Source organism: Glossina fuscipes, unplaced genomic scaffold (assembly GCF_014805625.2).
Source record: "Glossina fuscipes isolate IAEA_lab_2018 unplaced genomic scaffold, Yale_Gfus_2 144, whole genome shotgun sequence".
Lineage (NCBI taxonomy): Eukaryota > Metazoa > Arthropoda > Insecta > Diptera > Glossinidae > Glossina > Glossina fuscipes.
This window is the reverse complement of record NW_023998487.1, coordinates 506,652-578,740: the sequence shown is the minus strand read 5'-3', so window position 1 is coordinate 578,740 and position 72,089 is coordinate 506,652. Positions and strand designations below refer to the sequence as shown.

The window sequence follows — 72,089 nt, the reverse complement described above, 5'->3', positions numbered from 1 at the left end:
GATTAATCTGCCTTTCAGTGGATCCCTTATAGGGAGTGGCGTGCAAAAAATAAAACTACGCGGCTGAAGTTTGCTGCAGGTCATTTATATGTCAAATTGAAGAATCTTTGTACAATATATATTAATAAAATAATTAATCAATACTTTATGGCCATGAATATTTTACTATGACATCAATGTAGATGGGTCTGCTGAATTAATGCATGAGTTTTAGCGCTTGAGACTGTTATAACCCGTCAAAGAAAACTCTTCCCTGTTTGCGTGGAAAGCTAATGAAAGTCATGAATATCTTTCCATGAGTAGCGCCTCTATACATTAAATAAATTAATACTAAATGCAAATCCCCTATTTTATGTAGAAAAAGGTCAAAATCAGCCAATTTAACCATTATGTACACTGATGCTCCGCATTACCTTATCATTGTCACTAATACGTAGTTTGTCCAATATATGTATCACCTATTATAACAACTCAGTGCGTACTTTAAATAAATCAATGCGCGCGATGCTGATATGATATCTCCCAGGGACTTTTTGACCATTTTTATAGTTAAAAAAATATTTTCTGTTCATAAAAACTAAAACCATCATCTTCTTTAGTAGAAGCACTGTAGAACGTATGTAGAGTTAAACGCTAGAAAATTCAGTACATGTCGACTTGTGTTGATGACATGGGGCAATTCTATAACAAGTATTGCAAAACACATGTATCGCAGCCGTAATGGTTGAAAAATTCTTAACTGTGTCCACAATTTCTCTCTTAGTTGATCAAAAACCATACCATACACCATTTAAACTGATTTTTTTGTCGTGTGTCATCAAATAACTCTGTCATGAACTTTACTTTTTTCTCTTTATGTTTTAGTTATTTATTAAGAGAGTTTACAGATAAGCAAATTTATGATTTATATAGAAGTTATTAAACTCGCTTTTTATGTACGCACCGATCAAGTTGAACTCTTTGCATTCAGCTTCTTTGCTAATTTGATTTATTTAATTGATATGGCTCTTATAAAATAAGTTCCCACAGTACAGCTCGCTAGAATAAACTTTTGCCTGTATCACGTATCGTCTACGGTCCCACACAGTAGCCAATAAAAATAAATGAGGTAACTATTGTAATTACAAACGCTTCGCTTTTAAGAAGTAGTTTTAAATAAAATTTGGTTCCGAAAGTAAATAGAGTCAATAATCTGATTGAGATTTGCCATTACTTTGGAATGCAATGCACATGTAATTGTAAGGCGTGCAGTAATTATTAAAACTTATAATGTAACATTTCATACATGTGGGATGATGCTCATGTTACGTTAACTTACTTCTTAAATAAGGATTTATGCTCGTCTGAGGAAGAAACCACATCTGATTTTCCTTAATATCATAGTAGTTACCGTCAATGGGGAGGTTGGAGAATAATGATAATTATGGCAAAAATTAGATAATTACGACTTGGATGAGGCGCAGCTTGAACGAAGTAGTGCAACTGTATGCTATACCTTTAATGACACAATAAATTTATTGAAAGAAAAGTTCGTGTAATCTACAAAAATGTCTACGTCAGCAAACAAGATCAATAGGTTTATATATTAATATATATATATAGATGAACAAAGATCGATAGATGTAGTTCAATTGGACTTTTTACTTTGAGGTTGTCTTGAAGCATTTGCCTTACTCCAATAAATCGCGAACGACTTTTTGCACCAAGATTAATCGTGTTACCGATGAAATAAGAGTAGATTTATGTGCAACAGTATCAAAATTGCTTTCCAAGAATTTACTTTTTACAGGAGCGCAGAGGCGGTCATTCATATGAAATCATTTTTAAGTGCGTGTCTATAATAAAAATTAATTCACATTCATACCTTCATGACTCGATATGTTCTCTGATTCTTTATTCGGTAAAACGAACGAAATCTGGGTAGTAACATATAGATATAAATCGCACCCTTCTTTCACGCTGAGCAAGAATATGTATGCGAGGTTTTTGATGCGTACTTCAGTATGTTATAAAGATTAAGGAAAGAATATTTTGCTTCAGAATCTTAGCGTCGCGAGGTGGACACCTTTTGCTGAACATATCCCAGCAAGTCGGTATAGGAATTTTTTCCAACGACGTAGCGTCGGTAAGAAAAACTGAAGAGTCAAGTAATCTAAGAATTTTTTGACGTTTGGGCAAGAATAAGTCGCCTAGAAGGAACTAGAGGCATAGAAATTGCTTCGCATCATAAACATAGTTATAAAAAGATTTATTAATATTCGGCTTTGGTTCTAGAAAAGAGTTGCAGTTTTTCAACTGTTATCAATTTATTTAAAAACAAATCCCACCTATGATAATATTTGCTGGAAATAATGAAATTAGCGAAAGAAGCTATCAATCTTTTAAACAGACAAGTGAATAACCAATTTAATGAGCAGGCATGTCCGTGTTCATTCTCGAAATTTTATCAGACTGGCGGAAATCAATAAATGATCGGGTAAACAAAGACAAGAATGCGAAATTTTGAACGAATTTCAGAAAGACTTGAGTGAACAACAGGCGGAGAAATGAGAAAGAGACAACAAGATCGATAGAACATCAGGATAGAGTTTCAGACTGTTACTGCGTTTGCCATATTTGCACGACAACTTAGTTATGATCGAAAATAATCAATTTTTCCGATTTTTCAAAAAAATCGCAATTCTTAAGCATAAAATTCAACTTACGACCCAACCATAAAAGCAACTGCTGCGCCCGAAAGTGGTTTTCGCGGACTTCAATGTCGTAAAATTTATCTCCACCGCACCTGAGTTATTCGATCGATTTTCAGCCCGAATCCTTTAAGCCTCATTGGAAACATAAAACTAGTAGATAAGCTGAATAAAGAAAAATTTTCGGAATATTTTCGGATAACTTGATTCTGCGGATTAAGTCTTTAATAGCTTCGATCCCATTTTTCTTGTTAATATTTCAGATATTGTTGCTGCACGTTACAGAATCATTGAATTTGAATCTTTTAACAAACGTTTATCGAGGCTCTCATGTCTACAAGAAGAATATTGGTTTTCTCTTCTTGTTTTACGGTTACATGATATTTTTGATATTCTCACTTGCGTAATCTGAAAAAAGCAGAACAGAGTTTCATAAAGCGAATTTTAATTATACTTCGTAAATTTTTTAAGCACTAATAATAAAAGTGAATGGTTCAATCGATGTTACGTTATCAAGTATATTTTCGCTTTAAGATATCTTTACAATCATAAATTTAATATATCCACAACCGTTTTAAAGTATTATTAATAAAAACCATTACTTTAGTTTTGTTAAGATTATTATTTTATAAATCATTTCATAAAATTTTACATCACTCAAACTTAATTAAATATACAGAAATTTAGGAAGAAGAAATAATAATTTTTAATTCTTTCAAATGCTTAAAAATTAACTACATTTTTATCAATAATTTAACCTAAGTAAAAATTGCAAGAGAAAAATCTAATAAATTAAAAGGAAATCCCTTCAATTCATAAATAATTTAAAATAAAATGGTTTTCTTCTGCAGAACGAAACACAACCAAACTTTGTAACAAATACGCAATCAATGATAAATTTTGCAAAACTTTCGTTTTCACCACTTTATAAAAATGTATGCATAAAATCAAATGTTTAATGTTATCCACAGCGTAACAAACGCCTGAAATATATTATCCTAAATGCCTTTCCCAAGTTTTGAAAGACATTTTTATTTATGTTCAGCGAAATCATAATCGATCGATTAGATCCATATATATTTAAAAATCACTTACTTAACAATTTATTTTAATAATTACAGTAACGTTAATCATTTCCGGATTTATGATGATGCGAAATGGGATCACGAAGCATTTACACTTCGATATAGCTTGGGTTCTTCAAGTCAATTTTTCTTGCCTAGCGCACTTTCTTTACTTACTTACCATCTGCATTCAATCGAAATGTCTCACAGTTTCGTCTTGACTTTGTGATCATTGTTGTCCAACATTGCCCATTTGAGGATAAAGAAAATCCTGGTATTGTTCAGCCATTCATAAATACTTATCCATTTATGGGGTGTTTTTAACACTGGTAACTATTCTGTAAAAATGTGAAAAATATGAATGAGAACCGTGTAACATTTTTCTTAATCACTCAGTCTTTTTTCTCACCATTGATTCCCACACAACTTCTTCCTAATTTTTTGCTGAATCGTTATCACATCATAGGCTTAAATGAAAACAGAATCAAAAATAAGCGCTTCATGAAAGTACGTTAGGTAATACTCGGTTTTGTTAAAATTAATTTAATTCATTGCGGGCTATGGATTTGTTTGGGGAAAACTAATTGTAAATCAGGTTTATTCAGTTTTAACATCCAACAAAAGTATGCGGTATCCTATAAAGAATGCATACGGTACATTGTGATGCCAAACAACGTTGTGCCATTTTCGGCCCTTCCAGTCAACCTTCTTCTCTTAGTGGATCTCCCTTTGTGTCCGTGTATATATCTAAATATCTCCCTGGGAGTCTGATGTCAGCTACAAAAATTGAGATTGCAAGCTAAAACATGGTATGTAGATTACTAATTATTGTCGCCTACACCATTTGCGGTCCGTGAGGCTCAAAATAGACGCACGGTTTATTATATATTGTCTGTCTGTTCGTCTAAATGAATTTTTATCTTCAACGTCGAGGTTGAGATATTTTGACAAAATTTGCTACGTTGACGTGTTTTGCCCCAAAGACAAACGCTATTGAAAATGCGGTCCAGTTTTGTGACCACTCCCCGTGTAACGCCATATTTTGATAAGTTGTTATATTCAAGAGGGAGCAATTTTCAAAATTTTTGGACAAAGCTTACTAATAGTATATGAACATTCTAAATTGATACGAACAAATTGGTTCAGCTGGGGCAATTTTTGAGACCCTCCACACACTACGAAAGCTGAATCTTTATATGGTAGAAAGCTATACTTGTTAATATTTCATGGTGAAAATCGGCTTATAACAAAAAATTGTCATAGTAACTATCTTTACCGAATTTAGACCACGTAAGTAAAGTTTATGGATACCACGCGCATATAAGGATTCTCAGGAAACCGCTAGGGTTTTTTCTTCGAAACCACTCCATGTAAGATGTCTCATGAATAGTAACTCCTTCAGAAACAGATTTGATTTTTGATATTTTATGGTGAAAATTGGTCTAGTTTCGCACAAAAAATAACACTAAAGAATTCGGATCATATAAACTATTTTTGGATTCTAACATATATAGTGGTTATCATAGAAAGTCCTTATATGAAGAAAAATTCTATTTTCTATTTTTTTAGGAAAGAAACTGAAAAATAATTAAAATTTTTCTGAAGTAAATTAAGTTTGCTAAACTTTGAACACTGTTTATGATGTATTGGGCATCTCTTAATATGCGGCTTCCATGCAAAGTATGACTTTTTTGTAAGAATAATGTGTAATTTTTCATGCATTATTACCAAAACGAGTCAATAATTGTACTGAGCGAAATATGTAAGGTATATAAGGGGCGGCCTAGTCCGACTATAATTTCCTTACTTCTTTCTCATCTTTGTTTTGCAAAAGAATCTGTCAACTGATAATGAATTTATCCACTGGCGATTATAAAAACAAAACATTTTTACGTTGGAATTTTCTTATAAAAAATAAAATTAAAAAACCTTTAGAGTAATGTAAGCTGATTGCTTAAGTTGGTGGATTTTTCATCAAAATTGGCTTTAGAGTCGCCCGCGAAAACTTGAAACTAATTTATAATAGACAATATGTAGGATTCTACGGATTAAACGTGTAGAAACTTTGCTGCATATGCGAACTAGTGTACCTTGGTAGCATTAATAAGAATAAATATATCAAAATTTGAATATATTAGGACGATCTCGTTCCTTTCTTTTCTCCCTATTTTTTTGTTTTGTTGCTTGATATAAAACATTTTATGCTGTATTTAGAAGGTTTTGGATATTAATTCATAAACTAACGCAATCGAAACTGTTTTGAGAACCTTTCAGTATAATTATTCCTTTACCCATTCACAAATATCAAAAAAAAAAAATTTTTATGATATTTTATATAAAAGACTTTTACTTAATTGGTTTGTAAACCTAAAGTAAGGGATATGTTAGGTTTGCCATGTGTTCAGACTGTTGATAGATTCCTCACGTAATTTTGCAAATGACAATTTTTGCATGAAAATCTTGTAAATTGGAAAAAATTTGCTTTTCTAACCGTTTTTCTTCAAAACAACTTGAGAGCGGCACATGTAGTAAACAAAACCAAAAACTAGAAAATTAAATTCGGTCGGCACCGAATCTTTTATATTCATCGCCGTTTTCCCCAAAAAAACACAAAAAAAGTTAAAGAACAAAATTCTCATACTCTGTAACATTGAGTGGACGCAGCTGATATCTTCTATTTTCAAGATAAAAGTTTTTGTTGTATAGGTATGTGGGCATTGTAGTCGTATCTTTTCAAAAGCTTAGATCAATTCCAAATTCTTTTGCAAATTTGTAGACAATGTGTTCATTTTGACTAACGGGAGAATGTTTACCACAAATACTAAACAGTTGCGCAAAGAAACATATGGACAGACCAACAGGCGGACATGTTTAAGTGTATTCGCAATTTGAAACTGTCCAGGAATTTGTGTACTTTATGGGGTTTTCGAAGCTTGTTTCTGCGCGTTATAAATGTATTGAATAAAAAATTAAATTTTGATAATATCGGGTAGGCATCGTCAATTTTTTCCATTTTCGTCCACAAATGCGACACTATAGCCTGTAGACTGCGCGTTCAATTTTTTGTACATTTATTTCCCGTAGGTTTTGAGTAGTGAGCAAAAGACCAGTTTTTCAATCCTTTTGAAAAACAGCGGTGTTCTCAGCATACGTGATGCTTCTGCTTGCCTTTTACCAATGAAACAATAGTTGCCACCAGGGGATAATAATTTGATTCGAAGGAGCAGAATGTAATTTAATGTAATTTAATCAGTCCTACGTTTAGCATTGTAGAGAAATATAAATTTGACAAAAAATATTATTTAAAACTTTTTGTTTTATTTAAACGAAATAACTAATTTTAATATCAATTTCATTACGGTCAGATAAATTTAATATTACTTGTATCGTCTTTGTTTGGTTCACACTCGGTGGAGCTTTAAGTCATAAGCTTTGAATGATGAGTGCGAAAAAAATAACTTGCAAGGGTTAGAATTCGAAAATTCTCTCGCTCTGTTTAAGAAAAAGAATGTTCGCGTTCTCACCTCAACACTAAGAAACATTGAAGGTAAATTATTGATGCAAAATTTTAATATAACAGTTAATATATTATTTCAAGTGCGTGTGCATCGTAAAACAGATTACCAAGGATGCACCGAGGAGCCATTGAACTTTAAAAATAAGTTTGAGAAATCGCCTCCATTGAAAAACGTACGGGACAAATTAGCTGCCTAGGATTAGAAGTGCGCACAAATAGACAAGAAGTGAATATATGGAATAATATTTATTTAAAATAATGTTAATTTTTCTTTTAGCCGTTAAATCGTTGAAAAAATCCAATGAAGTGCGTGGCTCGTTTGCATCGAAAATTTTCTTTTCTACTTAATTTTAAGTTTTTCAAAACGATGATTTTGAAATGTTATTGAAATGCTTTTATTTTTCTAAATAAATTTTTTGAAACATTTTCATCGACAAATAAATACATTACAACATGTTTATATTCTTGGCTCTAATTCTTTTTCCCTCTTTTTGGATGTTGGTTGGATTGATGCTGATGGCAGCTTCACTCAGAGAATCAGTTGACTCCTAGTTCTTTTCAGCATTAATTTTTCTTACCATAAGAGTACTGTAAAGAATGCAACTTGGATAAGTTTCGCACGCAGCGTTTTCGTGACTATAATGCAAAAGTCATTCCTTGAGTAGGCAGCTAATCCTTGATTCGAGGATGCCAAAGTGGAAGCGAGTAGTTCACATCCCTCAAAGGTTTCATCAATCTGATGAGTAAATAAATTTAAAAATGAGCTGTTTCTGTATTCCTACCTTTGCTTATTTTCCACAAAATTACGCAACAACATTGTAGTTATATTATCTTCCATTTTTCGTACATTTTTTTTATAATTTCTTTAATTATTTAAAAAGGTAGCACCTTTCAATAAAAATACAAAAAGTCCAATATTAAAGTACGAATCGATATTTTCATTCATATGTCGTTATAAACAGTAATATGTGCATAATCGGTCCTGTCCGCGGTTTTATCGCAGTTTCGAGCTTCTTCTTCTAACCCTCTTCTTTCAAAGGATTTCAAACTGTCATGTGGTTGATTTTTAGTGCCTCCGATATTTCCTGAGAGCTTGCGCGCCAGTGTCTGCAAGTTGCACCTTTGACATCGAAAATTCCGGAACGGAATCGAGCAAACTACTCCTGGATTCCTCGCTCACACACAGTTTTCTCATCGTACACATCAAATTTTTTTTTTGCGTCGTTTTTACCTTTTTCTACAGTAAAAGGACAATATATACACGGACATTTCACTCATTTTTAAATTAGTATAATTTTTTACACGAGCAAAGAGTTAGAAAACTATCTGCACAAAATTGTAAGCTGAAATGTCACCTTTGAAGCACGTGTTCGTTCGACAGTCCGGTGAGTGCTACCCGATATATACGCACGAACACCATATGGAAAAAACCGCGGAGAATTTTCCGCATGACCTAATATATATAGACTAAAACTAAACCACAAATTTTCAAAATAGTCCAGAACGCCAACTGTCTGGCCTTTCGATCACCTATTTCCGGTAGATATTAAAGTTATTGCAGACTGCAATATTGAAGGTTTTGTCATTACTCCGGAACACACTTTATAGCCAAGCTTAAATACTCTAGAGATTATTTTTCAATATAATTACAATTACAGTAATTCCTTTACACTTGAAGTGTTCCATTACTCAAGCTAGTTTTGAATAAACACTCTGCTGAATCGAACATTTCCCCTTTGATATAAATTACAGTCACCCTTGTATATTTTAAACGATCTAAAATTTTCTGTACATCCGTCGCAATTTTCACGTGACAGAGTCCATGTTTCTACAAAACAGAGTAAATCGCGTTTTTTTAATGATCTGTTTCGATTTTTCTGGAACGAAACTTTAGCACTTTCATCTTCCGCAGGAATAAAATTATGGTTCGATGTCGGTGCTTTTCCTGAGCGAAGCTATCTAATTCTAATTTTACTGGATCATCGTTTCATAATGAATTCGGAGCCTTAAAGCCGCCTACTATGTGTAATCCGAAGGGTACTACGTAAAGACCGAAAGCCCTGCGGCCTTCGGGGTGTATAATAAATAGCATAAGAGAACGTGACCATTCTGTACTAAATCTGCTAGCTGGTAATTTACTTGGAACTTCTAAAGCTCATTGATATTAATTGAGTAGTGATAACTTGCAATACCGGTTTCATCCTACGGTAGCATGGTAAATGCATGGCAATGGATTTATAGAATTCGTCTCCAGCCGAATATGGTTTCCTTCCTTGTTTTTCGCCCATAAAATAAATAAAATTGGAATTCTTCCGTCATATAAAGATTTCTTCTTTTGAATCCCCCTTAAGTTAGTGAGGGTTCGAAATTTTACAAGTGTGAAAAAGAAGTTCATGAGTGGGGTTCTCATGTGATCCCAATTTTTCGGATTTATTTCTAAAGCAATATACTATTATTCAGCTATTTTCGTGAAGATATATGAAATAAGAAAATTTTTCTCTTTCAAGTAGTGTCATTTTGACTTAAGGGAAATAAGCAGCGTAACATATTTTAACATAACATTTGGAAAATTTTTCGAATAGTAAGTTGAACATAAATTAAAATTCATGCACATTAGATGGCTTAAAGACACTCAAGCAACATCTCCGAACCCAGTGGTATAATAAACGGTGAGTTTATCTTAGGTTTCGGTAGTGCTAAGGTCCAGGCAAACCTTATGTATCCAGAGCGATGTACAATAACATTCATGCAGTGCGGTATCGCCGGGTCGTTTGTACAACAAATTTTTTTAAGGAGCGTATGATGTACTCTATTTAAGGCAATCTGGCCAGATATAAGTGGATATATTGGGAATCTTCTACAACAATAATTACCAGACGTAACAAATAAAGCGGTGAAGTTGACTGAAATTTATAGGCGTTGAGAAAAGTTTTTTCTTATACGAAGATTATATATGCAGCTTAACGAAGTTTTCGATTAGTTTATTATTAGGAAACTTTTCTTTTAAAGAAACTTTATGTTACACTCCTTTTTGCTGATAAGCTGTAAAAACTTAAGCTCCTTGTCGTAGGTTCTCTTCCTGTCATATCACTGTCCTTTTTCTTTCCTATCGCTCGTCTCGGCAATGACATAAGCAAGAAACCCTAAAGAAATTTACTACAAAAATTAAAACTCATTTATCTATGATACTAAGGGTAGAACATCGCAATTTGTTTTTTATAGACGGACAGAAATCCATTTAATCGCATTTATTCTTTGTAAAATGGTCAAAGCAAAACTTTGTGCTAAAGCCGCCTTACATCAAAAAAAAAAAAAGAAGGGAGAAACCATAAACATTGCAGCTATAAGAACAAAAGAGATCTTAATAAATTTTAATGGTCAATGCTTGTTATAAAATACGCGTGACGGGCATACATATTGAACAATTTTTAAAAGCATTTTTTTTTAATTATTAGATTAAACCTTACATTACCAAGTAAGTGCTTGCTCCTCATGCGGTAAATTATGTTTCTCACATAAAATCTTTCGAATTTCAGTAAAACATGGAAAACATATATAAATTACACACATGTTGTCAATAACAAACCTAAATTTCAATAAGAAATTACTTTGTTAGAACCAACTACCGGTATTACAAGCTACAAGCAAGAGGGAGGTATGGCGACAATAGGGGTAATTAGTTTATGCTTCGTAATTAGTTTATGACGCGATTTAATTGTAAGCAATCTTCTTCTCAGTGACGCGCACGCAATTGGCTTTTTTGCACTTACATTTCTTTTGTCATACTTATAACTTTTTCCGTATTTCTTATTATAGCATCCGTGAAGATTTTCAATTTATGTCATAATAAGTGAAACTCAAAGCATAGCCGAAAAAATGAACGTGAATGTTCTTGGAATTTTGACAGAAAAGGCCGCAGTGATAGGGTAATAGAAGTCGAACAATCAACAGCACTAAAAATTTAACAACTGCAAAAATCGTTCAAGTGAAAAATTTTCGAAAGAGGGGATGCACATGCCATATTTACTCGACTTTTACTACAAATCATGTTCTTTTTTTTAAGAACTTTCCCGAACCTCTTTTTCGATTTCTTCTAACAGCTGCGAATCAACCCCGTATATATCCTATTTTTTTTTTTTAAACTAAATGATAGTCGTGGGATTTACGAGATCTTATGGCAATTAAAATCTCATTCGATTTCAATTATTTCATTTCACATTAGTAGAGAAAGAATTGTAAAATATGAAAGCAAGGCAAAAACAAGAATTTTGAATTATATGAGCAAGAGGAAGAATTGTAAAATGTTTGACCAGCGCAAGAACATGAATTTTAAATTTTATGAGCAAGAGGAAGAATTGTAAAATATTTGACCAGCGCAAGAACATGAATTTTAAATTTTATGAGCAAGAGGAAGAATTGTAAAATATATGAGCAGCGCAAGAACAAGAATTCTTAGATGTAGTGCTTTCATGCACCATACTTTCTGGTTTATTTTTCGCGAGGAGATTGCAAAGCAATTAAATTTATCATCAATTTAACTGGCGGTCCATTACCGTATTTTATTACGCTCTTGAGAACAGGAAGACAATCCTTATAATTTGGTGAATACCACCGGTGACTTAACGGCTTTATTGGATGTTCCTGCCGGTTTTCAAGAAATTTTCTCTTAATAAAACTTAGTTAGAGTTTATTAAACTTTGAACTATTCACCTGTATTTGCAGAAATATAAATGACGCCAATACCCTAATCTCTCTATTGTGTACATTGAATATAATAATCAGGGAGATTATCTATGTCGTATTTAAACTGTAGTAAGATTTATGTTTTTTCCAGGGCGGGCTACTTCCCATCGAACAATGTTGCTGTAATGCGTTACCAAACGTCATTTCATTATTTACTTTCCGCTCAGCTCGATACTGGAACGCGTTATCAAACATTTTGAAATCCTTTGATAACTCCTTGAATGGTTTAAAAACGAAATTGGGCTAATTCTGAGGAACGTAAATTGCTTCAATTGTTGCGATCGACTATTACTATGGTTAACGAAAGTGATTACTTGAACAATATTTCAATTCTTTCTCTGCGTAGGCTTTAGAACTTGCTTAACTATGTATTGCATTGGCCGAAGTTTATAGTTGCTGATAAATTTGTAAAAACAAAAAAAAAGACGTAAAAGTGCCCTTTTTTTATCCTATTTATTTACTTATATATTAGAAACGGTATAGTAGGTTAAGTGCTGTTTTACTCAGTTCAATCTATATTGTATTACACAGAGTGCCCTAAGAAAAAATAAATACATACTTTGATTTGCTGAATAAAAGAAAAAAAACATTCCATTTCCTAGAGTAAGAGAAATGAAATTGAATAGGAATAAAAAGAAAATCAAAGCACAATCCACAAACTCATAAATAACATAACTTATGAACTTTAAGAAAAAATAAGTTTCTCACTTCACTTAGCCGAAAGTATGAAAAAGGAACCTATATAGAATTATGTTCGGACAATCAAAGAATCAGAGAACTTTTCCTACTGGAGGCTGTAATATGCACTCTTTTAAGGCTTTAACGGATAACGCCGCTGAAAAATTTACGGTAGAAAAAAAGACTTTTTAAGTCTTAATAGATATTTTGCGACTTCTAGAATACTTAAGGAAAACTTTACTGACAGGAAGCATTTTTTTTGGAAAATTTGCACGCCCGGAGCACTCCTAATTTTCGATTGGTCAAGATAAAGTTTACCTAAGCCACGGTAATTGAAAAAATTTCCGTCAAAAGCATGAAAGTAATCGGCATTTGATGTAAATAGAGGCCAAGCCAAAAGGCAAACCGACGTTACAAGTGACAGCTTCGTAAAGATAGGTCTAAATTAATAAGTAAACGCTGAAGTTGGAATTAAAAATCTAGAACACAAGTCAATAAAATATACAAACAAAGCTATAAATAAAACGTAACATACAATGCAAGACCTAATTTACTAGTTAAACATAAAGTACAAACATAACCCTACTCGCAAATGAAAGTCAGCCAGGAAATCCAATTTACGAAACCTCGCTGCCAATAAGATACATAGGACAAAGTGTTAATAGCATGTAAAAATAAGGATTGAAATTTTTTTTTTTGTTTGTTTAGAGATGCATTGGACCAGTTAAGTTAATGTTAGATCCATAATCCGGAAACGAAGTTGAGAGCGATTGATGAAAAAATTTAAGCATAGGTAGACTGATGTGGCAGAGTGTTCGCAATGAGAGGCTCTGTTCCGCTGTCAATCCATAAATCACCGTACTTGGTACTGTACTGTCAAGATCCGGCTAATAATGCCGATAAAAGAAAAAGTGTAGGCGATTCGTGATTGTAATAGAAATACTAAATGTAAAATTAGAATGAAAACTCAGCTGATTTGATAAAGGCAGTCAGTTGCTTCAAATGCCTAAAGTTACCAGCACGAAGAATTGAAATTTTTTAAATAAAACATTTTATTGCTTTTAAGAAAAAAAAAATGACACATCGCCCCTTTCTCTCAATATCCATCATATAAACGATTTATATAAATAACATCGTAAGCTTATTTGAGAGACATATTATTTATTGCTCCCCATTTAAGGTTGCATTCTGACATCATAAAATCTATTTACGCTCGTACGATATGCTTTGTAAATTTTTGTTTTCGTAGGTTACAAGATAAGCGCAAAACAAAAAAAGAAGAGAAACAAAGATGGCCAATTTGCGCAACAAGAGGAAACACAAGAAGGGAACACAAGGCAAACAGAAAATGCAAAAATAAAAGTAGAATGAATAAATTTTGTTCAAAAGTACGAATATCGTATATAGTGGACATGGCCTTGCCAGAAAAATTTATACGATAAAAGTACAAAATAAAAAGTCTGGCACGATAAGATGAATCTTCGCCGTGTTTTGTCTATTATTTTTAAAATCATTGAAGCCGCACATTATTTGCTTTAAAGTCAATTGTTTTAGTACGTGTTTCATTTCCTTACTTCATTCTTGACGGGTGCACAGAACAACTCTGTAACATTACTAAAAGTAATTTCTTTTACCTAACACTAAGTGATAGAGCGAAATACCTCCTCGCCACATTATAATAATAAAAAATATAAAAAGGGCGAAAATGATTTAGTGATGTCGCTCTTTGAAATTTTGAACATTCAACGACGTAACTCTGTGAGCCATGGCAGACGTGAGTATTATTGACGATCGTTTGCTATTGAATCGCTATTGAAATGGTGATCGATATACTTAAAAAAGTAATCAGCTAAGGCTCAGTATATCAGTGTAAAGTTCATATAGTTCATTTCTAATTGCCAACACTCCGAAAGACCAAAAGAACAAATAGATAGAGAATAGAACAAAAACGTTGCAGGTAATTTATTTTTTCTCTTTTTGGAAATTGAGAATCAAATAAAAAGTAACACATTTAAATAAATTAGTTTGCATTAGAAAGAAACTATATAGAAAATAAGTAAAAGAGTTGATATGCTTCGGTAGTGTAAAATTGTTATTGCAAATTATTATTACAAGATTAGTATTAATGAACTTTGAACTCTTATCACTTTGTTGTGAAGGGGTGGCCGACTTTATCCATTTTTGAATTTGAATAGCAAGATAAATTCAGAAATGAGTGGCAGAGAAAAGAAAAACAGAAGGGATTTCGGATTAAGGCTTGCTGTGTATGTCATACTTCGGTGATAGATATAAAGGGACTAATATGAATTGACAGATTTAACGAAAAAGTACGTTGTTAATCAAATGATCTTATATATTATTTATAGCCATTGAAATTGGGAAGGAGGATATTTTTATGTGGGTAACTAGAGAGAGAGAGAGAGCTGTTGCTATAGTTACTTCGCCAAGATGAATTAAAAAACCCTCCAAACTAGCTACTACTTCACTACATACAATGAAACCCAAAACGATCATAGTTTAGAAATCAAGGTCATATTGTTAATTGGAATGACGGTGTTACTAAAAGACATCCATCGAAGATTCTTTGGAAGAAACCTTAAAAATATAATGCATGGAACTTAATCACTTCTGAAGCGGTGCAGGATAGAACAAATAAGAACTGTGTAATCGGGCAGGACCGTCACAATCATTAGATATACGACACTACTTCGTGTCATACAATTACCCATTTATTTTCGCGATAAATTAAGAGGCATTGTTCCGTGCTTCCTTATAAATGAGCACTTTTCATGGGAGCTCTTATATAGGAACCAGTTCAAACCGAAAACTAGCATAGTCCGTATTTATTTATTTCTTCTCTATTTCCGTTTTCAAAAACCATCATACACCAATTTTTATCATAACTTATTAAAGTTAAAATATTTTATATGTGAAAGTTTAGTTTAAAGGCTGTCTCAATTCCATTATTCGTAGCGTAAAAAATTCGTGTAGCTTGAATGCGTTCTGATAAATCTCCTCTGCTAAATACGAAAACTGATGTCAATAAGCATTTGACCTTAATGCAGAAATCAAATTCGATATTGTCACTTGTGCGTTCGCAGCATCAGGAAGAAAGAGACTCCACAAAAGACATACATACTCATTTAGTATCAAATTTTGAATCGATCTGAGCATATCTGCCTGCCTAGGTACGTAATAGCGTTGGTACACTCATTGGGCTCAATTTTCACACAAATAGGGCAAAATTGGAATTGAAAGTGGAGCAAACCAAGCAAAGGGTACACATGAAATGGAACGTAAGCTGAGAACATTTCTGCGTTTTGGGGGTTTTGATCACACTATTATACACAGGTAAAAGATTGAGATTTTCACGTGTACGTTATGGGTGATAGTAGGCATCCTAGTAACTGTAGGTAAAGTGGATAAAAAGAGTGCAGTCGCCATGTACCATATGGTAGCGAAATTTTTTTAAGATGATTGCTGTAAAACTCTCAGTCACAGACAAATGTAAATCTCGAATTTTTTATGCCATTGTCTTGCTCCACATTCCCCGTTATATAACGTTTTTAATTTCGTGGTAAATTAACTGCAATGAAATCCACTCACTTAAAATTTCATTTCATTTTCAGACGGGTGTGCGTGTGTATGTGTTATATGCCTGTTTTTGATCATTCCTGGATTTTAAAATGCCAGCTTTTAGGTTAAAGGTTCAAGCTACAGTTTGCATTGAGTTTAGTGAAAATTTAATTTTCGCGAACTACTCTCTTTTACTTCAATAATCCAAATTGCAATTTATTAAATTGCCGTTTTCACCTTGAAAGCGCAAAAAAAATATATGAAAACAAATTAACAAAATAATAAAAAACTCAAAACGTATTTTATTATTGACTTTTTGGTTCCCTCTGCAATTGGAAAACATACATTATATACCAATCAAACATGTGCAGTATTTAACTTAAGGATGGTTAAAATTTAATTTAATTGAAAAATGTACGAAAGTTTTCATTTCAAAATTCAAAAGATGAAATATTTGCTTGTTGATTGATTAAAAGTTCACAATTAAATAAAAACGCTGTAGTGGGCTATGATCGAAGAAGTGGTACGATCCGAACCATTTTCAAGAGCGGTATCTTAAAAATTTCATGCTTTAATTTGAACGAAAAAAAAACCAGGCGAATAGACGACCAGGCAAGCTTCGATTGATTCAGAAGTCTGAATAATGTGTCACTCTTACCACAAGAGACGTAGGTTAGAAAAAGTAAGACAATTATTTATTTATTTTTTATTTTTATTTATTTTAATTCTACTTATACTAGAAACTCAACTAAACAAATAACAGCCGAGTTCAATTGGCTCATAATGCAAAACTTATATTAATTAATAATAAAATTTAGTATAAGTATAATAAAACAAATAAGAAGAAAAAAAAAAAGAAAAAAGAAAAAAAGCATGTACACTATCAGCATAGAGCCACACTTACAATCGGTACAGGACCAAATTACAAATGAACGCCTAAGCCATCGCAAACATGTATAAGCCTGGCAACCGATAATAAATTGACAATAATTCACTTTCGAAACGTAACGACTTTTTAAGGTTAAAAGCTAGTTTAACTACGACATAGGTAAATCGCGCGTATTAAGCAATGTTGCTTTAATGGGCCTTAAAGAGTCCGAAAACGAAAATAAGTTGTAGACGTCATTTAGGTTCTTGCAAACGACTCTGAGCGAATTAAACAGCTCATAATTAAATTTACACTGACTAAGCTTAACCAAGATAGAGTGTCTAGAGAAGCGGTTAGGGACATTAAAGCTTATTTCACCAAGTAATAAAGACGTGACAATAGCACCATTTATTACATTGATTACAAAGGAAACGCCAAGAACAAAGCTATGTTTCTCAAGTGACGGTAAGGACAGCAGAAGCAACCTATTTTTATACGGAGGTAGAGAGGCAATTGGATGCCAACCCAAATTTCTAAGGGCAAACAGCAAGAATTGCTTTTGAACAGATTTAATTGAATCTACGTAGCACCTATATGAAGAAGACTACACAACAGAGGCATACTCAAGTATAGATCTAACCAAACACATGTACAGCCTTTTCGTGTAGGGATCATCAAGCACTTTGGACCACGTTTTTATAAAACCAAGCGCCGACCTAGCTTTGCTTATCGAGAGCTCAATGTGCAAGTTAAAACGTAATCTATGGTCAAATAGAACGTCTAAATCTGTAGACATATCGACGTCCTCCAACTTATGTGAATCAATGAAATACTGTGTAATGAATGACTTTCTTCTTGAGAAAGAAAGCTTCTTACATTTATTTAGATTTAATTTCAAAAGATTCAAAGAGCACCATACAAGCAAATTATTCAAGAAAAAGCCTTGAAAACATGACAGATAAACTCTAACAAGTTGGTGACTGTAGATCGCCCTTTCCGAAAGCCGTGCTGGTGCGGGGAAATGTACGAATTAATGGCAAAGGCCAAATGTTAAGTCATAATTCGCTCCAAAAACTTAGGTAAGACACTCAACTTGGCTATGCCTCTGTAGTTCTCAACAAATTGTCTACTACCACTTTTGTGGATAGGAATAAGGAAACTACTCTTCCAACATGAAGGGAAAACACCTAAATACAAGGACATGTTAAAAATCTTTGAGATCACACCACATAACTCGACAGCGCAAGATTTAAGTACACATGATGGAATTCCATCAGGTCCAGGCGAACAACTGTATTTTAGAGAACTCAACCCTTTAAAAACGTCATCTTCCGAAATAACCAAGTTAGGTATTGAAACCGAGTTAGTTATAGGATATGGGTAGTTTGCTGATAAATCGAAATTAGCAATCGAAAAGTTACGTCGGAAATACTCAGCAAATAGATTTGAGATTTCAAAATCATCCGAGGAATCAGAGCTATTAAAAGAAACATGAAAGGGATATGTGGAAATTTTTCCTTTTGAGTTAACAAATTTAAAGAAGAATTTAGGATTAGCAAACAGAGAGGATTTAATGAACTGAAGGTATCTGCAGTAATAATGATGGTTGAGGGAGTTAAATCTATGCCTCGCCACCGAGTAAGCGACATAGTCGAGCGCAGAGCCACTTTTCGAATATATTTTGAATAGCAAGTTTTTTCTATTCTTGTGATATTTAATTGTCTTATTAAACCACAGAGGACATCTGCTTCGAGGTCGACAATGCTTGATCGGAACAGATGCAGCAATAGCTAGATTTAATGTATTGTAGAACGATGGCAATAAGCTTTCAATACTACCATTTGAGAAATCAAGCGTCAGATGTGAAAGACGATGTTTTAGTAATACAATATTGATTTTATGAAAATTATAATAATTATTTAAAAAAGTTTGAGTTGGCACATTAAGGCATTTCAACAAACCATCATTGAAGTAGGAGTCAAACAGGCAGAATTGTCACTGTTACACCAAGTGACTTGAGGCAAGTTGAAGTCACCCAATGCAACGACCAAATCGGTGGGTCTAGACAGCTTGGCCACTTCACAAATGAGGGCAGCGTGTTTCTTGTAAATGGAGATATCAGAATTTGGGGGAATATAGGAGCAGGTTATAAATAGATGTTTATTAGGCATTTTCGCACGAATGGCGATAAATTCAACGTCAGGAGAAGTGGGAAATTCAATTAAATTGGACGGGACTGACGCAGATATGGCAATTAATACACCATCACCAATGCGATTCACTCGATCATTTCTAAAGACTTGGAAAGAATTATGAAAAAGTTCTGACGAATGAAGATCAGGTTTTAGCCAAGTTTCAGTGAGGGCCAAACAGAAAAACTCCGTGCTCACTGAATTTAGAAAAGTAGAACGAATTTTTGAATTTAGGCCCTTAACATTTTGATAAATGAGAGATAATGGGCCTGAAGAAACATTTAGTTTTTTGAAGGCGACAAGATATATTGCTTTGGTATTACGGGGACGATCTCGAGGGATAAATTCCTTAATTAAGGATCCTACTGGCCACAGTGGTTTGTTTAACAACATATCACTGTTTTCAGTCGGCACTAATATTTTAAAAGAGGAGATTGCCCTAGATTGAGAAGCAGCCATTTTGAAGATGCTAACGCGCTTTAAGTTGACTGATGGGACTTTCGCCGCCAGATAACTTTTTATGTTATCCACCGATGTTTCAGGTGCCAGTCTTGACACAAATATAGCTTTTCTGGGAGGAACTGCCGTCAAGCAAATGTCATTACTTGGAACAGGAGGGGGGTTCACGATAGGAGAGTTTAGAGTGGGGAGAATATAGATGAGGTTATCGCCCTTGTACCGGCAGCTTGTGAAACTTGCCCAGTCTGGTTACCAGCGTTCACACGCGAACAGCCAAGGGAGAGGATGATTTATTTTTCACATCGCGTTTATGAATACATCAAAAATATACATTCTCTTGCTGTTGAACACACGAGTGTTCTCACTTTTACGTTATAGTTCACAATTTGATTGCTTTTCAATATCAGCATGAAAGAACTTCCAATGTTGAATCCGATATCTTTATTTTTGTAACCAGGAGAATTTTTGCAGCCGACATTATATGGAGAAACACGCAGACATGCTTAGGACGATCCAGGAATTAACGACGACCAAGGATATAGGAAATTTATCGGTTTTTCTTGGGTGATTCAAACGTTTCAACGAACTGCATATAATCTTAAGCTTCCGGGAGGGTGATGTTGAAGGGATGGTAATGAAGGGCGTGAAGTTATATGTGAATTTAACCAGCAAAGACACGAATCAAAAATGTTAACGCTTTAACAGAGCTTTGTTAAATGGAGTCTCGGAGAGATTTAAAGCAAAATTTGGTTGAAGTAAGACGTTTTTAGGATTTTTTTAAATATTATCGAAAAATACACTGAAGTGAAGATAGCCCCACAAGATAACCCACATTTTCACGATTCGTGTCTTCGCCAAAATGTGTCTTTGCTAAGTTAGAATCTAATGCGAAATAAACAACAATAAAGTAAAATAAGTAATACAATTAAATAATCTTAGGAAACGTGCACATATAAAACATACTAAGCCGCTAATTACGAACGCAAAAGCAAAAATGCTTAGTTATTGCTAGTATATCTCATGCAACATTACGTTACAAATGTTGAAAGAATGGAATGTTAAAATGGTGTTATAACCATTTTTAGACTACAGATTTTTAATATGTCGTGAAAAATGCAAAAACCTATCAGAAAAACCTAACTTCATTACCTTGGTCAGGATACATCACCTCGAAATTCGCCAAAAGCCGTTCGTCTCCATACACCCAAAACACTAAATTAGTTATAAAATATTTTTACGAAATAAGCCATGCTCCGTTTTTTGATATATCTTAAAGGACACTAAAACCTATCAGAAAAAGCTAACTTCATTACCCTGGTAAAGGTCCTCGAAATTCGCCAACAACCGGTCCTCTCCATACACAAGACCGTAAAGGCAAAATGTTGCATTAATGTTGCTAAGGAAATGTTCGAACTTATATACATAATGTTTTTGTTTCATTTGCTAATGAAATGTTTGATTTTATACACATAATGTTTTTGTCTCTTTTTAGCACGTATGTTTAAGATTATACATTACGCGGATATATTTGCAATAGTAACGCGTTTGTCCATACACTTGCTTAAGAAGTTATATGTATGAAATTGAGTTGTCGTCATTTTTCTAAATTTGAATCGCGTACAATTTTGTTCAAAACGTTCTATAGGCTATTAGAATATATGCTGTGGCAAAAATGTTCGCGTGCGTTTGTGCGTGCGCTTAGCAGTCACTTGACTGGCTGCTTTTTCTTTCTCATTACTTATATTGGTAAGAATTCCCTTTGACTTTTGGGTATGGTCTTTGACGATTTTTGTCAATTTGTGTTATAGATTCGTAAATGTTGAGGGTTTATAAAATTTAGAAATTATATTAATTTATTTACATTAAACTCAGTCCACTTCAATATCAATTTTTTATTTTAATGTATTGCAATTTTCCGCACCACCCTTGAGCTTATATAATAGTATAATAATAAAAGTTCCCTATATGTAGAGCGAAATAGCAAAAATTCGTTACTAAGTTCATTATGTAGCAGTTTAAATAAAAAACCTAATCAAAAAAATCATATTCGTTTAATATGGTTTTACCGCGAAAATTTCGATAAGATCTTAAGGAAGTTAAAGGAAAAACGCTCTGATAAACGTTTTATTTCAACTGATGTTAAACATTCCTCCACCAAACTAACAGTTTCTCCGCCAAACCCTTCTTCATTAAGCGAAATAGTTTGTGAAAAACCAATTCCATTCATTTCAGTGAAAACGGATGTTAGAACGCAGGCAGATTTGTGGCGTTCGGAAAATAGGAACATAAGTGCTATACTCTTCAAATTTCTAAAGAGTTTTGTAGAACAGAATCCACAATTGACAAGTTTTTCTTCAAAAATAGAAGAAGAAAGGTCCATAAATATGGAAATGAAATTGCCCGAAACAGTTGCTCAGGAAAAGTTAGAAAATGTTATCATCGAGCAGTCACATCGTTCTAAAAACAATCATCAAATCTCTAGAGACTGCTCCGAGCCTTTTTATTTTTCCATACCCTTCAATGATACCAAAAGTTTTATAAACAATACTCGAAAATTTAATAGAAATTATTCCTATTTTGTAAAATATTACTTGGCCGAGACAATTGATATCTATAATAAAATAGTTAAGCCAGAAAATGAAGATGAGACGATCAGTACGAATGACAATGAGGAATACCAATTTTTCCAATACCTCACCGAACCTTGCGAAGTTGGGCTATTTTCGAGAAACCAAGTAAAGGTGGCAGCGATAGCCAAAAACATTAGTAAAGGATGTTTAGTTTGCCATTTAGATGCGAAAGGGTATATTATAAGAAACATTTCAGATGTTAGGAACTATATATTTTATTACGCTTTGGTTATAACTAATCATCGAGGCAAAAATTATCCGATAGCCGAAAGGATAGCCAATACGCATGATGCGGGTTCCATTGGTAACTGGCTAATGAAATTCCAACATTTGTGTGAGAGAGAAGGAAGTTGGCCTCTTCTCACAACAATTGTTACAGATTTCAACAGGGCCCTTATCAATGGACTCATGCTTCACTGGAACAAGTGCATTATAATTGCTTATTTAAATTTTTGTTATAAAAAGCTAGGAAGGAATGAAAATACAGTAACAGAGAAAATAGTTTTTAAATTATGCTATGCCCACTTTAAAAAATTGTATGTAGCCGCATTCAAAAATTGAACGTAGGAACCGTAAATAAAAAAGATATTCAGCGATATTTTAAATTTGGCTTCTTTGAATTCAAGTTCGATGTCAGGAGAAACCATCGATTACCTTGTAGGGAATCGAGAAAGATTTTATGTAAAATATAATGATTATATATCTCTCACAGATAGTTATCTCGACTCAGAGAAAAAATGGTTGAGTGACCAGATAATAAGCTACATTCTAAATTTTCTTTTGACAAAAAATGAGATAGTCGGGTATTTCGCTGTTAGATTTTAGATCAATTTAGATTTTTCTATGAGGTGTACAATGACCATGCCTGTTCATGTAAACGGCAATCATCAATCAGATAGGCAAGCTTATAGAATTTTATGACCCTTTTCAAAAAGATGATGGCTATAGCTTCTTTGAAAATTTTAAAACAAAATTTATTTATAACTATAATACACGTGCTGAAGCTAATGAATGGACTTTGTTAGAAGAGGGAAAGCATTGGCGGTTAGATACGGTGAAAAGTGGTATTTTGCAGGCAGATGGTTGGTCCTGTGGATACCATGTTTTCAATTTCGTTGAGGAAATGTTAACGCAAAAAAGTGAACATCTAAACAAGTGAAGAAACATTTTGTTCCTAACGAATACAGGTTTAAGTTGCGCAGTTTGGTTTTGAAACATTCAGAGGTCCTTTGCCATATTTGTGTATATTGTTTAAGACAGGTTAAATTTAAATTATGCAATGTATTACTTGCAAAAGACATATGCATTAATTTTGCATAAAGACTCATCACTTAGAAATTGATATTGACAATAAGTTTATGTGTTTATTATGCACAAAATATATAAAGTACGTAGATTAATTTCTGGACAGCGGGAGAAATAGCATATAAGCCTGAAAAATTTTTGGGGGAACAGCTATTTAAAATAAATGCTAACGCGCCTGTTGCAATGCCTCAAGGTTGGTGCGGAAAATTCCAATAAATTGAAATAAAAAATTGATATTGGACTGAAATCAATTTAATATATATAATAAAAATAAATAAATTAACATAATTTCTAAATTTTACAATCCCTCATCATATATGAATTTATAAAACAAATTGAAAAAAATCTGTAAATTGTAATCCTCAGATCGTTATCTGCTTCCTCTACGGTTCTCCAAAATCTTCGGCTTAAGAGAACTACTTATTAACTATTTGATTTACTCATGGTAATTATATTGTAATTACTTTAGGTACTATATTGCCTTTAAATAAAATTAGTTATAGGGTATAATCTTACAATATACGCCGTCATACCCAAAAGTCATAAACTGAATTCTTACCAATATAAACAATGAGAAAGAAAAAGCAGGCAGTAAAGTGACTGCGAAACGCACGCACAAACGCACACGAACATTTTTGCCATAGCATATATTCTATTAGCCTATAGAATGTTTTGAACAAAATTGTACGTGATTCATACTTAGAAAAATGACGACAACTCAATTCCATACATATAACTTCTTAAGCAAGTGTATGGACAAACGCGTTACTATTGCAAATATATCCGCGTAATGTATAATCTTAAACATACGTGCTAAAAAGAGACAAAAACATTATGTGTATAAAATCAAACATTTCATTAGCAAATGAAACAAAAACATCATGTATATAAGTTCGAACATTTCCTTAGCAACATTATTGTAACATTTTGCCTTTACGGTCTTGTGTATGGAGAGGACCGGTTGTTGGCGAATTTCGAGGACCTTTACCAGAATAATGAAGTTAGCTTTCTCTGATAGGTTTTAGCGTCCTTTAAGATGTATCAAGAAACTTATTTCGTGAAAATTTTTTATACACACTTTATATATTGCAACTTTTCGCCAACAATATACATGCACTGTATGATAAATACTAGAAAAACATTTTTTTTTAATATCTAATAACATTTCTGCATAATTTTTTATTTTATTTATGCTTGTATTTCTAGTTTTGCTCAGTTTGCCGAGCCTTTTTGCAGCGTTCAATTATCAATTGCCTTAGCATAGATGCGAACCCAAGAGTGAAGATAGGGCTGGGTACACTTCACCAGTAAAAATATGACTATCCTAATTAATTACAACTTACTATAAAAAAGTCTTTTTATTATGTCAAATACAAGGCTGAAAGAGTGAAAGTTTACTTAACCATTGTGACCAATCCAAGTGATGCGAACAAACGAAACTAAAATCACGTGATTTCTTGACCTCAATGACCATTCCAATTGTGTATTATAGTTATGAGCAGTCCGAGGATAAATTGTTGATTTGTGTCTTTGCTAGTTGAATTTAAATATAACTTCAGGCTTTAACACAGCTATTCTTACATCTTATTTGTAAACTTTATAAATTGTCATATTTAGCATCATTGTTTCGGAACAATATTAAGCGTTTCGAATATGTTTCATTCTCATTGCAAACGTACTCTTTCGTATGTTTGCGCACAAAGAAATGTAAATAAAGGCGTTTATTGCTCTAACGATGATCAAATAAGAGGTAGATAAAAGAGAAAATACTGTACCCTATGAAATTTATGGGAAAGCGTCTAACGGCAGTAGATGCCATGTGCTTCTAAAAGGAAAGAAATATGACAAAATTGGCTAAGAAAAGTATTTTTTGAATAATATAGAAATCTTTTTTTATTTACATATATGCCTAATAGTAATATGTGAACCTTCTAAATTCTATTGATTCATCGGAAAAAAATGATTTATTTGTATTATCAACGTTGTAGGCTATAAAGGAAAACGTGTTTTTTATGTTATGAGTAATATTTACATGAATTATTTCTAAGTAGAACAAATTTTCAAAGAGTCAAAAAAAATTTTTCCTCGGACTGTTCATAACTATGATACACAGTTGAACTGGTGATTGTTAAAAGATTCACGTGATATTAGTTTCGTTTGCTCGCTTGATTTGGTCACAGTGAGTTGTCGAACATTGTCACTGTATTAGTTTATATAGAACAAATTTTCAAAGTGGCAAAAAAAATTTTTCCTCGGACTGTTCGTAACTAAAATGCACAGTCGGAATGGTCATTGATCAAGGATTCACGTGATATTAGTTTCGGTTGTTCGTACCACTTGGATTGGTCACAATGGTTAAGTAAACTTTTCTCTTTCAATCTTGCATCTGACTGAGTAAAAAGACCTTTTTGTACTAAGTTTTAATTAATTAAGATCAAGTTGTATTTTTTTTATAATATTTAAAAAAAAATCCTAAAAAAATTCTACGTTCTTTAACTAAATTTTGCTTTAAATCTCTCCGAGACTCTATTTAACAAAGCTCTGGCAACGGTTTAACAGAGCTCTATTAACATTTTTTTTGGTTCGTGCCTTTAATAGTTAAATGTAAAAATAATTTACACCCTTTCTCTACGGAATATTTTCTGTCTTCTGCTTTTTTCGTATACTTGATTTCCATCCTCACTCCATGATAAGTAGTGATTTTGACAATTGGCAAATGATTTGCTGATGTATTCTATTAAGTAAACGAGCTTTTCACAGCATTCTATGAGAGCATTTTCATGCAAACAAGTTTTGTTGCGAGGCGACGTCTGCGACGTGTCCTCATTCCTCTGCTATCTGCATGTCGTGGCGTTTTAGTTATGTGCAATCTAGCTTTTGTAAATTACGTTGTTTTCATTTTTATGGATAAGTCCCACGAATTTGTCAATTGTTATCTAAGGAATCGAATCGACAAATTTCCTTGGGTTTAATTCAAAATATGCTTAAATGTCATTCCTTAAGCATCGCGCTTATATAACGCTAATTTATTTAACATGGTGTTAAGTTTTTGCATTTAAAGTTTTATTCAGCTGAAAAGTAAAGGTCTTTTCACTTTAGTTTTTTTTTTTTATCCTGGCTTAGTAGTGAAAGCATAATTGCAATCAGCTTTAGTTTATGTTAAACAAAACTTTTTCTGATATTTGGTTTGAATTTCATTTAAGCTGCTGGTGGATGTGGCTTAAGTGTCTTTTTTTTCTCGACATATAGCTGAGTTTCTAGACTTCAGTTAAATACGCCAAGATCTGGACGATATTACCGGATCTGGAATCGTATGGTATAACAGGTTTTAAAGACCCACTACGGCTTGCTTTTATTTAGTAGCAAATATTTTCTTTATAAATTTCCTTCTAGAAGTCATCTTGACGTCCTTGGCATACGCTTAAATTGCGAGAATTGAGAGAATTTGTTTTGGAAAAGATCATTTCATATAAATTAAGGCGATGATATATATAATCTTTAAAACCAAAATACTATACGAGATAATTAAAAATTAATGTGGTACGTTACAAATATAATAGACACGGACGCACACCATTATATGTATAATATACATGTATGCGCTGAATTGTTTACTTAGTTATTACAAAGAAGATTAATTTATTTATTTTGTAGCTTAAGTTTATGCTAATAATATTTATTCCATTAAACCATTTAGCAATATCTATTTCATTAATAATAATCATCTTCGACGCCTGTTGCAGAGGATAATCATGTGATACTCACCATTGCACTCACGTCCAAGGTATAAAGCAGTTAAAAGGAAATAAAATGATAAGCTTTTTTTCCAATTTTAAATAAAATTGCGTAAAATTTGTGTATAACAATAAAATTAAACATTGATTTTAAATGTTTTACCATTTGGCTTCGTAAGGTATAACAGTAATTCTTGGAAAATTAGCGTTAATAGGAAGTGTAACAGTACTGAATATAAAAGCATAAAAGAGAACAAAATATAATAAAAGTAGAAATCCAATATATAAAAACCAAAATAAAGGAATATGGTATTCGCGATCTTCATAATGTTTGCTCGAGGCGAAAGCCTTCAATGGCAAATCCTCTTGTTCCATTAAATGGCACATATCGATGCTGTGCTGCATTATACCCACTTTATATAGTGGCTCTAATATTACGTGCAAATAGAAAGCAGTTCTTTGCCCTTAGTAATTTAAGCAAGTTACAACAAAAATGATTAAATATTACTAAAAATTCTAAGACACCCATCTTATTATCGGTAAAATTTACTTTTGTCAGTCGAGATTTTTTCTAATATTGTTTGCATGCGTAAGAATAGCAAAAATAAAAAAAATAGAAAAACACAGATGCATGTGTATTGGGGATGTGCCTGTTAGCCGTCGTGTAGTATGAATTATGCGTGAATTATATAGCAATGTTGAACATATGTCAGTGCTGTTGTGCTGCATGTGAATGCATTTATAATAAGGGATATACGTAACTGCCTGTGAAATATATACAGTGTGAGGACGAAAGTTTCAGGATGGTTTTGGTTTATTATCAGTTTTTTTTTTGTAACATTATCTTGCCCCTTTTTCTAGATTAATATTGGTCTCGTAGACATCGGTGTCCGTCTCATATTATATTGTTTCACTTATATATCAATTTATCACACTTTTAGCTTTGTAAATATACTTATGTAAATTTTAGTAAACTACGGGAATAATTTTAAACCCACCGAAAACCAGGTTGGCTACCACATTTGAACACATTTCAGTTTGTTTCGAATAAGATTATCAGTCGACGGGTAACGCCGATCGTGACGAATAGGTTTGGAGGAAACCTCAATTGTAGTTCCCGCCTCTCTCTCTCTGATTGAAGCCGTCCTGTTGGATGTTTGATAATCCGTAAGCATCTGCGCAAAGAATAAACGTAAGGAACAGTTTAGGGCAGGGACTAATTGAGGACGATAGGACAATACCGTGAAACTGAGACGTTAGACTGGAAGACGAATCGACTTCTTAAGAACAGGGTAAAGTTTAGTGGAAAGTATGTCTAGGAAACTTCACGAATTTGGTGAACTTTATGGCCACATGGGTCAGTAGGACTTATGAATTTCAGAAACATATCTTAGGTCTCCTTTAGTCAAAGACAATTTAAAATTTAAAAAAGGATATGGGCTTATATAATTTTATGAACGAGTTTCACGTCCTTAATAATTAATAGTTATAAGTTGTGCACTATTTCAAGCAAATTTTGAACGCTTGGATAGCCCGTCAAGCTAAACCTAGCACACCGCAACAAGATGAAGAAAGTTTCCAGAACGGAGGAATTTTTAATCTTAACAATAGCTATCGCTATAATATCGAATAAACATATATAGATAATATCGTGTTATAAACCACAAGTATGTTTTGTTGTAATACTAAATGTATATGTGTATTATTATAATGTGAAACCTGAACATAACAATTTTTTCAAAATACGGCAATATTGCCCGATGTATATAAACATTTGTCGTGAAAACGGTCATATTCAATATATATTCAGAAGTGTTCTTAGGCCACAAACATTTAGTGTGCCAAATTTTATCAAATTCCCAGAAAACTGGGACGTGATCAAACGATTTTGTAGACAGACATCAGGCAGGAGAGCATGTAAACGTGTTGAAATCGGTTCAGAAAATAATTCTGGATTGAAGAGTTTACGAAATTCTGCGGCTACCCTAAGTCCTCCTACAAAAATTGAATTTTTTGTGTGGTAATAATAATAAAAAAAAATGGTGTAAGTCTGCTGTGTGTTAACAAGTTTTGCCATTAAATTGAGGAGTTTGAACACTATTTTCTTTTCGTTCTTATCACACATGGTAAAATCCTTTCGTGTTTAGTCACATATTTCCCAAAGGGCAACAAAATTAAGTTGACCTTCACATCATTTCCTTCAACATTGCATTTCTAATAGCTATGAGATCTCTATGGTCTTTGCATGTTTGTCTATTGGTGAGATAAATAAAAACTTAAATGTGAATTCGTGAAGTCGTGGCATATGTGCCAATCATTTGATGCGAAGCAATTGACATCTACACGAACCTATGTCGTGGGTATTGCAGCAAGATTTCACATATTTATAATCATCTTTATATGTACAATATATGTAGACTTTCTCTTGAGTTTGCAAAACGAAAATTAATTTTTTTTGTTTGATTGTTTGCTGTACATTCCAACATAACATACGAGTATCAATTGGAAGGTAGTCCACAAGGTGTAATAAGAAAATAAAAACTATTTCTTGACTACATTTGCCGTGGACACATCCCTGTGGTATGTAAATAGGGATAGATCAATTCTCTTATTCCCAATAATATTTACATAAATGTATACAAAAGTATGTAAATCGATTTTATATAAATATAATTAATACAAATATGTGTGGCACGTTTATATGTTCTTTTTATGCTTAGCTATTTTATAATAAGTCATAAAGAGCATTGAATCAGAGATCGCGTGTAATAAATGAAGCATTATATTTAAATGCCTTCATTTCATCCGTTAAAAATAAGCATTCTTTAATCATACAGCAATAATTCCTTAGGATGACTCATCAAAAAACATTATTTAATGGAGTCACAACACAATTGTTCATATCAGGATGATTTCTATTCAGTAAAAGGCGGTTTATGTCAAACACATAAATTTTAATAGTTTGCAAATGCAATTTCACTTTACCCTGTCTGTCTGCCTCTTCTTCGTATATACTTTCCGGAAGAAAAAACAATTGATACTGCCTTTAAGCTATTCCCGGTTGCTTTCATTTCACACAATATTAAGCCTAAGCGTTAAATTCGTTTTCATTAGGTTAAAATTATTGATACATTTCCTTTTTAAACTGTTTAGTTTTTTCTATAACTAGATTTGTATATAGTGTAGTAATTTATAAAATGAATATTCTTATTTTAATTTTTCATTGGGTCGTTTATACATTTTGTGTGCGAATGTATATGTGTTTTGGATATTTTGTGTACTTCTTGGTTTTTTTGTAAATTTTCTGTGCCAAGAGAGAAAATTCACTCCTTTCATTTAATTTATTGCCTAATTTATTGTTTAATTGTTTTTGTTTGGTAGTTCTTTTCTGAACGTTTCGGAATGAAACTTTAAAACTTTATTTTTCTTCACGCTCGTCCATTTTTTATATGGCCCTACATTTCTCCATAATTTTTCCGACTAAGCAAAATCTACATCAATTTTTTTTTTTTTTTAATTAGAAGAATTTTTATGAAATTTTTCTGCATAAAATCCTTAAAAATTTATTACACTCCCCGTCGTTCTCGATCGGTCTAATTTTCTTTTCTTTGTTTTTGCCGTCGTTTGTGAAAAAGAAACAAGGAAACGTTCCGAAGCCCCGCCAGTATCTCCTTAACGTCTAACTGCTTTTCATGGGTCAACATAATGATTCCTAGGACGCAATATTGCATTCCTAACAAAAATTATTAAGTACAACCACATGTTACAAAAGTGAAAATAAAAAACTAAACGTGATACGCGTACTGTAAAGACTGGAAATTTTTCGGAAATGTTTCCCAAAAATTGCTTGTTTCTTTGCATCTTCCAAGTGCAAGTTCATTAGCACATTCCATTTCAGTAGCTTACCTTTATATTTCAAAATCTCTTTCTACGATTAGAAAAAACGTACACGTTTGACTTTTACAAAGTTTAAGACGTTAGGCCTTTGGTAAACTCATTTCTTGCCAAGCTAAATCAATATAGTACAATACGGATACGTTATTGTTATAAACACTCCACGACTCTAAATAGTTATTTTTTAAGTAAAATAACAAAAAATGAGACAAGAAAGTTATCGTTTTTGCGGGTCTTAGAATGTAGATTATCGTGAACACTTTTAAGCTAACGTTTTAATCTACCTGAACGATCTTCTCGCTAGTTGTACAATGAAAGATGTTTACTCTACGAAGAACCTGTGTTCGATACGATTGACGCTGCCAATCTATTTAATAACCTATTCCACATAAATAAGCTAAATGTGATCCCAAAACGAACGTATGGCTTTGGTCCACATATGCAAGTAATTGGCTGCCAATTGTTTTCCATCCAAACGTCATGACCTGGCGTCAGTTTCCTTAGTCGCTTGAATGATAGCTTGGATAGGTTTATTGAGGCGCCGTGAAGCGTATCGTGAGCTACCTTAAAGAAACCATCAGCAAGGATTTAATATGCAAACACAGTTATGACCTATTGCGATGTTGACAGGGCTGAAAATTTAGACAGTCGTTTATAAATTACCGGTCATGTTTTTAGTTATCAGTCGATTGGTCGACTCGTCAGTTATGAGGCACAAAACTATTGGTTTATCATCTACGGAGGCCGAATGCATGTCGCTTTTAGTTAATTTTCCATAAACAACTTTGTTGCAACATCTTGGGATGAACCTCCTGCCAAACAGTAAAAAGGTTTTCCTTTTGCATCACAAAAGTTAAATCACATGACAATTAAATTATGGTTTGGATAATTTAGTTTTCCCTCCCTTGGTTAACTCGTTGGAGTCTATTTCCATCAATTATTTTGCTCTGTTTTTGCGAAGCCCGAAATTGGCTGCACAGGGATAACTCCTACATAGTAATTTAAGATTGCTTTGTTTAATCCACGCACCCCGTTTTGCTATTTCTACTTTTGAGCATGGCATTCTCATAAAGTTTTTCAATCAACATCACGTTACGTTAAGCATATTACGTTTCGAGAGTTTTGCGATAATAAATGGCTGTCATATATCGGCATATTTATATGTGAACCCATATATGATAGAACTTAAACGAAATACGTATGTAATAGGTTCTTATGTTTGAATAATATTGTTTTGATGAGACACAATATCTGTAATTTCGAAGGGCAGAAAGCCCTTTCTCTGTAAAGAGACAAAACAGTTAAAAAATGTATATTCGATCGTGAACGAATCTTTCATGTCCATCGCCGTGATCTTAAAAAGAGGGAAATGGACTAAATTGTCATCCACGGTTATACTGAGTGGACGCGGCTGATTTTTTTCAAATTTACATAGATCTAGCGTCGCCCATGTACGTCAACATTTTTGTAATGAAATCTTTACGCTGATTTCTTATATGACGGTCTCTTTTGACAAACTGTTGAATTATTACAATACCTGGGCGTTATATAAATAGATGCAAATGTATACATACGACAGGATTCCTTCTTCAGCTTACATACCTGTGGGCGAATGAATACGAAAAGAGCTTGTTTCAATATACAAATACGCACTCCGTATATCTACATGTATATAAATAGACATAGTTATATGCGCACACATATGGTGTATATATATGTGTATATATTAAAGTTTTTACGTCCTTACCGAAGGCGGTATGAATATGACTGGCGTAATGATGTTGAAATAATTCGAAATTAAACAAATATGTAGCAATATCCAATGACAACACATAGGGTCGCGTGTTTGACTATATGTGCACCGCGTAGCAAATACGTGGTTTTTATACATTGTTATGCGAAAAGCTTTAATAATAATAGTAACGATAATAGCGTTTATGATCAACCAAATTTGCAATAATATGCAAATTGCTGGTGGTTGAAAGCGGGAGCATCATTCTATAATTTAAAAAAAAGTTTTTTAAACGCGAAAAAAAAATTTCTTGCAACTGTTTCGCCGTTAATACTATTGCAGCAATAATTTTGATGTTGAAGATTGAGCTTTATAATCTACAATGACGCTATCATTGCATAATCATGCAATTTATTCATAATGATAAGTTAATAACTTCAGCGTTTGTTTGTTTGTTCACATTTATTTATATCGTTATTTTTTTACCATCTTCATATATTCGCGCATATTTATCATCATATATTGATATGATTTCTGTCCGTGTTTTATTCGCATTTTTTGTAATTCTTAAATTAACGTAATTTCGATGACGAGTTGAAAGTTAGAACTCACAGTCTGGAGAGGTGTGAGTAATTTTCTCCCAAACGAACAAACAACTGCATACACATAAAAGCACTAAAAGAAAAGTGATTGTATTCGATCGCGGTCTAATATTTTGTGCCCGTCATCTTCATTCTAAAGAAGACAAAAAAGTAAAAAAAACTAAATTTTCATCTCTCTCATGTGGAGTGAGCGCGACTTGTTTTCTCTACTTTCCGATTTCTTTTCTTTAGAATTCATTAAAAAGCTTAGGTCACTTTTGAATTCTTTTGTAAATTTATAGGTGATAGCTTCATTTTCGCTAACTGGAGAATTAGTACTACATATATTACACCGTTTGGCCGGCGCACGGACGAACAATTCAGAATTTGATGTTGATAAATGGTATATATGCTTTGTGGAGTCACTGAAGCTTCCTTCTAGGCGATGTTTGGTGATAGTATAAAAAAAAAAATGAAACATTTCACCACATTTCTATCAATAAAGTTAACGTTGTAAAACTTTAACGTAATATCTCGACTCTTTTTTAAACTTACAGATAAAAGAATAGATGAGCTCAACGATATACCAGCTGCGAAATGCAATCGCATAAGGGTTAAAAGTGATGAAGTAACCTAAATTCTCTGCAAAGAGTATATAATTTTCTTTCTGGTCGCCCAAAATAACGCATTGTTGGTTATGAGTTCACAGAACCAATCAGAAAAGAATTTATTCGATTTTATTCCTTCTATAACTTTAGTTATTACTCTATTTATTTATAATTTATATTATAATCTATTTATTTATTATGAAAGACGTGTTCCGCTCCAAACAGTCAATTGTGATATCCATCACCGAAGGTTACGAGTATATTCACGTTGTCAAAATTTTTTGATTCTCATCAGAGATCGTATAAAGAATATATATTGTTGATGAAAATAAAATTCTGAATCGATTCTTGCATGTTCGTCTGTTTAATGTCGGCGGTAACTATTCTCCCTATATATAGAAAATTGATATGATGGTTGTAGGTCTACCAAAGACTTCGGAAATTCTTACAAGGAGCTTGCTGTCGAAAATGGACCAAATCATGCGGATTCCAAAGACAAAAAAGTGGGTGTTCCACTTATTACCAATAACTACTAACAAACTAAAACATTATATTCTTTCCATGATGTTACACTACTTACAGAGAAGTAGAAAAAATCGTCCCGAGCACTCAATATTAAAGAGTATCGAAGTGTAATTTTTTATAAGAAAGAAGTAATACTCAAAGAACGTTCTGCTACAGCCGAATACAATTTGCTTATTTACGGTTGCCTTCAATTGAAGCTTCAGCTTCCTTAGTACGATTTATCGTCAGTGCATTATAGGTACGAAGTGGTATGCAAAATGGAGGCAATCTCAAATCTTTTTAGTGAAATTTCCATTATTTGTATATATTATTTGCATTGTAAGGAAGCGATTTTGCTTCCTTACGAAAAACTAGTCCGTCTGCTTAAAAGCCCGCCCGCAATCCGCAACCAGCAAGTCCGATCTGTCCGCATGTCGTGCTGTGAACAATACACGAGTAACCCCCTCCAACTTCAAATGCAAAATCATAAAAACACCCACTAATTATACCTTGTACAGATAAAATCATAATATCACACATTAAATATGCCTATACCTGGTGACGAGAAAAATGTCTAAACACATATTGTACAGGCCCACGTGAGTTAATTCATAGAAACACACACACCACATGGGTGTAAAGAGAAAAGTACAAGCACATAGTAAGTATGCCTCCGTAAAACCACAGAAGGACACCACAGCACAGATTAAGAACCCCAGTGTACCAAAAAGCTTAGACCCAAATTTCAAAATGTAATAGCGGAGTCAAGAACCCAATTAAAAGAAAAACTTAGATGCAAGAAATCAATATGGTAAGAACCCAAGTAGAATCTCAAAATGTTTAAGTACTCAAAGGCTAAATAAAAACTCAAAGTATAAATACAAGTAATATCCCAAAATGTTTAACAAGCAGAATTGAACTTAGGTAGAAAATCCATGCATGCGAAACAACTTCACCAAGAATCTCTATGTGTAAAAATGCGCAGAATGTGTAGCACCGTTAGGGTAAACAAAACAAGCAGAATGGAACTTAGGTAGAAAATCTATACATGCAAAACAAACTTCAGCAAAAATCTCTATGTGTAAAAATGCGCAGAATGTGTAGCACCGTTAGAGTAAACAAAACAAGCAGAATTGAACTTAGGTAGGAAAAAATAGTAAGAACATACGATAATGCATAAACTGCATACGCAAAATGTACAAAGACACGATCACACATGTAAAAACACACAAACACATGCAAACACAGTGCACAAGCACCCACATACCTAACGGTGATTGAATCACGCGATTTGGTGCCTGAGTGCTTAGTGAGTAAACTTTTGAACAAAACATAGTAATAAGCCATACACAAAGTACATGCAAACTCAGTGCACAAGCACACACATACCTAACGGTGAGTGAATCACGCGATTTGGTACCTGGGTGCCTGTTGCATCGAGATTGGAACACACATAATAATAAGCTAGATGTAAGTGATATCAAGTTATGTATAAGCAGGATCATGCAAGTCGTAACTAAGGTTGCGACTACAGCCAACCTAAGCTATGTATACTCATAAGTATATGTAAACACACAGAACATGTTGGCAACAGGACAAGCGAGCGAGACTGCGGCTATAAAAGAGCGGCGCATCGCACAGACTCGTTCAGTTTGGTGTCAGAGCCGTCTAGGTAAGTACCCGCAGACATTGTGACAAGTTGACCGTTAAAAGGATATTTTTTTTGACTTACGGATAGGGGATGTGCTGGTTTAGCTTAATCGCCATCCCTGAAGGACTCTTTAGGAGCATTGACTTACGGATAGGCGATGTGCTGGTTTAGCTTAATCGCCATCCCTGAAGGACTCTTTAGGACCATTGACTCACGGATAGGGGATTTGCTGGTTTAGTTTAATCGCCATCCCTGAAGAACTGAGAGACGCTTGTTATTTTTTTTTATTTTTGGACTCACATACCAACCAGGGATGAACCAAGGCAGCTATGACACTGGCGAAGTTTTCGGTTCTTTCTTGCAGTGCTCGCGATATTAAAAGCGTAACGAAAAAGAAGTGCAAGTTCCAAACATACAAGTAAAACGAGGAAAACAAAACAAGCCGGTAATAGCACGACAAGTCGGGTCACCTCGCTGGTTCCTTGCCCCAGCCATTTTCTTCAAACATTGCTGTACTCCCATCCAGTAAAGTGGAAACAATAAAGCTAGGAAATTATACACCATTCCCTCCGAAGGTCCTGATTATTTTTCTAAATTTTCTTGCAACGAATCCTGGATTGACTGAGTCATACCCCGCCCAAGGAAACTCGTTACAGCATTATACAATATCCTCGCTTCGAGTGGATATATTTCTCTCAAAAACTCCCTATTAGTGTCACATGTACCTGCTACCTACTTCTTTCAGTGCCTACAATTCTATATACTATCAAGACAATCATATGGCAGTCACCAAGCGAAACGAGCTTTCCGATAGCGTTACTCGTTCGCTCCTTATCACCGCAACGCTTACAAAGATTGTGAATTGACTGAATTTGGTAAATCTACCTTCTCGAATACTAGTCACGATTAAACCTTTACAAAAATTAGCGAGAGTGTGCTCGTTATGCGAAAACGTACCAGATTTCCAACATCCAACAAAACACTTTAAAAGCACTCTCGCATAAAATATAAGAAGCAAAACATCGTTCTAGAAAGAAGCTATGCGCCTGAGTAGCCGAAGGGGAGGAATTTCGACTAGCAAGTCAATGGTCGTGGGTTCGAATCTCAAGTGCGGTAGAGTTTTTAATAAAAAAGCCGATAGCCTTAGATGCTAGTGCTTTTAAGAGTTTAGTCTTAGAATTTACTTCTGTGGCGAAATTAATAATAATAATAATAATAATAGAAAGAAGCTATCTCTTGAGGGAACCATATAAAAATGAAGTTGGTTGCAAAATGTTTGTTAATTGTGAGCTTGTTATTACCGCGATTGCAATTATTTTTGCGTCGCTTTTTAATTGTGCGAAAGATCAAATCTTTATTTGCCGGTTCATTTGAGAAGAAAGAAAGAAGAGTTATACTTAGGTCTTACTTTCTGATCTTCTGAATAATATTCTCTATGTAGGCATGTCGGGAAGAACCAACTAAGTCGACGAAGCGTTAACACAAGCTTTGTAAAGCTTTGTAAAGCTTGAAAAGTGTATTACTTAGAAAATAAATGCTTTCACTAATGAATATATGAAAGATATCATACATCTTAAAGTAAGTCATCTTAAACCAAGCGGCTATGTTTAGAGTAAAGCATATCAAATTTGTGTAAACCTGCATTCGTGTAAAGATTTTCGGCTTTTTCGCTGTTCTTTATTGCTGCACAGGATGGAATTCCATACACTAGGTGGCGTAGTACAATTTTCCGTTTACTTCTGTCATAAAATGTCGAAAATTACACCTTGTTTCATTGTGGTGTGTTTTTCTGCGGATATTTATGCGGGAAGGGGCAGGAGATGACGAGGTGCAAATTAATAAAATTAATTTTCTTGCCTGAAAACCTTATTACTCTTCACCTAACTTCGCCATAAAGTGATGGTAAATTAAAGGTTACTTTTCATGAGAGATCTTATATAAGATACGGTTCGAATCAAAATGGATCTATGTAATCCCAACTTGGTCCAACTATTATTATTAACTATTGTCCTTGTCATATCAAATTAGGCTTATTTACTTTCTCAAGACTTACGTCCTTTCCTAAACTTCTCCTAGCTCATCAATTTCTTTTTAACGCCCTCAAAATCAAAGGAACTCATGACAAATTTTAATGCATTCTTTCGTACTTGTTTTTCTAAATAAAACAATCAACATTTTCAAAGTTATACCGCCTCTCCGAAGTCTTCTGACTAAATTTGACTTAAATAGAAAAGTTTTCAGATATAGTTTCCAATCGCTTACAAGACAAGAGAATGTGAGCTGAATCTGAATTTCATTCCAACTATACTGTGCCTTAAAAAGACGGATAGCCACGATATAAAATAATGCAAACTATGTCAACGTCTTCAGTCAAACTAATCCTTTCTATAATATTTACAGATGGTAGATATCTAAAACTACTCAAGATATCAGCACAGCTTTTTTATAAATTTTCTTTTAACGAATGCTCTTATAGGATTTGTTCAAAATATATATAGTACAGTAGTGAAGACATATTTATATATATTCATACTCTTGATCAGAGTAAAATTGTGAATCGATTTATCGAAAAAATGTCGATATATTTTCGTAGGTGATTTGAATGTTATGCCTTTAGAATTTTACAATACATCAAATAGTACAATTGTACAATACAATAAATATATAGTGAACAATACTCTCGATAAAAATTTCTGATGGTTACTTAATTTGCGTAAAATTTATTTTAGTATTAATCGAATTTGTATAGAATGTCCAAGCAATAATATAACAGCTTCTAAAACAAGAAGTGCTAACAAAAATGAACTGATTCATCATGCATAATGAAAATGCATAAATGAAAAATAAATTTTTAATAGAAGTACAGCGAAGTACAATTTTGAAAAAAAATTTTTCCATTTTTCAATTGGTTTTTTAATGAAATGGTTTCATATGTAAACATGATTTTGCTGTTATTCAACACATAAGGGTAAATCATTTTAATGAGTAGTTTTCAAACAAATAATGTCTACTTACCTTTATCCATACCATTCATCGCTTTAATTCAGTGTATCTTGCAACTAAAAATAATGTGGGACTGAATAGTTAAGGTTTATACAAGTATATATACACACATTCTTCTACCCCATATTGCCATAAATATATATATATATATATATATGTATACATTTGCTATTACCCAGGGTTTACTCTTTGAATCAGTCTATAATGCTTTTAATTTAATTCAATGAATTAATGGCAGTTTTTCGTCAGTGATGGTAATTCATCTCAATGAATAATGTTTAGCAAAAAATACACTAAATTTTTAATATTTAAAACAAATATTCTTGATTAATTAAACATTTTTATATCCTACATCATTTGTGGTACAAGGATATATTAAGGTCGAGCGGATGCAACCACCACCTAGAAGCACTTCAGATAAACCTATATTTTATTATACCGATCGATTCAGAATCATTTTCGGAACCTCTTTCTGAATGAATCTAAGCTTGTCTGTTCATCTGCCCTTCTTTATACCCTGTGCTCCTGTGCTCAACCTACAGGGGCCAATTTTTAAGATATTTTTATTAGACTTAGCACACGGACGGGTTTCGATCCAATGGAATGGATGGATTATACGAACAACGGTATTAAGCAAAGTGTTGTGTGATATTAAATGGTGAGCCGTGTTCCACTATAGTCTTTCTACTTGTTACAAATATTTTTAATAAATTTGGTCTTTTTATTATTCTCACCTAATAATAATGTTAACTATATACAAACTATTCATACACAAAAATATCTAAAAACACATACAATTTTTATGCATCGTTAGGCAAGTTTAGAAATATCAAGGATCTGAATATACATTATGTTCTTGTTGCTGTGGGTACTGCGAGGAACAGACTTTTTCCTTTGTTGGAAAAATTGAACTTGTAACGGCCGCGAACAAACCTTGGGTAGGGTGTCTGTCGGTCTGGGTCAACCGCAAGTATCGAAATAACGGCATGCCGTTAGACAAAATCGTGCCGCTATAGAGAGCAACAGGAAGAAGAGGAGAGAAATTGAGCAGAAATGAGAGGTCTGTCTGTTTGTTTTGTTTCTAAGATAGGGGAGTAGAGTTGTGGAAGCCAACGAGTGCGGTTGTTTCTTTCAATTGTTCTGATTGTCTGTTTTTTTTTGGGAAAAAAGGCAATACTTAGTTATTCGAAAATTAAATTAAAGAAAAGAAAATCCCATGAAAGAAGATTTGAATGGACATTAAAGTGATACGGTTTGATTTGAACATAAAAAGAATGAGACAAGAGAAGGCAGATCGTGAACGAAAGTGAGGAAAATTTATGATTTGATCTAGAAATGACAAGTTCTGTGATGGATCAGGATAAGCCAATGGCAGAGTAAAAGGACTGCTTAGGAGATTAACCCGAACGCAATCACAGAGATAGGAAGTAATGTGTATTTAGCCTAAGACTAAAGTCTGCAAAATATTTGAAGATTGCATTAAATAAAATACCGGGACTTATATATTTTAATACAATAAAGGAAAAAGGCTACAAAAGAAAAAAAGGACAGAATTTGCTCAACATTAAGCAACAATATAAAAATTTCATCAATGTCAAAGATCTGTTAATTTTGGTATATGCATATCGCCAGAGAATCACAGAAAAAAAAATTTTTCCTTGAAATTTCGGACTCTTGCTCAAATCCTGCGAAAAAGACTACCTAACGCCTTCTATCCGCTAAAAGATGCGCTAAAAGATTATTTATGCTCATTTAAAAGCATTTCATGTTGAAAACACGTTCATGTAGGTTTGTTGAACGGACTTGAAGTTTAGAGATATTGGAAAAAGGGTACCTTCTAGTAAAAAATATATGTAAAAAAGGATGAAAAGAGAATATTTGAAAATGGAAGGCCATTATTATGGTGCTGGAGGGATTACGCATTAATGGAAAAACTAAAAAATAAATTTACTTATAAAAAAAAAACATGTCTACAACACATTGCAAAGCTTCGAACGCGTTTTTCTGGAAACAAGATCTTTTAACTTAGTATACATCATAATTCCACCAACTTTCATTCTTTTTTTTCGAATTTTTGACAATGTCTTTCCAAAGAGAAGTACGTAGGATGTTTTGGATAATCTGATTTGAACGATAATTTTTCAGAAAGGATTGACTTTGCTTTGGTTGGAATATTTAACTTTTTAGTTCAATTACTCGCCAATCACACTAAGAACAACATTTTTAAAACCCCACCTTTACTCTGACATGTAGATTAAGTCAACTTTTTTTTAGATTAAAAGTTTTCACCAGTTAGGCTGCGAGCCGCAGAGCTCCTTTAATTAAGGACGCCTTGGGAGGATGGATTCGGTCTAGACTAGTTTTAATATTTTTAAAAAATAAGAAGACATGCTATCATAATAGTTAATAGGAAAGTGTAGGCTGATAATAAGATAAACTTTAATTTAATCGCAACGGATTAAGCATAAATGGACTAATAAAACGAGGCAAAAATTCCTAAGAATAATATTAGTTTTAATACCTCAAGATGTGTTTGATACCTGCTAGAGAGAAGGAAAAAGGGAGAATATTATTACTCTGTTACCTTTACTTTAAATAAAAAAAAGAAATGTTAAACAAATCCCTTTTTTGGACTGGTACCGTCACATTATGCCTTAATGTCAATTATGTCTTTTTTTGAGAGTTACTAATAAACGTTCACCTCCTTTTTCTATGAAAGTCACAATTGGTAGGAAAAACCGTTTATGAAGAGTAAAATCATGCTTCATTTTGGTCCCACACGTTGATATAGAAACGCCAAACATTTGCCATCTAACAGAGGACACAACCTAGCGGTATGTACCTTATCCGAGCTATGAATTTGAGCTCCAACCAACAGAATATTACGGATTGGCAATCTGATTAAATGAGACTTGACTTTTGATCTTGAAGAAATAAAGATCAACGCGGAGTTGATTGTAAGCAGTGAGAGTGTTAAGATCGTTCGAAATATGCGCTCGATGTGCTGTTAGGAATAAATTCGTTCTCTTGTAACTCAGATATACAAAATGCAAAAGTTACCAAGGATAGGAGAGAGTAGAAAGTCCGTCTGCAATAAATAATGTAGTCATTGATTAGATGAATAAATAAAGGGTAACTCAATTAAGGCCGTAGGAATCCATGATAGGATATGTGCCATAATCTCATAGAGATTAATGAAAAAACTCTCAAATTGAGAAGAGTTTATGAACACAAAAGCCCAAGAATTCATGAAGGAAATGTGCCGTAGCATATAATTTACCGCGTGATTATTAAATAAAATCAATGCTAGTATAGTTAAATATGGAAACGATCAATCCACATAGCGGCTTAGATACTTTTATCTCACTTACAAACGTTAGCTTTTAATCTTCGCGTCTAATAATTATATTAGCTATTTACTTAGCATTGGGACGAAAGTGTGAATGTAGCATATTTTGTTTTCTTTCGTCCCAGCTTACCTTACTAATTACCTTCTTGTTTCTTATTTTTTTCTCTTTACCTCCAATTTTCTTTTATTTTCATTCAGGTTATTTAAGAACATTTTATGTTATCGTTGTTTATTGTTGCTTCTACGGTAACCGTTGTAATCTCTTATAATTGGCCTGAATGGCTTTGAGGTTACATAAATTGATAGGTAAATAAATAAATAAATACCTAATAATAATAAAAATTTGGTATCAAAATTAATCTTATGATATACATATATATTTTATGGCGTTTCTGAAGTTTCCTTTTAGGCGTTTCAAACGTTATGAAAAAATGAGTGTACCCCCATCCTTATACTTATATACATACATTTGCTTTGAATTTCTCTGAAAACTTTAAATCAAGATATTTTATATAATGTATATATGATATATTAGATAAATTTCGGCATTGAACTTAAAATACAAACGGAATTCGGACTTTAATCTCTAACAATTGCTTTAATTTTTCCAAGAGCTTACGCTTTCAATGTTGCAAAATATTTCATGTGTTCATCGATATGAATTAAATTTTACCGCGATACTCACTCAGCTACAAAATGCTCTTTTTTTGCTCCACTGATATTTAACATGTTTCCACTACACTAAACCAACTAGTCGGCCGCATGGTTTCAATGGTTACATCACGCGGCAGTCATGCCGTTGTCACGACAACGTAATACCGCTTATCGACATAATCGTCACTTATGTTATGTGCAATATATGATGGAGCCCGATGGGTTCAAATTCAAAATATGTGCTTAATGACGTAAAAACCTAACAACGAATGAAAAATAGCAACAATTATACCGTTACATATGAATGTTGGTTGAGCCCTATATTTCCACGCGATTGGTTCATGGAAAAGTTTTGGTCAAATCTAAAATCCACCATATTGACTGATGACAAGTTAAAATTCCTAATTTGTTAAATAAATATATTTTATACATTTTTTTTTTTATATCAAATAAAAGGTCGGAATATTATCCAGGCCACAGCTAGTGGATTTTAAGATTTACTGCGTAAAAAAACGACTTTCATGTATAGTCACATCAGAGAGGCTGCGATACATTTTTTTCCCAATTTTAATTCATTTATACTTTTTAATCTATTACAATTCACTCGGCAAGTTCTCTTATATACTAGCCCATGTCGACAGACTTCTTAGGAAAAAATTAATTCACCATATCATGAATTGAGAATTATCACATTCAGCTTCTTGCATTTCGCTCTCCAAACTCTCTTATTATTTCATTAATTATACGTAGATTACTAAAAATTGCGCAAATTTTCAACACCTTCGGTGTTCCACGTGAGTAGCTGGAGTAAGCAAGAGTCAACACTATCAAGCTAATGTTCGCGTATTCAAATCTCTGTATGGTAGAGTTTACTCCGGTCGTAGGTCTAGTAAGTGCACAGATGGTAAAAGCGTAACACTTACCTATTGCGCACACACCCACAGACAGTGTATAGTACCGTATGACGCGTTAATGGAAAGATGTAAATATGCGATCAATACGATTCGCCATCTTTAACGTGTATTTTGTAGTTTTGCCATTTTTTAATATCATTTGTCCGAGATCTCTTACCTCTTTGGCTGCTGTAACAAAAATGAAAGACCGAGCGAGTTGTGTCACGCTATTTTGTAGTCACGATCACTATCGCTGTCCAGTTACACAGTTGCTCTGCTGCGCATGTTACAGGCTGGCATGCGTTTTACCATGTACGTGTTACAATATATCAATGTTTACTAATGTATGGATGCGTTGTAGAGAATCTATCTTGTGTATATATTATATTAATGCTATCTTATGTATGCATAAGTATATGTTTATCAGTTATAACTAAAACGTATCATTATTCGCGTATGGAAATTAAAAGCAGATAACAAAATTAGATATATTACAACGTGTAGCCGTTAATCCCTACATAGCAAAAACAATTCAATATGCTCGCCTGAGCAAATAATACTTCAGAAATAAGGGTAATTAACAAAACATGTAGATCACTGTGTATATGCTGTATCAAAAATACTCAATGTGCAATCATATTGACGGAGCTGTTAATAAACAAGTAAACATTTAGGCATACGCTTTGGGTGACAACAATAAGTCTAAACAACAAGACCGTTAGACGTATACCTATGCATAATATGTAACACTTGTAGTTGAAATATATAAAGATGCATATATATAGAAACTATGGGTCGGTAATACAATAAATATATTACGATATGCAACCGTTAATCCCTACTTAATAAGAACAGTTCAATAGGCAAACCGTAACTTTATTAGTAAAGGAGTGCGCGTTTTAAGTATATGATCCCGCTTGCAAGAGATACAAAGCATATTAGCTCGTTATGTGTATGGCTATGTATGAAATATATTAGAAAGTATCTCCACAAGTAACCGTCACCGTAACAGACTTTAATATGTTTATACGAGAGAGGAACAATATCGCTGTAGTGTAGAAGAAAATATGAATAAAAAGAGAAGATCGGACGATCGGGCAAATCAACTGCTTTTAGAATTTATTTGGTTACGGGTGAGGAATATTTTGATGCGTAACTGTCTCGATCGTTTCCGCTACACAGAATTTCTGGTAAAGAAAAAAGATCGGGACAAATAACCTGAATATCGAAGTACGTACAAAGTGACAGATTTTAGAAAACAGATATCTTCTCATTTCTAGAAAAAATGTCATAAACAAATTATTAAGAGTTTATTTTTTTTTAATATATTAGAGTTTGCATAAAAAAAGACATTTTTTCAGCTAAACGATAAACGAGATGTGAGCACGCCAGAGCAATTTCATTCGTTTATTTGTGCTTTCAATTTTATTGTACACGCTGCGTATTCTTTATCTGTGCTATCCCGCGTACTTCGTATTCTACATCATAGACTTACCTTTGTTATGGTCGGAAAATCCGAGTATCGGACAATCGTCTGATTGTGCCGACAATTTGGACACAAATTTGGTCAGTACGTTCTGCAACGTTTCAATAAGCAAATGTTTACCACGTGCTATTTTGAAGGAAGCTATAATGGGTCGACAATGTCATGTAAATCAACCAAGTCGAGGCAGCTTAACATTAGACAATAAATATTGTTCGTCTGCTCATCTCCTTTATTTCAGTGTAAAAAAAAGTGAGCAACGAGATCAACGAAAGTAGTGCTGGAAAAAGGTGTGGTAACATTTTTTTAAAATTCATTTAACACCGACAAGTTGCATACGTCTCCATGTTGTCTGTGTCCAGTATTCTAATACCGCGAAAAAAACCGCCGAGAAAGTTAAGGATAATTACGCGAATGTCAGATTGTTTCATAGGATGTGCAGGAGTGCATGGACGAAAGGAATTTATCAAAATTAAAAGTTTAATCTTTTCGCCATTACGGACATGCACGATTTTTGCCTATTTGATCGGTTGCTTGTCAAAGAGAAACAATTTCTTATTTGGACTTGTTTTCATTGCCGTGTACGCTATGTGATAAATAAAATCGAATAAATCATTTAACAATATTAATTTTCGGCTTAATCTACAACCAATTTGACTGATTGCGAAATTTTAAAAGCAATCAAAGTGAAGGTATTATAATTTTGAGACCCATCAGTCATTTAGTTTTTGTACTAGCAGTGAATTTCAAAAAAACAGTTCGTATTTCCCGTATAACCGAATTCGGGATTAAGTAAAGAGAGTTAGAGTTACAGTGAAGAGAAGTTAAGTAAAGAGAAATTAGAATAATTAGCTTAAGCAAAGGTTTAGTCAGGTTTGTAAGGGGAAAGTAAAGTGAAAGGAGAGTATGTCGCGAGATGAGCGAAGGAGTGGGCGTGCGGTTACGTTGATGGTGTTGTTAAGAAAAATGAATTTATCTTGATGTAGAAAAGAAAAATCATGGATCTAAAAGAGGAAATCCTGAATTATATTTTACTAAGAAAAGAAAACTTTGAAGAAATTTCTTCAAAGTTCTTCTGAGCTACCCCAGCAACAAGTTCTGGGCAAGAATAGCCCTCACAGTACCTATCGTGTAGGAGGTGAATTAGGCTTATTTACTTTCTTCTTGTTCTTTGCCTTTATTTGCTTGCATATTGTTTTTCACACATCAATGTTATTAAAAATACAACGCTGCTTTTATCTCGAATAAATAACTTCAATCGACTTTCATAGCGTATTTGAAATTATAGCGATAAAAACCCATATCAACAAAACTCGAAAGATAAAACCTTTGAATATACCAATATGAGAATATTAAGACAATACATATAACTTAGGCATTAGGAAACCAACTTTTGACATGATTATGGAGAAAACGAACGACAGGTTTGCAACGCACGATGACTTCAGTAAGCATAGATGCCACTTATTTTATTTTGCGTTACGAGCCTCATTGCACAAAAATAAAAAACAGTTCAAATTGCATAAGCTAGGAGTAAGGACTAGTTTTTTATATTTTATTATACCCGCCGAAAGATGAGGCGTGTATTCATTTTGCCAAAATGTTTTCAACGTCTAGAAGAAAGCATCAGAGACTTCACCAAATATATATATTCTTGTCAGCATTAAATTATATGTAATGTCTGTGATAAACATTCTTCGGGCCACAAAAATGACGCTATCGACGATGGTTTTGAAAACGGGCCAAAACGATCGTGGGACCGGCCACAGCATCAGGTTTTCCAAAAGGGATGAAAAACTGGTTTTTTCTTCATTGCTCAGGAACTACAGCGAAAAGTGTACAAAAATTTGAACGCATATTCCGTGGGCCATACTGTAGCATTCGTGGTCAAAAATGGAAAAAATTAACCTCGCGTATCCAATATTATAATGTATTCAAATCGTACTTATTTTGTCACCTCCTTTATAAGACGCGGAAAGAAGCTTCAAAAGCTCCATAAAGTATAAATTCTACGCCAGTTTCAAATTTAAAATACAACTAAACATGTCCGCCTGTTCGTCTGTCTGTCTGTCTGTCTGCGCAGCTATGTGGTGAACATACTTTCGTTAGCGAAAATGAACATATCGCTTACAAACTTGCAAAAGAATTTGGAATTGACCTAAACTTTTCAAAGTACACGGCTACAACGCCCTGTACAAGAAAAACTTTTATTTTGAAAATAGAAGTTATCAGCTGCGCCCACTCCCTATTATAGGGCATGAAAAGTTTGGTCTTTTACTTCTTTTGTCGTTTTTAGGATACCGATGATGGGTATAAAAGATTCGGTGTCGACCGAATTTAACTTTCTTACTCTTTCATTTATATACAGCTGTTTAATTTTAGAATATACATAACAATAACTACATAATATAAACAGGCGCCGTGCAGAACAACTAATGCGTGATATGGAAGATTGGACAAAATATATCAAATAAATATGTGTAAGCAAACAAATATATAAACATGTAAATAAAATAAGTAAATTAGATAAAAATAAATACAATGAACTACAATATATTTTTTGATGAGTAATAAAAATTTATTTGATATTTCTTGATATGAAAATTGTATCAGAGATTTGTCAACTTATTTGGCAATTTCGAATTCTTCAAAATAAGCGAAGAAAAGAAACTATTAGTTAGGGGAAAAAGAAATCCATATTTTCGGTAGATAGCTGCACTGATAGATTTCTCGTAAAGTATCGATCAAACAATTTCCGATACTGTACATTTACATACTGTACATTTCGCAGTAAAAAAAATTCTTTTGCTGTTTTTTGTTTGGTGCATTCAGTTGTGAGTTACAGCGTGTTAAAAATGAAAGTGAACAAAGAGAAAATTCGGTACATTTCACAGTTTCTCTTTGACAAAGACGAAAATGCAAGCCAGGCGGCTAAAATTGTGAATGGTGTTTATGGTTCCGATACTGTAACAGCCAATTATGTGCAATTTTGGTTTCGTAGAATCCGTTCAGGAATTTTTGATGTTAAAGATGCACCTCGCACAGGTAGGCCGGTCGTCGAAAATGTCGATAAAATCGGAGAAATGATCGAAGTTGACCGGCATGTTAGCAGTCGTTGGCCAAACGGAATGAGATAGACCCATTTCTTAAACGGATGGTGACTGGAGATGAGAAATGGATCACATACGATAACCCTGTGCGAAAACGATCGTGGTCAAAGAGCGGTGAAGCACCTCAAATGGCCAGGAAGGTTTTGCTATGCATTTGGTGGGACTGGAAGGGGATTATTTATTAGGAGTTGCTTCCATATGGCCAAACGCTAAATTCTGATCTCTACTGTCAACAACTGGACCGTTTGAAGATAGCGATTGACCAGAAACGGCCAGAATTGGCCAACAGGAGAGGTGTCGTGTTCCACCAGGACAACGCTAGGCCACACACATCTACAGTGACTCGCCCGAAACTTCGGGAGCTTGGTTGGGAAGTTTTAATGCATCCGCCATACATTCCGGACTTGGCACCAAACGATTATCATCTTTTTCTTGCATTGCAAAATTTCTTTAATGATAAAAAATTGGAATCTAGAGAGGATTGTGAAAATCGACTACTAGAGTTTTTTGCAAATAGAGACCAGGACTTCTATTAGAGAGGGGCATTTTGAAGTTACCTTTAAAATGGCAACAAATCATACAACAAAACGGTGCATATTTGACCCAAATCGGACAATCCGAAGCATGTTAAATAAAGTCCTGAAGTTCATATAAAAATAATGGATTTCTTTTTCCCCAAACTAATATATTTGCTACGTACACGTCTGTTGTACACACAAACTTGAATGAGAATTGAAACAGAGAATTGTATATGTTTCCGTTTCGCAAACGTTCGAGAGAATGTGACGTCATATCATAAAACCATTTGGAGAAGCTTTTCCCATACAAATAACGAGTATGACCCTGTTAATTAACAGCGTTACTACTGGTATTCATAGCAGATACACAAGAAGTGCCTAACATTTTCCGAACGTCAATATCGAACAAAATGTTGAAACATCTGGATATTCCGTTGTCTTTGGTTGGGAAAATATTTCACATTTGCTACATAATCTTTGGATTTTTACGTGCGTAGGACATACGCATTTAAAAACACAGAACTGTCTAAGCGATTGATACAATGATTCTTTAAGTCAAGGATAGGAATTTTTGCCGATACAAATGAAGAGAATTAAAGCAATAAAATGCCTGTCTATTAACCGTGACACTACTGTTGTTGATAATAGAAACACGCACCAGAAAATTTAAAGGTGTATTTCGAACAAAGCGTTATGGTATCTTATCATTTAATTGTTTTTCTCCCTAATACTTCGCTTTGCTTTAAGATATCAAACATAGCAAAGCATGTGAAGTGCAATGCTAGAGTTTCATAACAAAATATATTCTTAATTTTTTTTTGTCCGTCCATAAGGTGCTTCTCACCTTTCGTATTCCTTCATAAAGCCAACAACTCACCTTCTTCTTATGTTATATTCATTTTTACATGTATTTATTTATTAAACATAATATGGTAAAATTTATATAATAAAATGTAATATTAATCTAATAATAATATTACAATTAACATTAAAAACAAAACTAAGCAAACTTACTCATATATACAATAGAATACTCGTTTACATGAGTGCATCGCTGCTGTCTTCACCCGCTGGACAGTCCTAACTTCAACCCATGCCGCTTTTTTGTCTCAGCTTACTTGTAATGAACATAACGGTGCTGCCGCCTCACTATTCTAAGCTGATGATAGTGTGGTTATTACGATTATTCTCTAAAGTTGTTGTGTTCCTCTTTTTTTTTTATATGATTCTATAGCAGTAATTATTATCCGTGATTTAGAGGCGATTTTCAAGAACGGAACGTTAATCAAACTTACTTAGATTTAAACTTTTATTTATCTATGGAAAAGGCAAATGTAAAACGTTTACTTTTTATTAATCTATGAAGTTAAATTTTCGCATTGTTACTCAAAATATAGAGGAGTTGCTGTGAAAAGAAGATTTTCTGCTCAAATCATTTTTAATAATACAAATTTTCTTACCGCACATTTTAAATTTATTCCCATAATTTTAATAAAATTTCAAAACAATTATTTCTTTCTTTTGGATTATGTATAAAGTTGTCTTAATTCGCTTGTTTTAGAACTTCTTTTAGTGGATTTCTTGCTTTCATTTAAGTCTGCTCAGTCAACTCCTTCAATTCTTGCATATATTTTTAGTTTATAAACTATACGAGTTGATTTTTAATAATATTCCAAAAGACGATGTGGCACAAATATTTTTAACAATCGAACCAACAAGTAATGAAAATTTACTTTTTAATTTTTCGATCAACAATTTCCTTTCACTTTGAGAATTTTTTTCATTCAAGCAAAAGAAAATGGTATTGGGCTTCTGTAAGCGTACCTTGGTATTGTAAGGCAAGTTAATCAATCGTATATGTTGTACGTACTCTTATTGATCCTATATTTGTAATCTGTCCGGAATTTCAAAATGCTTCCGGATAATATCAAACCCGATGCAAATGTTCGACGGTTATAATCAATGAAGAACCTCTCTTACCAAATGCTTTTGTTGTATAAAAGCCTGTAAAGCTAAAGTCTAAAATAATAATGTTGCATTAGATGTTTCTATTACGGCTTTTATTTTCTGACCTTTTAACTAAAAACAAATTTTTTTTTTAAATATCGAATTTTTCAAATTGTTAAAGCGAATCCAAATTTAAACGTTTCAAGCGGTACCACGGCTGACAGTGTTGCAGTGCAGCCGGATTTATCAAACGCTATTACATACGCAGTACATCGCAGTGGTCGTACAAAGGTGAACACGCGGAACAGCCTATTTTTAAATTGTTGCTTCTATTGCTTTCTATTTCAGAGGAAAGTGACTAAAACTGTCTTTACCTGGACAGTTGAAAATTTTCGTTTTTGGTACAATGAAGCCAATGATGTGAAAACAGACTTAAAGTCGCCAATATTTTCAATTGGTACCAACAAAGAGTCCAAATGGTAATGCAACACGTACATGTTTCTTACACTTAATGCTAAAATAAATATTTAAAAAATTTTTGTATTTACAGGTGTCTTCAAATGAAAAGAGAATATGAAAGACACCCTACTCTTGGACCACTAATACCAAGACAACCAATATATGCAGCAAGGCGACGCTTGGTTTATATGTATATCTCACTAGTCTCAAGCAATAAACCCGTAGTTCACGCCATGGCGAAAGTTGAGCTATTAAGTTCAAACAAAATAATCCAAACTATAGGACCATTAAGGCAGGACGAGTATTTTCTTTGCTTCTTTACTAAAGAGAATTTATTTTCAAATTTTTGTTTATTTTACAGTTTTAAAACAATTACTGAAGGGTCTGATTATACGAAAGCACCGCTTAACATAAATAATTTATTTGAATCGGAACTGACAATTCGTTGCGAGATAGACGAGATGGACTTTGTTAATACCTCTGGCCAGTCGAAAATAATGCAACGTAAGGTGACTGATACCAAATTGAGTAAAGATCTAGGAAATCTACTTGAAAATGGGAAGTTCAGTGATGTTACATTAGTTGTCTGTAACCTTGAAGTCAAGGCTCACAAGAATATACTAGCTGGTAAGTTCAAGAGGAAAGTATTGCTTATTATGGACAAATTCTTTAAAGAAATCCTTTGCCCATGCGTTTCAATTTCAAATCTTCAGTGTAAGTTGGAATTGGGCGCATTTCGCTTAATGGTTTATTAGAGAATATTTTCTTAATGTTGCCAACCTTTCATCTACTATCTGTTGTAGGTACCTGTAGATCTCTTTTTGAAACCATAATTTTTTTATTCATATGCGAATTTTTGATCAAGTTATACATAATGGTCCATATAATCATCTTAAGCTTTCCTACAAATACTTGTGGCCCCAAAGAAAAGACAAAAGTACTGCAAGGCATATACTTCCTTAGTTTATCGCCAAAAAATTAGACTCAATGTGTAAGTGACTCGGCTGCAACAACCTTGCAAGAGTCCAAAGGGATATTGTAACCCACACTTGATAAGCGTGATTTATTTTCTTTATCGTTTCAATACTTTGAGTCAATTCAAAAATTTTCACAACAAACCGACTTATTCTGACAAAAACAATTGATTTTCAATCAAGATAGTGGGCTTTTATTTGTTGCCTTGCAACTTTACACATTTTTTATTAAACTGTAAATTTCCATTGAAAGCTCGCAGTGACGTCTTTGCTGCCATGTTTGAACATAATATGGAAGAAAGCAAACTTAACCGAGTCCTCATAGAAGATATTGATTATAATGTATTAAACGAAATGCTAAAATTCGTCTACACAGGAAGAGCGCCTAATATAGATAAAATGGCTCATGAATTGTTACTAGTTGCCAATAAGGTAAAGAAACTAAATGAAACTTTCTCTCTCTATTTTTCAATATTAAACCGTTTATTTTTTTGCAGTACGCCCTGGAAAACCTTAAGAAAATGTGTGAAGATGTCTTGAGTGCTAAGCTTTCTGTAGAAACTGCTGCCGAAACGCTAGCATTAGCTGATGTTTATAATGCTGGTCAACTGAAAGCACATACGGTGGCTTATATTAAAAAGTAAGCAGAGACTCACAGCATTTTTATTTTTAGAATTTAAGAGAACTTCATTAAAAAGGGATTTATACTTATAGTTATAAGGTGACCAAATGTACTCCTTTAGATGGCATAGTAACCCTTCTCAAAGCTTCTGCTATTAGTTGGATACGGCCAGATATAAGCGAAATTGGTGAACACAACAAATCATCCCCTTTCCAAATTTCTTTTAATTTTAAAAATTTTAGTATGACAAGTAAAACACATTTTCGGACAAGGAAAGCGTATAAAAAAGGGTGTTTTCATCCATTTTCATCTGACGAAGCGTTAGTTCCTAAATAAGGTGTCACTTACCAAATATTTTGTTTTTCCCCTAAAAATGTCCTGAGAACCTTACCATTGCCTAAAACTCTTTTTTCAAAGTTAAAAAAAAACACGTTTGAAAAAGCTTTAGAAAGCCGATTAAGCGCGGACGATGAAAAAGTAAATCTAGTAGTGAAGATATCAGCGGTGGCTTAAATATGTCGCAAATGAATGGAGAACAAGTTTGATGTTAATTTATGGAAAGCTGTGTGAAGTTTGTGGGCACGACTCGTTAGTGGAAGACATTAGCTCTATGAATTACTGTATAAATGAATGAACATCTTCTTTTACGTCCTGTTCTCTTAAAAAATGTGATCAAATCTACTAAATAAAAGTAGCAAATTCTCTCTTTGGAATAAGCGAATCTATCTATGTAGCGCTTATCCAAAATAAATGGAAGAAGCAATTGCAATGTTCGCTTTAGTCAGACTTTTTAACACGTGACTCATTCTACTATTATAAACATGCCATAATGTGGCTGAATAATTTTATAAAAACAATTATTCAATATGTTGCCCAAGCGTGTTCTTTTCCACGGTTAAAGCAAGATATATTGAATCTTCCCTAAGTGAGCCATTCTCGATTATAGGTTTTAGATAAGCTTTGCGTTATCAAAATAATAACTTATGTAGGCAATAATAACTTATGTTTTTCAATTTCCTTTTCGGAATTTAACTCTTGTCAATACATATCAAAATTTTATTCACTTTAATCTCTTTTATCTTCCTTTTCTTTCCTATAGCCATCTCACCGACGTTATGCAAACACAAGGTTGGCAAGATATGATTGCAACGCGTTCATATTTAATGGCTGATGTGTTGCATTCTTTCGCTAACCAACAAATTCAAACATAAAATCACCAACTAAAGGAATGAAGCTCTCAAACAATCGTTATAGCTTTAAAAGCTATAGTTATTTAGATTTAATCAATAAAAGGAGTTTTATCTGTTACTTGATGTGGAATAAATTACATAAAAAAATATTTTGAAAGGTTTTAATGCGTAAGAAACCATCTCAATATTATGGCATTGTTAAGAAAGGCAGAATCTGACGTCTTTAAGCAGTGGCCTTTTTGAATATACAGACCATTTGACTGTACTACATTGTATCGTCATCGTAGATAGGTACCTGTGCAAAATTTCAGCATCATTTGATATTCGAAAGTGTAATATCAACCAACAGCGTTACGGAAACATGTGTAAATTGTAAATCAAGTGAACGGATGTGAACATATATATATAAATATACATGTGAAACAAAATGGTTTAACTCCAGTACCCACATTATAAGGGATAACATTTTAAGGTTAATATAGGAACGCACACTAATGTTTCACTCGTTTTTCGATAATATTTGAAACGCCCAAAAGCGAGGTTCAAAGATTTTATAAAGTATATATGTTCTTCATCATCATGAAATTCTAAATTGATTAAGCCATGTTTGTCTTTTTGTGTATCGTTTATCTGTGTGTCCTGCTGTGTGTGTTGTTGACAGTCTGCCAAGTCAACCAAGCTCAGCATATCTTTCTCAAAATGGGTTAATTTTGAAGCTAATATGGAGGAAATTACGACCTGGATACATCTTTTCTTAAATATGGAGACTAAAATGCGACAAGCTAAGTGTGTTAACTCTAAATTAATCGTAGTGTACGACGCCCCGTGGAGCATAAATTTGGAACTAAAAGGTGAAGAAATTAAAAGCAACAGCATAGGGCGCTAAAAATGTTAATAGTGTTGGGTATGCGACCCTGCTGAATATAACTTTCTCATCTATTATATATCATTTTACATTTTAATAGATAATTTTTTTTTATAATTTAATTTTTGTTCTAAAGTAGTTAGTAGCCGTCTCTCGAATTCGAATTTCGATGCTAAAACCAGTTGTATTATGCAGGTATTGCAGATTGCAAGTAAATCGAAAATTTTGCAAAATATCGATATATAGAACTTTAATTGGTCCTCTTTTGGAACCATGTTTTCGATTCTCAACTAATTAACTTTTAATTCAGGTAGAGTTTCATAATAACATTCTCTAATGTAAAGATGTGAATTTTTGATTAGGTTAGTTTAACCGACGCCTTTTTATAGATACTCTTGGAAACCAAAAAATTTTTACATAAAAGCGACGTTATTTTCAAATCAATATTTTGAAGCTCTCATTAAACAATTTTTTAAGGATGTTATATTGCATAGCTAGAATAAAGTTTTAAAAATTCTATAAAGTACATGTGTTCTCGATTTTCAAGATCTTTGGATCAATTTAGACATGCTCATCTGCAAATTAACTTACAAACATATTCTCGATCGGAAAAATAGACAGGTTTAGATTTGTCAAAACTATTAGAACGACGAATCAGAGGACGCTCCTACAATAAACTGGTGATAAATTGGTTGCACTTGCAAGACCAAGAAGTTGGGAAGTTTTTTTCATTATTCATAAACTACAAATAGTATAGCGATAAATATACACACTCATATTCAAAGGAAAAATCGGCAATGCCTATCTAATATTATTGAGTAGAAGAATTGAATTTTCTTTCAATTTTTGTTTTTCTAAGATAAATGCAGCGACTATAGAAGAAGAAAAAGGAGAAAGAATGTGTGTCAGGACAACATTTCTCTAAACGTAGAAACGTATTCAGATTAATAGCCAGCAACTTAAATGTTGGAAGATTCTAAGAAAAGAAGTCTATATTCTTCGTGATTCATTTCGTGCAACTTTTGCAGCTGGTTTGTTGTTGTTGTTTATGACAAAGACGATGCGTTTTGAAATTTCAAATAGATAGAGAGTGAAACGGATGGGAAAATGAACCAAGCAGTTTTATATTGGTATGCTTAGATGTACTTTTTATAAAGAGAAGGCAAGGCAGTTCTTAAACGAAATTTAATTTCTAAATTTAAAAACGGCTACTGGTTCATCTGCTCATAGTAGGAAAGAAAGGGCCATAATATGTATTACGAATAAAAAGTAATATGTACTTGGATATGAAGGCAAAAGAGACGACGAGCTTAAATATATTAAAAATTTAACCTATTGTACAAATTTGATTAAAAAATGAACTTAGGGAAAAGAAGAAATTTTGATATCTTTAAGTTATAGCTAAAAGCAAAAATTTTTCCTTTCTTCATATGTGGACAAAATATGGCACTGACTATGTATAGCTTTAGCTAGATTTCATGTGCGAGTCTCGACATGCTGCATACACAAGAGGTATGAGAGACGTCCTCTCAAAGCTGTTAAGTCAGACGTAGGTAAAATAGCTCACGCTTGGCGTTACTGTTGGTTGTTTGCGTTTATAAGAGAAAACAGCTGAAAATTGAAAATAAAATAAATTGCAAACAAAGTTGTTTACTTACAAACAGCTGAACCAAAACATGCAATTTCAAAATTTATTCAATTTTTAATTTTTACTTTTTGTCTAAATAATACGCTTAATTCGCCAAAGCTTGTAATCTATTTCGTATCATCAATCTTCCCACACATCATCTATACTCTTCTATCGCTATCATTGATAAAGCGTGAAGGATCAGCAAACAATAAAAGCTCACATATCACTCTGTTGGCTATGGTGGTCTTATCTATAGCAGGGCAAATCCATTTCACTAAACAAACCAAAAACAAATAAATAAGAAAATTGCCTTCGGCCGGCTTACACAAATATATTTGATACATTTCGTCCTATCTGCCATATCACACGTGAGTTGTTCTGCACGGCGCCTATTTATATTATGCAATTATTGTTATGTATATTCTAGTATTAAATAGACACATAAATGAACAAGTAAGAAAGTTAAATTCGGTCGTGATCGAATTTTTTATACTCGTCACCGTTATCCTAAAAAAAAACAAAAAAGTAAAAGAACTAAATTTTTATGATTAAATGATGAATGACACAGCTGATTTTTTCTATTTTTAAAATAAAACTGATCGTCACGTAGGCATTTGGGCGTTGTAGACGTGTTCTCGCAAAAGTTTAAATCAGTTCGAAAACTTTGGCAAATTTGTAGGGGATATCTTCATTTTCGCTAGCGGGAAAATTACCACAAAGAGAAAATTGCGCAAACAGACAAATGGACTGACGAAAAGACGGACGTGGTTGTCTGCATTCCAAATTTGAAACTGGTCATGGATTTATATACTATATGGGGTTTTTGAAGCTTGTTCCTGCGCTGTGTAAAGCTATTAGAAAAAAAATTAAATTTTGATACATTATAATATTTGGCGGGCACGGTACTCTCATCCTTCGGTGATGGATATAGAAATGAGGGAATGAAATAAATAAGTCGCATTGCTTCAAGAAAAGTGATCAATGGAGTGCGTGCGCGCACAGCTAAGCAACATTGCAAATAATTTGACGTCGACTAGAGAAACATTATTTAACTATTTTTTTGGTCATCTAAGTAAATTCATTTCAGTAACCGCCACAGGTTAATTATAACAAAACAAATTGAGGTAATGCTGACTTTTACAATAAGAACAAAAAATTATTTTACTTAACTTAAAAATTTCTTTTGTACTACATGCTGTCACACCGTTAGCTAAATATCGAAGTAATCATTCCGTATTAAGTTCATTACTGCTATAAAAATACCACCACCGATGTAAAAAACGACCTCCTTTGATTTGAATTGGCCTGTGATTCAATATTTACGAAATTGATCTACGAGAAATTCATATAATAAATCAAAACTTTGTGGGTTTATTCTCATAGTCTTTTGAAATTTCTCATTATTGAAGTCGTAAGGGACATATTTTCGCCGTAATCCCCTCACCGGCAACCCAGACGTTTCTTCTCACAAGTAAATTTGTTGTAGAAATAGATTACCCTCTCACTTGGCGTAAAATTTATGGTTCGTGTGCGCAAAATAGGGCGACAGCCTCACCTATGTTTGCATTATTCCTCACGATGTGTATTTATTCCTTATTTAATTCCAACAATTTATATTGAATTAATTTAATTCTTACAATTTAGGATTTTTTTAACCGACCACTTCATTTGTTTATCCCGTGATCCCAAGTTTACTATATGAGGATTGTGAAAATTACTTTTTTTATTATATTTATATTAAAATAATATATAACGTTTAGTGTATTATTAATTAAGCGAATTAGTGTAGGGCCTTGCACGACTATAGCAGTCTTACTTATTATCACAATATTTGTTGGTTAGAATAAGTTCGTAAGAGTAAATTGACAAGGAAATCGACCTTGCCGAATTTGAGCTGAATTTGGTAGGTCTATTTTTGGATTCCACCGCCTATAAAGATTCTCAGAAAGTGTAAAAAAGTTTGTAATTCCAAAAGCTCTAATTGTTAATTTTTTGTGATAAAAATTGGTTCATGGTAGTAATTTGATATAAAATTAGGTGGACCACATTTGAACCACACGAGGGCAAATTTTTTTGAAATACATATGTTACCCGCAATATGCTGGGCTTATAAACTGCGCATATAAAGAGCGCATGTACCAAAGAGCCTTTGCTACTCACCAATTTTCTACATAATATACAATAATGTGATAGGTATATTAAGGTAAAAATTAGAAAAATGTTTGGAACTTGACAGTAGTGTGCTCGACAGTAGGTGTTTTCGAGTTTGATAAGGATATAGCGACTAACTTTGCTAATTACGTATGCACACAAATATTCCTAAATTTTGTATAAATATTGTCTATTCTTTTCAGAGAGAGAAGACGAATAGATTGATGTTCTTGTTGATTCTCCTCACTGTTTCTTTCTGTTCGTTATAAAGGGTTTTGCCTCACACACAGCCAAAATCCATATTGCGAGTGCAAACTCGAAAACTTTATCGATTTTATTCGAAAAATCCGCACCTACTTGTTGTTGTTCCATAATCATTTCAACAAGCTGTAATTGCTGTAACTGAACCTTGAGCGATCACTTGGCACCCACTAATTCCAAAAGTCAAGAAAACAAAGGGCAAGCTTATGACTCCTCCTAGAAAGGTAATAGGAATCAGTATCTCCAAGCAATGAATGCAAAAGGAATTTTGTACTTAAGCAAAAGGACTACGACTATTTATACAAGTTTAAGGAAAGAAGTATTTCCTTTTATAGGCTATGCGATTCTTTTGCAGTCTCGCCCAACAGATACCTCAGTTGGTTGCCGTTTGTACAATTTCTTTTCTTCTGAAAAACAATCTTTTTGGTAAATTATTGTGGTAAGCAACACAATTTTTGTCGCATCCTATCAGTCTCTACAAAAATGCTCAAACACTGTTCATTCCAGCATCGATCCGCAGACTTTGATTCGGTGCATAAAAATGTTCAACCTTAGTTCTTTTTGGGCTATTTGCTGCTGATTTCGATAAAAAGTCTTGCCCATAAACATATACATCTACTACGGGACCACTTCCTTATACCTTTCTGCCTACCCTCACTACTTTCTGACTGTCCGTTACAGGGGGACATGCCCCCCGTGTATTTAGTCATATTTAAAAAATTAAACAAATAAATTTAGTGCAATTTTTGCAAGCTAAAGAAGTGTTATCGCTTTGCTCAAGATGATACAACAGTATTTATCAGAAAATATGTTTTCAGAATTTTCAAATATTATAAATCTATTAGAAAATATGAAAGTGTTCTCTTTTAATTATTTTATTATTTTTTTACTAAAGTTACATGAAAATACACCTTTTTCTTCAACAAAAAGATAAGTCAATTAATTAATAAACCAATCGCAGGTTTCCTATGGCAAATCTCGTCATCAGGTTTCATTATTTACGCACATTAGGATGGGCAAATAAATATCCAGAAAAAATATTAATAATTTACGTCCTCACCCTCTCTAATGTCCATCATCCCAACATAGTATTTTAAAGGCATTCCACACTCCAGAGAGTTAGACAATCCCTATAAGCTAAGGGCCTAAACTGGAGAAACTACATATGTTTTTTGTGTCTGGCTCAATAAACCCGCTCTGGTAAGTGTTAAGGCCTATCATTACCTCTAATTATTCGCATTTGGAATGATAGAAACACAACCAAACCGATACCACCCGAAGGGCCATACTCAGCAGTCAGGAGTCACACATAGCTTAACTTCTGCGTTCATACTGAGGGCTAGACATACTAGCTTACACCGCGGTTTCTGCATGTATGTAAATATGCAAGCTTCCCTCCGAAGCAACTTCGCAAGCACCAGTCTGCAGTAAACTAATGCTGTCACCTCTATCAGCAAGTACACATGACATAGTGAGTGGGCTGCTGATCCCTGTGGAGCTTAAAGTTAGACTATAAAACCTTTAGCTTTACTTCACGCGACATAGTCACTCTTGCCTTCGGACTAACCATAAAGTCTCGGCTAGCCAATGCCGGACTAACCTTCTTCAAGATATATTAGCATCGGGTGCTACATTTGATATGGCGTGAGTATCATGCTCTCGACCATTGCTATAGTCCTAGCTAGTTGATTAGTACTTTCTTCTTAACAATAGTCTATGAGAAAATAGTGCTTATTTCAGTGTACCCCTAAGCTATCTTTCAGACAACTTGCTGCCAAATTATAGGTAGTCCAAGCCTTAAACTCTTCTTCGTCGGTCAAGACCGTTTCCACATATCACCACGAAGAGGTGAGAGTATCGACAAATCTATGCTCCCCCAAAAGCATAGTTTATCACTCCGTAAAATAATACTGGTACATATCAATTTGTAGAGTCAAAGAACGTGTAAGCTGACCGATCAACAAAACCTACGCAATTTATCATTTACATGTCCCTTAGCTGAGCCCGAAAAAAAAACCCTAAAGCTTCACGGATAATATTAGAGATGATATTGAAAAATTCACTGTCAACGAGCAAGTCCACTCAATACTGATTTAAGGAAAAAAATTTTTTATTCAATTCTTTGCGAAGCAGATCGGTAAATATTCTATTAAAAAGAAGTTTTTGATTTCAGCTTTATTAGGAGATTTATAAGGACAGTCAGCAATTTCCGTAGGATTATTTTGCGCCCACTTTATTTTATGAAATAGCAGGTGAAGTTTCGTTAACTATTACAAATATGTACAAAAATTTCCCACGTTGTAAGTTGGAGACTAAAGGTGTTTTTTTACACATTAGTCCATTTGGCTTCAAATTGAAATTTTCCGAAACTACTTCATTACATTCTATGCTATCAATCAGTCCAAACTAATGGTGAAGCTTTGGTTTGTAGTTGAGTATAAAAAACTGTTCATCATTTTTCAATCCTTAGCTTGAAGTGTACAATGAAAACATAACATTTTACTTACGACGTGTTCTGTCGACGTGCGCGAAAGACTTCTCAACGCGTACAGTAATATAACAAGATTGCTTCAAACGATTCGAGATTATTTGTGTGTAAAACAGCCGACACCGTAACTACCAAATCAGTTACGAACTTCTTTTCCCAATCTTCTGGTTGTACGTGAAATCCTTCTCGCAAAATCAGCTTGTATTTCGATGCATGTATGAAAGGGCTTGTTTTCAATATGGTAAAAGCAATCCACACAGGCCATATCCCTTCAATTAAATCAGACTTCATTGTTGCTAACGATTGCTGGCTTGCAATACTTGTCCAACGCTGTTATTGCTGGAAATATTTAAAATCTATAAAATCTTTTCGCATTTTATAGCTGCTCTAAGAGAATGGACTTCTTTTTTGGCATACAAAATAACGTAACGCTTATAAAAAATACCATGTTTAATCAACACATTGACATGAATTCATGGTACCGTATATGCATTTTAAATATGCTTCATTTTTAAATTTTGCAAAAATTGAACCTAATAGGCAATACATTTTATAAAACGCTTTGCACCTGAACAATCTGAGGAGTGATGCTATCGCGAAAAAGCTAATTTTGGAAAGAATCCATCTGATGTTATCCTTCAGTTTCTTGGGGCGTTTTGTAATTCGGCTGCCCCTTTGCAGCTTTACGTTAGCAACGACTAGATACTTTATAAATTAGTAATTACTCTTTCTTCCAAAAAAAAATAAAAACACTCTAAAAGCAGAGACTGTTTGTCGTTTACACTTTCAAGTATAAATCAACGCATTCTGTAAATTACGCAAATTCTAACATGGCAAAAGTAGGCATTACCAAGTGTGGGATTTGAAAAATTTTGAATGATTTGAATAGTAAGCAAACAAACCCGTCTTGGAACCCGTGGATGAAATATAAGTGGAAAGAACTTTGAATTGAAAAAAAAAAAATAATTTTTTTATTTTGGAACGCTTTACAAAGATACATTGTCTATTGGAGAAATACCAAGAATATACCAAGAATACCACGAAATAAGCAATAATGTAGCAACCATCATATTTAAGAGTTTTTAAAGTGTGCCCCTTTTCATATTTAAATTGAATGTGGATCGTGCAAATATTTGCGTCTCAAAAATATCTAACGAATGAATGCCGAGACATATGAATGCTAGTAATTATTGCAAGAATGTGATAATTCCTGTTCCCTGCAATGCTATCCTATAAACTACATTAGTCGAAAGAGGTATGCAAAAAAGTTATAATGAAACTTATATTACATACTTATAAGCCAAAAACAATTGATTTTACATAACAAAAAAGAAAATAGGATGATGTGCAGTGAAAATTCAGTCTGTAAATACAACTTGCAAAATTGAAATTAGGAATCTTTTTCTTCTTCACAGTATTCGAGAACAAAAAATTCGTGTAGAAAAACTGTTCCCATTGGTGAGCCGCCTTATTTCAAAATCGTATAAAAAAGACCGTGTAAAAAAGAGATGGATGTATTTAGTAAAAGCAACCTTTGACTACTTGTGTAAACACTTACTTTCGATTTTCAATTTTTTGGGAAAGCTTTTTCCGTTGTCAAATATTAATATTTCATCAGCTAATAAAGATTTCTCATAAATTTTGTCCTCGAGCAAATTTTTATTCAGCTGTATTTTTTTTTTTCGAAATTGCTACAAGACCCTCAAGATCCGCTTTTGTTAAATTATTAAATGGATAGAATGAAAGTAACTTTAATTCGCATAACAATTGACAAACTTTGGATTTGTGAACTTTTAGTATCTGAAGGGAAAGCTCTAGTGTACGCCCAATGTTAGTTACTTTCATATAACAGTCATCGTCAACTCTTGTATCCTCACGTTATTTAATGGAAACATACCCTTTAGGGCTTTAAGGGGTTGTAAATCTACGAAATTGTAAACATTAAATAAAACGCTTTAACAAGAAATGTAATGGTTAGAGCGAAGCCTAGTTAATGTGAAAAATCATTATTAATTTTATTTGAATGCTTAGTCAATCAGAACTTTCATAAAATACAAGATTTCAAAATTACAAAGCAGTGAAAAATAAGCGTTTCTTTCCGTCATGTCCTTTCTATTACATCCTCTAATCCATAAGCACAAGTTCTGTTCATCATACCTGCTGTATGCTATTAACTCAAATGTATTTTAATTTCTGTTCAAGAAAAGTGTTCAGATTCCAAATTCCTGCAACATGAATTGTTACAAGTTTCAAGTTTTGTTTAGTCATCCTACTTGCCACACTCAGAGGTGTTTATGTAGGATCACCTAAATCTATTCCGAACAGGAAATTAATGTAAAATATATTTTCTACTTAATGCTATACAACATTCTTCAAAATTAGTGAAGAAACAACACCTTTATAAGAAATATATAGGATGCGCAATGCTAATGCTCGGCGAACATGATGGTTGTTTGGCCAATTGTGACACTTTTGGGTAACCATTACAGCAATAGATAGTATTGTAGCCAGTTCTCTCATTAGTCGTAACACATCTTACGCTTAGGATTACACGTGATATAAGTTACCGGGGACGGAGTCGTAGGACATGTTATCATTCTGAACTTGCTTTCCTATGTTTAAGTCTGCATATTCGAAAATTTGACCAGATACACAGTTTTAGTTTGCTGATAGTTTCTTAATTGAATCACAGCGAATCACTGTACATCAGCGATTTCAATAAATTCATGGTGAGCGGTAAAAGATATTGTATTCATAAAGCCCATCTTGGTTCACAAAACTGACTTCCGCACTCGAACAATTTTAATAGGCAATGTACAAAATGGCGATGGATTGAAAGCAGTGAAATAAATAACACAGTTAACGCAGCAGCACATCCCGACCTGTTGCTGTAAAAGTTTCCTGGGCGAATTTCGCATCGATGATTTCTTTAGTTTTGTTAGGTGATAAGTGGTATTTGAAGACCTGATATATGTGTTGTCATTAGAATTACGTGAAAATGTTTGCTATTGTTATATTATTCTTGCCTTCTTTTCTCTTAAGTCTGTGATTGCCGCATACTAACACCAGCGTACATAATCAACGGGAACAAACGGTGTTTTATTGAAAAACTGAATTAGTCAATGCTACCGAATGCGTCCATAAACTGGAACAATAATCAAAGAACAATAATGAAAAGATCATTTTAGCAACGATGTTGTTAAGACGAATATTCGGAAGTCCACTGTCACCAAACTATAGTTCATAATAATTTAAAGGTGTAAAGTTATATTTGAACTTTCGCTTTTTCATTCCCATATTTGGCAAAGAAGAAATTTTTTCATACCAAATTTTAACTTATTAATACTATAATCGTAATTCAACTACAAGTAAAGTAATATTCCTATGCTCGAAGTTAAGTGAGAGCCTCGACAAAGATTGGACTTGAACAAAAATCCAATAACTCTTTGTTTTAACGAAATTCTGCTAAGGGTCTTACATAAAACATCAAAAAAGTTTGATGTATTTTTACAGCTTTACTTTTGTGTCCGAATTTTATTCAATCCAATGAAAGTTATCGAAACTAGTGACAATAATCAACTTAAACAGTAAATTTAATAAATAAGAATTATTCAGTTTAGCGAATGTTGTTTATACTTTAAAGAAAAAGCTGGGAGCTTTTTTAAAGACTTCCTATTTTCATTCTACAGCATTATAGAAGAAATAATAAGTTTCAAAGCAACTGACTGTCCTTTATTTTCACATGCCTATACAGAGCAATATTTTATTTATTTATTTATTTATTTATTTATTTATTCCACTTATACAAGAAACTCAACTAAAACAAAATGGCAGTCGAGTTCAATTGACTCTTAAGTAAATCTTAAAATTATTTAATAATAAAACTTAGTATAAGTACAATAAAACAAATAAGGAGGAAAAAAAAAGCATGTACACAATTAGCATAGAGCCACACCCACAACCGATACAGGACCAAATTGCAAGTGAATCCCTAAGCCATCGCAAACATGCATAAGCTTGGCAACCGATAATTGTTAACAACAAATTAATTTTCGACTCATAATGACAAAATCTAAGGTTAAATCAGTTTAAGTACGACATAGGTAAATCGCGCTTGTTGAGCAATATTGCTTTAATGGACTTTAAAGAGTCCGTTAATGAGAATAGATGATAGACATCATTTAGATTCTTGCAAACAACTCTGAGCGGGTTAAACAGTTCAAAGTTATATTTGCATTGACTAATCTTTATCAACATAAAGTACCTAGAGAAGCGGTTAGGGACATTAAAGCAAATCTCACGAAGTAATGCGGGCGAATCAATTGCACCATTTATTAATTTGATTAGGAAGGAAACCCCAAGAAGAAATCTACGTTTCTCGAGTGACGGTAAGGATAACAGAAGCAACCTATGTTCATAGGGTGGAAGAGGGGAAATCGGGTCCCAACCCAAATTCCTAAGTGCAAACAGCAAGAATTGCTTTTGTATAGATTCAATTGAACCAACGTAGCATCTATATGAAGGAGACCACACAACAGAGGCATACTCAAGAATAGGTCTAACCAAACACGTGTAAAGCCTTTTAGTAATATAAGGATCATCAAGCTCTTTGGACCACCTCTTTATAAAACCAAGAGCGGACCTAGCTTTGCTTAACGAGGACTCAATATGCAAATTGAAACGTAACCTATAATCGAATAGAACGCCTAAATCAATGAACGAATCGACGTCTTCCAACCTGTGCGAATCAATGAAGTATTGGGTACTAAACGACTTCCTTCTTAAGAAAGAAAACTTCTTACATTTATTTAGATTTAGCTTCAGAAGATTGAGGGAGCACCATGCAACCAAATTGTTCAAATCACTTTGAAGATGATGTGATTGCGATTCTACGGAAAAAGAAGTAAACAGTTTCACATCATCAGCATATATTAAAATCTTACTGAATTTAATCACGGAAGGCAAATCATTGATGTAAAGATTAAATAAAATAGGTCCCAAGTGGCTACCTTGAGGTACGCCAGACGTCACGGGAAATTCATCCGAGGTAATGAGGTTAAACAAAACCCTGAATGATCTACCATACAGATAAGAGCTTAACCATTCAACTAAGAAGAGAGGAAAGCCAGAGGTTTGGATTTTAAATCTAAGGAGTCTATGATTAACCATATCAAACGCCTTGCTAAAGTCAGTGTAAATGGCATCAGTGCGAGAACCACTAGAAAAAGCCTTGAAATCATGAGAAGTAAACTCCAACAGATTGGTCACCGTAGATCTTCCCTTTCGAAAACCATGCTGGAAAGGAGAAATATACAATTTCATGGAAAAGGCTATATGCTGAGCCACAATTCGCTCGAACAGTTTAGGTAAGACACTCAACTTGGCGATGCCTCTGTAGTTCTCTACAAGTTGCCTACTACCACTTTTGTGAATAGGAATAAGGAAAGAAGTCTTCCAACACAAAAGGAAAACAGCTAAATTCAAAGACTTATTAAAAATCTTTGAGATAACATCACAAAGCTCGCCAGCACAAGATATAAGTACACATGAGGGAATGCCATCGGGTCCAGGCGAACAATTATATTTCAGAGAGTTCAATCCTTCAAAAACGTCATTTTCCGATATAACAAAGTTAGGAATTGAAACCGAATTAGAAATCGAATATGGATAATTTTCCGATAAATCAAAATTGGCAGTTGAAAAGTTCTGTCGGAAGTATTCCGCAAAGAGATTTGAGGATTCAAAATCATCCGAGGACTCGGAGCCATTAAAAGACACAAACGACGGGTTTATGGAGATTTTTCTTTTGGAATTAACGAACTTAAAAAAGTATTTAGGGTTAGCAAACAAGGAGGATTTAACAAACTGAAGGTATCTGCAGTAGTATTGTCGGTTGAGGGAATTAAATTTATGCCTTGCAACAGAGTAAGCGAAATAGTCGAAAGAAGAACCACTTTTCGGAAATTTTTTGAACAACTTGTTTTTCCTATTCTTGTAGTATTTAATTGTCTTATTAAACCACGGGGGATCCTTACTTCGAGGACGGGACCGCTTGATCGGAACGGATGCAGAAATAGCTTGATTTAATACATTGTAGAACGACAACAGTAAGCTATCAATGCTTCCCTCTGAGAAATCGAGCACAAAATGAGAAAGATAAGATTTTAGTATGGAAACATTGATTTTATGGAAATCATAACGTTGATATGAAAAATTTGAATTTGGAACGTTATAGAGGTTCAACGAACCAACATACTTGTAATGAAAGGAAACACCCAATGCTGGATGATATGGATCCTCAGGTAAACTAAACGGAAGACAACGATTAACGCAAACATCAGGAAAATTTGCAAAGCAGAGATCAAGAAATCTCCCATTACAATTAGGGGTACCATTGTATTGAACTAAATTATTATCAAATAATTCATTGAAGAACACAACGGCTTTATCAGATGTTGAGGAAGGAATCAAACAACCAGAACTATCACTGTAAAACCAATTGACTTGAGGCAAGTTGAAGTCACCCAACGCAAGGACTATATCGGTAGATTTAGATTGCTTGGCCACTTCACAAATGAGGGCGGCCTGTTTCTTATATACAGAGATATCCGAATTTGGGGGAATATAGGAGCAGGTCACATATAAGTGTTTGTTAGGAAATTTCACTCGAATGGCGATAAATTCAACATCGGGAGTAGTTGGAAATTCAAACGAATAGGTGGGGAGTGCCGTAGAAATAGCAATTAAAACACCACCACCATTGCGATACAAACGATCGTTTCTGAAAACTTGAAACGAATTATGGAAAAGTTCCGACGAATGTAGAACTGGCTTCAGCCATGTTTCAGTGAAGACCAGACAGGAAAACTCCGTACTCACTGAATTTAGGAAGCTAGAACGAATTTTTGAGTTTAGGCCCCTAACATTTTGATAAATGAGAGAAAATGAGGCTGAAGAAGTATTTAGTTTTTTGAAGGGGAAAGAGCTAATGCATTCGCATTACGGGGTCGGTCCCGAGGGATAAGTTCCTTAATTAATGATCCAACCGGCCACAAAGTTTTATTTAAAATCAAATCCATATTTTCGGTCGGAACTAGAATTTTAAAAGATGAGATAGCTCTAGATTGAGAAGGACCCAGTTTGAAAATACTAACTCGCTTTAAATTGACAGAAGGGGCTTTCGCAGCCAGATAACCCCTTATGTTTTCAACAGATGTATCTGGTGCCAGTCTTGACACAAATATGGCCTTTCTAGGAGGAACTGCCTTCAAGCATATGTCATCAGTACTGGGAGCAGCAGGGTTAACGGATGGGGAGTTATGAGTTGGGGAAAATATAGAGGGGGTAACCACACTTGCACGAGCAGCTTGCTCAGTTTGGCGACCAGCATTTACACCCGAACAGCGAGGAGGAGAGGACCATTTACTATTACCCTTATTAGTTTTGGGCGATGACGCCTGAAAAGATTGAGTGACATCTATCGGAGGAGATACCCTTGCTACTTCAGCATAGCTCAAGCCAGAAGGACTTCTCGGACTATTTGTAACATCTATGTTACCAACCGACTCAGCTGTAGCAGAAACACTAACATTATTTGTAGCCTTTAGGGAATCGCTAATATGAGAGTAATAAGTTGTGAGGGTGCGACTTTTTCCCTCTTGTTTCTTATCCGATTTAATAATACTGGAGTACCCTCAGCGGCTACTCCAGGCGTCCCTACTTTGGTCATTTATCTTCTCCATTTCAAGAAAAATCATGATACGCCTTGATGTTATAATTTAGCTTCCTTTCAATAATTAACTTATGTTACTAAAGAACGTAGCGGATAAACATATAAATTAAAATATCTATACTTACCCTAAATGACTTATAGTCTGTGGTCATCGGATGGTTTTCTATGGAAATATTTCCTAATTCGTCATATGCAGCGTGGATTCCTAGCGGATAACAACGAATCTTATATCGGACGGCGGTGTGTTACTTCGGTGTGTTACTTGGCGGTTCGGTCCTACTACCACTTTTATTCGAATACGAATTGGCGTTGCCAATCGGTTAGTTGATCGCATTCGAAGTATGTCAACTAAGTTATTTCGAAGATGATAGACCCACTCCATTCTGTTCCTACTTATACCGTTCTTACTTATCGAGCGGAAAGTAAAATATACTATTCGTACTTTAAGTACATAAGAATAACTTGAGCGCAACAGTTATGAAGAAATAACTTTGCACACAATTATTTGCAAATACCACATAGATAAATGGTCAATCAAGCACCATTACATACTCATAAAGCTTAATAAGCAGAGTTCTTAAATGTAATTATCAACTGGTAATTTAATTATTGCCAATTTTCAGTTGGATAAATTTCCCTAATGGAAGATGAATATATCAAGGTGGATTCATACATCAAATAATTGTAAATAGCGTATTACTTTTTTTTTTTTTTTTTTGGAGAAAAAACCCATAGAAAACAGAAATATTGACTTTATTTTTGAAATTGGAGCCGTCCGTTACCTTAAAAGTAAAAATCATAAATTTGATTTTTTTGAAAAGCAATGTAATGCAGACTTTGTAAATAAAAAATACTTGCCGTGGTCTGTTCTCTGGCTATAAAGAAGATTTCTCTCAAGAAAATTTTGTATTTCTCCGGAGCTCCAGCTAAATGAGAACTTTGGCTATCCTTTCCCTTACCGTTTTGTTCTCTTTATAAAAATTTAAGAGGGAACGAGACCGTCGACGTGTTTGTATTAATATACACAATGGTCGTGTAAAATAATAATTATTTGATAACGATTTTACACAAATTCTCGTACCTTATTCTATCCTCTTAGCTTTTCCTTTGATATTCAGTCCACTTGAGACAGGAGACCTCTTAAAAAGAGCATGGTAAAAGTGAAGGAAATAAAATTCTCTTTCCTTTGTCATTACCTTGGTTTTGATTCGAAATTACTTTGATAATTATTTCAAATAAATTCTGATATTTTATTTCATTCTTTTAATACCTTTTGTTTTTGTATTTATTAGCCTTATTAGCACTTTTGTAACCAGAAACGGAAGAAGGAAACGGAGTTTGCAGAAAAATTGCGTAGGCAATTGTCTTTTCTTTTTTTTTTAAATTGAAATTTTGAATTTAGGCAGTTCCGATGTGTGTCTGTAGTTATTACTCACTTTATTTTTTTTGAATTTAAAACAAAAGAAAGAATAAATATATAGAAAAACTTGGAGGAATTCCTTTTTTTTTATGAAGAAAATAAAGCTGACTTTCACGTTTTGAAAGATTATTAAAACTGCAGCGAATGCATTATATTAAAGTCGTATTCAAATTGCAATTAACACAACGGTTTTTAAAACACAGTGCGACGATATTAGGAATGTAATGAAGTTAAAGTATCCATAAGTAAAGAAGTTCAGAGTGGTTATACACTTTTTAAAATTGTTTCGAGTTTTGATCAAATATTTTTCCTGACTAAAATCCATGCCGTAACCGACATAAGCCGTATAAATAAAATAGGTTTAAGACAAAGAAGGTACAGGCATGTGAATTCATGTCATTTGAGCCTTGTCTTAAAATTAAATCGATATTGGAAAAGCGGAAATGTTATAGTCATAGCTGGCGGGTTTCCAGCTTCTTGATGAGCCTCTAAATCAGCATGCAATTGGTTTTGTCTGTGTTCAACCCTTTCGCCATCTTCTTCCATTTCATCACTCTCTTTATTATTACGAAAATCGTCTATATCAAATTTAGCAGCACTGCTTTGATCAGTTCGCATTTGCAAAGGCATCGTAGCTCCGAAACCCATGATGAGCGTCTAAAATCTTAGAAATACAGCGATGATATTTATTTACCTATACATCTTGAACAGAGTTATTTAATTGTTTAATTTTTTAAAAATTATAAAAATTCTTATTTAATTAATAACGCGATCGTACATTCGGGGTGCTTTCGAATGGATGAATTGAATTTTATTGTTAATTAAATTAGTTATTTTGTCAATAACTTAATTACTATTAATGTGTAATTATTTAACATAATTATTAATTAGATATTTTGTCGATAACCGAATGA

General features: G+C 33.6%; 1 protein-coding gene across 5 annotated transcripts; it reads left to right on the top strand.

Annotated features, from left to right (window-relative positions):
• Positions 1 to 14,191: 14,191 nt before the first annotated feature.
• LOC119641127 (protein roadkill-like) lies at positions 14,192 to 54,694 on the top strand. Of its 5 annotated transcripts, XM_038039589.1 has the most exons (9): positions 14,442 to 14,466; positions 48,225 to 48,288; positions 51,565 to 51,674; positions 51,732 to 51,862; positions 51,934 to 52,143; positions 52,204 to 52,469; positions 53,070 to 53,248; positions 53,314 to 53,456; positions 54,538 to 54,690. In XM_038039589.1, the coding sequence occupies exons 2-9, from the start codon at positions 48,285 to 48,287 to the stop codon at positions 54,647 to 54,649; spliced, it is 1,155 nt and encodes a 384-aa protein (XP_037895517.1). In that variant the 5' UTR covers positions 14,442 to 14,466; positions 48,225 to 48,284; the 3' UTR covers positions 54,650 to 54,690. The 5 variants fall into 5 exon arrangements, with proteins under 5 accessions (XP_037895515.1, XP_037895516.1, XP_037895519.1 ...); XM_038039587.1 differs by lacking the exon at positions 48,225 to 48,288 and having other exon boundaries at positions 14,192 to 14,466; positions 54,538 to 54,688; XM_038039588.1 differs by lacking the exon at positions 48,225 to 48,288 and having other exon boundaries at positions 14,192 to 14,466; positions 51,934 to 52,134; positions 54,538 to 54,685.
• Positions 54,695 to 72,089: the final 17,395 nt, after the last annotated feature.

Excerpts from the sequence above, each read along its gene's own strand:
- LOC119641127 (XM_038039587.1), top strand. The coding sequence starts at position 14,409 with ATGTCGCTCTTTGAAATTTTGAACATTCAACGACGTAACTCTGTGAGC. Across the intron at positions 51,675-51,731 it reads ATCGCAGTGGTCGTACAAAG|AGGAAAGTGACTAAAACTGT; the intron begins GTGAACACGCGG and ends TTTCTATTTCAG. Across the intron at positions 53,249-53,313 it reads TGTTACTAGTTGCCAATAAG|TACGCCCTGGAAAACCTTAA; the intron begins GTAAAGAAACTA and ends ATTTTTTTGCAG.